Genomic DNA, 61,291 nt, shown 5'->3' on the forward strand with positions numbered 1-61,291 from the left:
ATAATTTCCTATAATGTAACTATATATACAGCTGAATTAGTTGGAATATATCTGGGTTTACAATGGGTGGAGGATGTCAAACCTGACAGAGTGGTTCTATTCAGTCTCAGCAGCAGCATTGAAGAGTTTTATTAGTAAATCAACCAGAGATGGCATTTTAATAGAAATATATATACAGCGTTGTTAAATATGGAAAGACTGCGAGTAGATATTACATTTTTTGGATGCCAGCACACATAGGTATAGTATGTAATGAAGAAGCTGATAAATTAGCAAAAAAGCTCTAAATCACAGTGACAAAATAGATATTCAACTTGGAAAAGGTGAAGGAACATTTTTAATAACAAACAAAACATTGATAAACTGGCAGAAAAGTTGTGTTTTAGGTAATACAGGAAGAAAATTTTACAGAATTCAAAAATCTATCAAATTTAGAACAGTTATCAGAAAGGAAGAAGACTACGGTTAGGACATACAAGACTTAACAACACATGGTTTCTAATGAATAAAATAAGCAGGTTTGAGTCTTAGTGCCAGCAGGAGTTGTAGGTGCATGGGGGGAGTGAATGAACAGCAGAGCAAGGCACTGAACCCCCAGTTGCTCCCTGGTGGGGTACAGCTCTGGGTGTAGCTGCCCACTCCTCTGGATGTTTGTTCATGGTGTGTGTGTGTGTGTGTGTGTGTGTGTGTGTGTGTGTGTGCACTTGGATGGGTTAAATGCAGAGCACCAATTCCCAGTATGGGTTATCAAGTTTTTTTTCACTTTAAACACTCCAATGTAGAAGGTGGTGGTATGTACCTTAAAGTTGACCTGTAACCCCCAGAAAACTAAAAGAAGAAGAAGAAGAAGAAATGCTTCGGATGCAAAGTTTTAGTGGTCGAGCGCATTCAAAACAATGGCTCAATGCAGTGGGACAAGAGGGTCAAAATTAAAAGGAGATCCTTTGTTGCTCCCTCTGCAACTAACAGATATATACACTAGATGTCTCCTTGGGGTTCTAATCGTGCGTCAAAACCGCAGCCATCTTGGAACAGGGGAAGTAGGCATAGAAGTAGGTCATTAGGAAGTCATTAGGAAGTAGCTAGGTAACGCTGCAAATTAATGGACGATGCCGGACTTTTGTGCTGCGTTTGGATGTTCAAATGAACGGAATCTAAAAACCAGACAGCAAGGGATTACATTTTACAAGTGAGAATGTGTTTTATGATATTGAATGTTACGAAATTATATTTCTGGTTACGTTGGGTTGTTTCAGTTCTTAATTAACGACTATAGCTAACCCATGCTAAGTTAGTTACCCATTATTTTTTGACAGTTAGGAAAACCGACAATGAACAGAATGTATTTCTATCAATGTAATATGACCGTAAGTTGTTGGAAATGTAGACCGTTGTTTTGGTCACGTTTCAATAGTTTCTCAGACTAATGCTGTGTGGCCGAGTTCAGTCTCTGTCCATGCTATGCTACGCTAACTTTAGTCATTTTTGGCTAACGGAGATGAGTCTTAAAACGTTAGTTCACCCAAAATGGAAAACTATGTCATTAATAAATCACCCACATGTCGTTCCAAACCAGTAAGACCTCCATTTATCTTCGGAACAGAGTTTAAAGAGCGGGTGAAATGCTATTTCATGCATACTGAGTTTTTTACACTGTTAAAGAGTTGGATTCCCATGCTAAACATGGACAAAGTTTAAAAAATTAAGTTGTACGTTTGAAGGAGTATTTTTGTTCCAAAAATACCTCTTCCGGTTTGTCACAAGTTTCGGAAAGTTTTTTCCGAGTATGGGTCTGTGTGATGTTAGATGGAGCGGAATTTCCTTATATGGGTCCTGAGGGCGCGTCTGCAAGAAGAGCGCGCGCTCCCGTATAGCACAGCACTGAGAGCACAACAGACATTCACTGATCAGAGCGAGAGCGTCGCGAAATGTCACAAAAGGAGTGTGTTTTTGGTTGCCAGGGCAAGACAACCCTGCACAGATTACCAAAAAAAAAACAGCATTAAGGGACTAGTGGATGGAGTTTATTTTTACAGAGCATCAACGGAGTTGTGCAAGTGTTTTTGTTTGTTCCCTGCATTTCGAAGATGCTTGTTTTACAAACAAGGCCCAGTTTGACACCGGATTTGCATATCGTTTATTTCTTAAGGATAATGCAGTCACAACGAAAAAGGGTCACGATCGTGTGTTGGAACTGCAGGCGGTGAGTAAAACTGCTTCAAATATCTCTGTGTTGTTAACTTAGCTATCGGCGCGTGAGCACATCAAGTAAACAACATGCGATGTTGTCATCAAACTGCACTTTCCACATGTACAGCTTAAAAAAAAAAAAAAAAAAAAAGACGACATAAAGTGGAACTTAGTCATTTTCCAAAATCGCTAAGCAAATATATACAGTTTCAATACATACCACATAGAGAAGTCGTTGCTGATGCTGCTCTTGTTAAATTTCAGCCTCTGGATCTGTCACAGCTTCCAAACGCTCTCAAGGCAAAAGCCTACTGGCGCTCGTGATTCTTTAGCTCCGCCCACACGTCACGCCTCCAGGCGCTCGTGTTTTTCCGGGAAAAATGGCCACAGACTATCTTTCTCTTATAAATATAATAAAACTAAAGACTTTTTGGAGTTATGAATGATGCAGTACTACTCTATAGGTACTCAAGATTAACAGGATATTGAGTGAAAACTAGCATTTCACCCCCCCTTTAAGATATTTTAGATTTAGTCCGAGAGCTCTCAGTCCCTCCATTGAAGCTGTGTGTACGGTATATTGTCCATGTCCTGAAAGGTAATAAAAACATCTTAAAAGTAGTCCATGTGACATCAGAGGATCAGGTAGAAATTTTTGAAGCATCGAAAATACATTTTTGTCTAAAAATAGCAAAAACTATGACTTTATTCAGCATTGTCTTCTCTTCCGTGTCTGTTGTGAGAGAGTTCAAAACAAAGCAGTTTGTCATATCTGGTTCGCGAACGAATCATTCGATGTAACCGGATCTTTTTGAACCAGTTCACCAAATCGAACTGAATCGTTTTAAATGGTTCGCATATCCAATACGCATTAATCCACAAATGACTTAAGCTGTTAACTTTTTTAATGTGGCTGACACTCCCTCTGAGTTCAAACAAATCAATATCCCGGAGTAATTCATTTACTCAAACAGTACACTGACTGAACTGCTGTGATGAACACCGAGCCGAGCCAGATAATGACTCGTTCATGCCAGCTAAAGCTGAATCAGCCTCTCAGGACATATTATGTCCACCCTTCTTAAGGGGAAAACGTGTTTGTGATTATGGACCCTTGCCATATGTTAAAATTGGCTAGGAACATGTTGCAGGTTTACAACTCCATCATCAGTACCGCAGGAACAGTTAAATGGAAATACATATCAGAGTTGAATGATGTTCAGGAACACGTGGGTCTTCATGCGGCCAACAAAATCACCAGAAAACAAATCATCTTTGAGGGGCAGAAGATGGTGTCAGTGGTGGCCCAGACACTGAGTCGATCGGTGGCGATGGCTCCATTCGTGTCCTTATGGAAGCCGGATATCCACAGTATAGAATGTTCTCCTACGATTGAATTTCTTCAGGTATTTTTTTTTTTTTTAGTTGGAAATTAAATGTTGTACCCCTCTAACACTGGATAGTTACGCCCCTGAAGACAGCATATCAGCTATTAATATTTCTAAAAAAAACTAAAAATGGAGTTGTTTTCTCGTTTATTCGTTTTCATATGTGAAAGCAAAAACAAATTAATGAACAATACCTGGACCTTATAATCCAGGTTTTACTCATATTTCTAATCATGAGGATTGCATATTGTTGTGAGGAAGTAGATTATTATTGCAGTGCATTTGTTATACAATGGATGTAAGGAGCAATATGTAATGCTGTCTGGTATTTTTATTTTCTGCAGGTATGATGTAGAGACATTCATGCACCGTGTTGATGCCAACATCAAAGTGTGGGAGAATTTTAATCGAAAAGACTATTACTTCAAAGGCACCGTGCATCAAGTAATATGCCTCAGATGTGTGTGTGTGTTTGGCAGTTTGTTGCTGTAGAAACCTAAAACCTTTCTTTGACTCTGTAGGTAGCCTGTCTTCACAATTGCCCAAACATGGAAATCTATGCTAGTTTATGAGAAGCGTCCTGAAGAGGACTGGGGACCTCATGTGGGTGTCATCTACAGTTTTAATAACCTGGCTCTCTCTAAGGGATATGAGCTTTCATGGTTTATTGGCAATGAAAGAAAAAGAAATGTGTTTTATGTCTTTCAGAATTACAGGAGCTGTTTTGTTGATATGACATTGCAAAACTAGGAAACCTTGAACCCTATGAAATCATGAATAGGAGTTCCAAGAATGATCTTAACTTTTCTCAAGAAAACAGTGCTATTTATGTTTTCAGTGTATACATTGTGGACCCAAATTATAGGTGCATGTCACTTTCTTTTTAAATAACTTTTAAAGATAAATATTAAAAAGGTCATATTTGTTAAATGAAATGGACAATGGGTCTCATTTACTAATAATTATATGGATTATTTGTATTTATAGACAAACGAGAACTTCTCATGAAAAACTTCAGTGTTATTTACAAAGTGCATACATACGTGATTTTCTTAAAGAGATAGTTCACCTAAAAATGTAAGTTCATTTCATTTACTGACCCTCAAGTTGTTCCAAACGTAGATGAGTTTCTTTTTTCTGCCTGACACAAACAAGCTATTTTAAAGAAAATTGTTAACAAGTCAACGGCTACAGTTTTAATCTTTTGTACGCAACAGAAGAAAGAAAGTTATACAAGTTTAGAACAATCGAAGGTAAGTAAATGATGACAGTTTTCATTATTGGATGAACACAATTTGTTAATAAATTTCAAGGATGCGAAACATACAGCCACCGGGTGCAATCAAAAAATAAAATTCCAACAGGGGACGTTGACATTTAAGGGGTTAAAAGTGTATGTACTAGGTTTTTGCATGTGATTTCAGTGTTTTTCTTCATTTGTTCTTAAATATAAAATACAATTTATCATAAAAGAATTTGATTAATCTTGATTTGTTAGAAAAAGAAAGTTCATAAAAAGATTTTGAACAGAAATTCTTGCATAGGCACAGTTAGTAAACAAGACCCATTGGTTTTAATTTTAGGGTGTATTACTGAAGCTGGTTGTGGGATTAAATAATAATAAATTGGAGAAAGTTGTAAATTTAAAATTTGTAGTTGATGATCTTGACCACCTGATGGCAGAAACTTGACAAGCTCTGGGGTGACAAATATCTTCTTATTTCCTTCCATTAAGCTTTTGTGATCTTCATGCTGTATTTGCAGTCCAAACATACAGAATCTCAGTGTAAGCAATTCATTTCTCATCTGTAATTCCTCTAAAGTTCATCTAGAAAAACAGCTAATTATTAAACCTATTAATCTGCTTTCTTCATAGGGTTGATCTGCTCTTTCACGTCCATACGTTTTTGATTCAGTCCTTCATTACACTCATCATATTGTGCTTCATCTACAGATATAGGCCTACCTCAATCTATTGAGACATGCTTCAAGAAATGCATGTGAATGATTAGTTAGTATTATAGTTACTAGAGTGTGTGTATATAGTGTACATACTGTCACTTTACTGAGCCATATTAATTAATTATTTAATTTAAATGATACCGAACCATTTAGTTCAGTGGGAACATTTTGGTACAAATGGATATGTGAATTATTTACACATCTTATGTTTTATAAATAATGCCCATTGTCAATTATTTGAAATCACATACCGTCTCTTAACTATCAACCAGCCCTATTTAACTGAATAAGAATTGTTGAGGCTATCCTATAAGCCTCGGCATAAATGGCATGGTGGTCTCAACGCGTAGCAGGAAATTCTGAGTCCAAACATTAGCTCTCTTTGGGTGGTGTTCCCGTTTATTATGTAGGTAAAAGGGATAATTTACAAAAAATGATATTTCACCCAGTGCTGAATATTAAAGTGCTGTCGTGCTGTTGGTAACCTGACTGCTCACGGCTACGGTAAGAACCGTGTGTTCCTCACCATCCACACCCTTTCCTAACTAATTGCAACACCTGTAAATATATCTAGCTCCCAGTGACGTGTCACACATAGTTCAACACTCCCACCCAGTGGCTAGAATAATAATAGCAATATTAACCGATCCAGAGAAGGTGAATAAATACTGTAAATGGCTCCTACAAGAATATATATCCTACTATAACGATTCAATTTGCATACTTATGATGTCATATTTTCTCCAAACACAAAGCACATACAGCTGTGTTCATATTCATGTATTTCTTGCATCTATAAGAGCTGTCTAGATTACTGGAAAATTGTAATCTGTTACTGATTCCAAATTACCTTACAATCATTGTAACATTGTAATCCATTACATTACATTACATTACACATTTTAGGTAATACAATCAGGCTACTTTTAGATTTTTAAGATTACTTTTACCCTAACTTGTTTGCCATATTGATTTAAACAAGATAATTTTGTAAAATATCACATTTGTTGTTGTAAACAAAAGTGCATTAACCCTCTACTGCACACATTTGGATGGAACATGATGAAAAATAATTCCACATAATTGTTTATTTGGGAACATTTTATTGATAAAACCTTTTTTTTTTTTACCACCCCTCACCTCGATACAAAAAATATTTTTGCAACAATGGTGCAACATCACAGAGAAAATTCTCCATTCACATATCATAAGACAGTGTTCAGAAAGCAATACAATATCACAAATCTGTCAAAAAATGTCATTAAGTGAAAAGAAAAAAAAAACACTTTGATTACATGTTTGTGTTGTAGTGCAAGGCTGGGAAACTTTGGTCCTGGAGGGCTACTGTCCTGCAGAGTTTAGATCCAACCCTCATTAAAAACTGGCTGTAGCTTTCTAGTGATCTTGAAAGACATTCATCAGCTGGTTCTAATTTGTTTGATTAGGGTTGGATCTAACTCTGCTGGACAGTGGGCCTCCAGGACTGAAGTTTCTCACATCTTCACACACACACACACACACACACACACACACATCGTTTTATGTACAGTTCATGTAATTTTAAGTAAGATTACTAAAGCAAATAATCTTGCCTTCTTCTCACACCATGTGCTCCTGTGACCATGTGTCAGAAAAGGAAGTCCTGTCTTCAAATGGTGCTTGATAGTGACTCCCACACCTTATTGGACTGTTCTTTGAAACTTTTCAAAACTTTTAATTGGTTGCAATAATTATATGTACTGAACATGGGGCAAAAAAAAAAAAACTTTCCATAGCCAAAGGACAACGATGCTGTAGACAAGGGTTAAATATTAAATTACATCAAGGTTTCCTGTTTATATAGGACCTGCAGGGCATTTGTAGGTTCAATGAAAAACCGTAGGTTTAATTAAATCATAAAAATGTAAAATAATAACAATGAAAATAAAACAATTAAAAAAATTTATATATTTAATTTGTTTACCTGCATTATCCAACGTCACAGAACCATGAACATGCAAATGTATTACTTAATTGTTAATTTGTTACCCTATAATCTAGGGGGGTAATTCAAGTAAATTAGGTGAAAGAGATTCTTCTGAGAATATATATATATATATATATTAAAGTTAATCAGAAATAACATGAATTTGTGCATTTTAATGTGTTTGAAAGAAAAAAAGTAATAGAAGTATACATGGTTTAATAAGTGATAATTCAAATAAAAATTTACGGGTTCATCAGTAGTGGATGCAATGTTAATTGAAATGATTTTTGTAAGTGCAGTGTTTGAATGCTATTTGGCCTCTCAATTTTCTGTATAACTATAGCCAACTGAACATTGACTGATCTTTGAATGAATGTCCAGAGAACTGAATGACTTTCAGAGTAGGCTATATAAGCACTATATACTATTTTAGAAAGAAACATTTAAAAGATGGAAAAGAGGAATTATGGAGAATAAATAATTTATGAATAATTAATTGCTATTTTGTGAATGATATGCTATGTAATCAATAAAAAAGTGACTGTAGTATGATTACGAGTATTTTCAAATGTAATTTAATCTGAAGTAGCCTACTTAACATTTGGAATTTGATTTATTTATCCAAATTAGCCAGCTCTGTATATATGTGTTTATAAATAGACCACACAAATTATCTTGACATGCATATGCTTACTTTTATTACTGTATGGCTGTGTCTATGGTAACGATACTATAATGTAATGATGAAGTGTGCATGTATGGAGGGTGTTGTTATCTCAGTAAATGCAGTGCTGTGAGGTTGGGCATCATAAGGCGCGCATACACATATCGGCTCAACCGCGCGCGCCAGCGTCAGACACAAAACGGGGGAGGTTGCTCATATCTTGGGTGCTAAAACGTCTTCCTTTTATCTGACGTACGTCTGCTTTCATTTCCGCTCACTGTAAATATCACTTCGTCGTCTGAATGGCTGAGTCTCCACAGATATTTTTATTATTCTCTTGTGTGCCGTTCTTTTTTCTTTTGTTTCTTTTTTTGTCTCCGCTTGTCTCGAAGCTAAATGACAGTTAGCCTAGCAGCGTCTCTACTCCCTGTAACGTTAGATGGACTAAAAAAAAAAAGTGGCCTAAAAATCAAATAAATGAAAACCCCTTTCAGGACCAGCTCTTAGATGTCTCTCAACAGTTACAAACCAGCAAAGGTCAAGAGGACGCAGCAAAGGTGTTTACGAAGGGAAAGAAAATAAGTCCTGGTGCTGAGAAAGAGAGTGAAAAGGAAAACGGAGGAGGACCGCAGCAGCAGCTGGTCGGCAGCTAAAGTGAAAGAAAAACAGCAACATCCCTGTGATGGCAAACGAGCCGGTTATTCTCAACGTGTATGATATGGTAGGTGACTTTTAACAAATACAGATAACTCGTTCCCGTGACAGAGGTATGCAGTTGGCATTGCCTGTCTCTCTAAACTCTGTTAGCTGCCTACATGGGCAGCATTTTGGACACATTTAACTGTAACCCCCTTTTTAAATTTATGAACACTTTGGAATATAGTCTTTTTAAAAAAGAAAATTAGCAGATTATGGCAAAAGTGAAAAAAAAAATAAAAGTATCAAAAATGTATAGAAGATTAAATGTACTGTAAATAAAATGCGCTATATTAATTTGATTTTGTTGTAAATATTTTACATAACAGGTTGTACTCTGAAATTGGTATAAAATTAAAGCCGTGTGTTTAAATAAGATTTGCTCCAAAATTGAAGTTGATATTAAAACAATTTAGGTTCCTGTGAGATTTTATTAAGGGTGTAATACCACACACAGCCACCGGGTGCGATCCAAAAAAAAAAATTGACAGTTAAGGGGTTAAAAGTGTATGTACTAGGTTTTTAGACTGTAAGCTTGCACGCATGTATTTCACAGCTCCATTATAGGGCTGCACGATTAATCGCATGTGATTGTCATAAAAGCTGGTTCTGTGATTAGTACTAAATATCCATCACAAGCTTTCAAATGGAGCGGCACTTAATATACAGAGTCGTAGTTCGCTGACAAGCTACGCAATACCGCATCATAATCGCAGATGAATCGCATGTGGTTTCCTGATAATTTACTCAACCCCATGTCATTCAAGATGTTTACGCCTTTCTTTCTTTAGTCGGAAAGAAATTAAGGTATTTGATGAAGAAATTCCGGGATTCTTCTCCTTATAGAGGACTTCAACGGCTACCAAATGGTTGAAGGTCAAAATGACAGTTTCAGTGCAGTTTCAAAGGGCTCAGCACAATACTAGACGAGGAATAAGGGTCTTATCGAGCGAAACAAACAGTCTTTTTCTAAAAAAAAAAGTATATGCTTTATAAACAGAAATGCTCACCTTGCACTGCTCTGCAATTCGTGTCCATGACTTCTCCACCTAATACGCAATCACATTGAAAAGGTCACGCTTGACTTAGGCAGAAGTATTTCGCATTTTACACATTCCTGAAGTAACAGGTCATTAAGTTTGTTAGATAAAGAACTGTACTGAGATGACAGTCTATAGCTGAAAGCTTTGACCCAGATAGTTAAATCATTTGAATCCATTTATGTGATCTGAGACGGCTGTTGAGAAGTAGCTTCTTAAAAAGTTGCTTTTTAAAATGACAAGAGAACAGCTCAATTAATCAAGATTGCGAGTGATATTCATTTTATAGAGAGTTCAGCTAGGGCTAATCAATATCAAGTAACTTACCTGTCAGACAAAAATTCAGCAGTTTGTAATTTTTTTTTTTTGGACAAACAAAAAAACATCAAGCTGGTCCGTGGTTGACGGGTCCGCACAAATTCAGCAGAATGTACCCATCGGATGCGGTGAAGGAACTGTCTTATCTTCAGGTACGCCTTCGACGATGGCAGCGTGGAGGAGAAGATTCTGAGGCAATTGTTGCTCTCACTGCATTATATACTGACTTCAGGCTTGTCATTATTTACATGCAATTTGCATAATTAGTGACAATTGACTAGTTTATAGTACTGACATTACCCTATAAGGTTACAGGATTTCGGAGAAGGGGAAAAGTTCCCACCTGTGAATGCTTCAAAATGTAGAGTAAGCGCTGAAAAGGGAATGACGTTTACACGACCACGGCATTTTGTGGGCCTAAAAACACAAACTTTTGAAAATGGGTTTGAGAGTATACATTTACTAGTTTTTCGCAAACAGTCACTATGTAGTCAAAACAATCCCCGTTCACATGAATCCTCTTAGAAAGCTTAGAAAGCTGTATTATGCATGCCAGGCCAGTAGTTGGCAATGTAAAGAAACACTGTGAACAAGTAATACGCTTGATGTCACTGTTTTATTCAAAATAGTTTACACAGTGATGAAAACAGTGTAGTGCCCCCAAAATGCAGTTGTCATGTAAATGCAAAAACACATAAAACGTTTTTTATTTTTAGTTAAAAATGGTGTCATGTAAATGACCCCAAAGTTGAAGCTTTTGAAAATGTTTTTGACTCTTAAGAGTCTCTGTATAAACTGCAAACTTGTGAAAACCTTGACATCATGCACGTGCGTCTTATGTGTTTAGTCTATAAGAATGCATATGTGCACAGGCATGTCGTATTTCTTTACTAAGCGATACACCAACTTTTGGCTTGGCATGCATAAAACTGTGTTTTTAGTCATTTTCGTGAAATCTTGTGAAGGGTGATCATTTTAACAATGTTGTCTGTACGCAAAACGTAAGAAAAAAAACAAAACACATTTTCATTGTTGTAGTGTAAACGTACCCTCAGAGACTGGAAGTAGTGCAACAATCTGTTCCAGAAGTAAAAATCCTTTTCATTGTCTCCAAATGGAAATAGCTTTTTAACAATAAGTTATAAGCCATTAAAGACAGACATACTCTGAGCTATGAGGTTGTTAATCAATGGTATATGCTTTTGTTGGAGCTATCAGGCCACATTATTTCAAGTTGTTTTTAAACAATCAAGTTCACCAGCAGAATTCCTGGTGGCAAATCTACATAACCCATAATTCTAAAAAAGCCTTCCCCAGTCAGAGAATCTAAACAAAAGCCATTTTTCACCAGAATGACTTTTTACCAGAACGGGGCACACAAGAGGAGCGTGATGGTGAATGAAACATTTGTTGGAGCATCAGATGACTCATTGCCTCAGAGAAGCATTCAACGACAGACTCCACAGCATCCTCGAAAAGGCCGGAGGGAGTGATCGGTGCATTGAGGTGCGGCTTACAGTCAGAGTCCTTCAGGTCAGCTAGGGTCAGCCATAGGTGCCTGTGCTGTTTATCTACGCAAAATCCGTCTCTGTGCACATATCTTTCACGACATCCACGTCCCTGTCAAGGCTGTCCAGGGAATACAGGAGCTTAGCTTGAAAGACCTGCAGCACCGCCATCATATGTCAGTGAGGCGGACGGTCAATCTGTAAGCCTTAGAAGGCAGGCTGAGAATAACCTTTTTACCACCCACCCACTCTCATAAAGAACTAAAAATGAGTCATGTTTCCCTATGCTCTCAAAGTACTTGAATATTTGTATGCATAATATGTAATAAATATGAAAAAATAATATTATATATTATTTACATACTGTATTTTGCACTATTCATTTACATGAAACATTGGACAAATGCATTGTGGTCTGAAAAAAAAATTATAAAAATTGACTGGGAAAATTTACTACCTCGTACCTTTTGAGTATCATTGATCACCGAGTAACAAGAAGAGTCTCCATTTAAAGATTTAGTCTGTCTCATGTGTCTCATTGACCCTTTGAAACAGGATCATGGAAATGAATACTTTCCTTAGGCCTCTTCACTCATAGTACTATGTTGGGCTATTTTAAGAACATGTTCTCACATAAAGATTAAGGAGAATAGAGATTTGAGCTGCTCCAGGTTTTAAAAGTCAAGTCAAGTAATAATTTGCATGGATATCACATTAAAAGTTGTATGTCCGTAGTTTTGCCTATTAACCATGTATGAGATGTGCAGCTTAATAAGCAGGAAGTGGGAAATTTGTCAGTACCAGTCTTTTTTCTTATTTTGACAGATAATGGCCTGTGATTCCTAAAGTGTAGTTTGTCATTTTGAAGCCAATTCATTATTAATCCTACACATCCACGAATATCATGGGTTTATGTCCCTAAACAGTGTGAGATCACCCACATAATTCATGTCAGAGCTTGTAGACTTTATTGCTGAAAATCACGAAGCCTGTCACTGATCACAGAGAGACCAATCCCCAGTTCTGTGATGAAGGATATGTATAGTAAGTTTTTAAGTAATTGAGGCCAGAAAGATAAGTAGAGTACTCTCTATAATAAGAGTAATGTCGTTATTTAACAGCCCTGAATGATAAGGGGTTGGAGAACCATCTTGCTGCTCAATTTTTCTCATCTCTTTACACTTAGTTTTGACTAACCTTTCTTAAATTATGTTTCAACAAAACAACACTATATACTGTGCTAATGAATATATTACAAATGCAGATAAAGTAGCGCAGTACACTTAATGCCATAAAGTGTTGGCCATCAAGAACCCAGCTGGTCCAGTGACATCTTATTTTCTGGGGACACATAATCAATTAGGGGCATCTGTCGGTTACTTCCTCAAACAACAGACCTGTTAATGAAATACGCTTGGTGTGAACACAAAGGTTTGTCATGCGCTGAGTCACATCTCTTTATCCGTATGTTACTCTTCGATGCATGTTTGCTCATTTTGAATGTGGCAATCATCTTGGATACTTGTTTAGTTTAATTCTTCAAATGGTTTTAATAAGTCATAATGAAGTGTAATCGTAAAGATAATTTGCATAACATAATCTAAAATAATTTAGTAACGTTAAATTCAGTGTGGCATCTAACCTAACTAAGATCTATAGGAGTGTAGTAGTACTGCACATTTGAGTCATAGTTAAGAATGGTTTATTATGAAGAATGAGAATCTATTGAATATATTATTAACATCCTTTGCAGATTTAACCACCACCAATGAACTCTGCTAATCAAAACAGCAACCCAGTTGTCCTTGAAACGCTTTTACCATTTGACTGTATGTGTCTCAGCCTTGTTTTGTTTCCTTATAGTACTGGATCAATGAGTTCACTACCTCTCTGGGAATTGGAGTCTTTCACTCAGGAATTGAGATCTATGGCAGAGGTAAGGCTCGAATTATAACTCCGACTCAAATGACTCACTCAGAAATCCAGTGTTTTAACTTGTATGACCACAACAAAGAAAAAGGGGGTGTCTAAACATGACAAAACCTCACATCATAGATGATTGAAGTGGAGAAGTTTGCTTTTCGCATTTACCTCAAATAGGCAGACAGATAACATTGCATCCTCGTTTGTGTAGATTATAAACCGATGTTCATTTAAACTATCTACACCCATTGCTAAAGTGAGAAACTAAAACTAGTAAAAAACATTTTCATTAATCGAAATAAAATAAAATATAAATGTTAAATGAAGAATGTAAATATAAAATAAAATAATTGTACTGAAAGTACTACAATGACTAAAATTATACAGATTATACAAACAATAACATAGCATAAATAATAGTATATCGTTAATAATAACACTATTGTCAAGCGCTTGCCAGAGCATTTTAATACTCAGACTAGGTGTGGGCAATATAGTAGAAATATAGTAGTTGTCTTATCATAATTTTCCTGAAATAAACAGGAAAATTGTTATTTTTCTCTCCCTCTAACTTACATCAGTACAACCAACATGAGGAGCTTTTAGGAGTGATGATATTACTGCGCCGAGGTCGAAGTGCTGCAAAGTGCTCTTCTGCCAAACATTAAAGTTAGCATTTTTTATCCGCTTAGAAAATTGCCACTGTTTATTTTGTGTCACCATACTTCGTGTAACTACTCGTGTAACCGTCTTTAAATAGGGGAAACATGGAAGTGTTTGGTGGCTTCTATGTTTATCCTTGTTTGGATCCTAAGAAATGAATGGTGCTAAGCTAAATGCTAGCATAGTGGCACCGCGCACAACAGTGATTGAGTGCACGCACTGAGACGGGAGAGGTACGTATCAGAACATAATGGAATTTGGTTGCCTTTTCCTTAAAGACCAAATACACTGATCCAGTATACTGAGATGCGACCAATTTTCTCCCAGATGTTTAGGTTCAAGTCATAACTGACTATTTGTGTGTAAACCTTGTGTATTTCAGTTTAAGTGAAAAAGAGAACAGTGACAGCCAGTTTCTGTGTGTGCTCTGAAACCCGTATATGTCAGAATAGCGTGTGTGAAGTCATTTAAAAGTTTAAACTGGAAAGACTTTAAAATGAATGCAAATGATAAAATGTGCATTGATTGTAGCACAATACTAGCAATCTCTCTGTAAAGACAGATCTTGGAGATATTTGAATAACCTAACTCGTATGTTCTCTTTTATCAGAGTTTGCCTATGGAGGACATCCTTATCCTTTTTCAGGTATTTTTGAGATAACACCCGGTGACGCCACTGAACTGGGAGAGACATTCAAATTCAAGTGAGTCACAATATTTATCTCCATGCTGATCAGACTGAAAGGATATGTCTGCAAAAACCTCTTCCTCTCTCGCCCTTTCTCACAACCTCTTTTCTTTCTGCTTGATTTCTCAGAGAGGCCATTGTTTTAGGTAGCACAGACTTCACGGAAGAGGATGTGGAGAGAATTGTGGAGGAAATGGGGAAGGAATATAAGGGGAACGCCTATCACCTCATGCACAAGAACTGCAATCACTTTTCCTCAGCACTATCAGAGGTAAGCAGAAGAAAGTTTATATATATATATATATTAATATATATATATATATATATATATATATATATATATATATATTAATCTTTTGGGTCCACATTGCCATTAAGAGTCTAAAATCTCACAATATCTCCCTCCTCATGTCTGCGGCAGATCCTCTGTGGTCGAGAGATCCCACGCTGGGTGAACCGGCTGGCCTACTTCAGCTCTTGTGTGCCCTTCCTTCAGAGCTGCCTGCCAAAGGAGTGGTTGACGCCGGCCGCACTGCAGTCCAGTGTTAGTCAGGAGCTCCAGGGAGAGCTGGAGGAGGCCGAAGATGCTGCAGCCTCTGCCTCAATGCCTTCCTGCGCGGTGGCACCCGCTCCCAGACCAACCTGACACCAACCACGCCGATGAACCCTGCTGCCTTGAGTGACAGGCCTCTGGTCTGAGCCGTTTCACAGCTTCTTCTGCCAATAGACCCCTCACCCCTTCTCCTCAGAGACTAGCAATTCACCAGCGGACTAGATGAAACCCACCTTCTGTGTTCACTGATTTATTTCAGTACGCTCAAGTGACCATTACGGGCCTGGAAACTATTAATCTTGTTAATGGTAAAAACTTAATTGGGTTCGTCAGTGTTTTAAATTGTTTTTTTGCCTTTTATGTTTTGTTTTAAAAACTCAGGACTCGAATACAATGGCTATGTTTATTGATTTGTATTTTTTTTTAATGCTTTTCTTACGCTGGAGTTGCTCACTAGCCTTTTCCCCCTTTTTCCTACAGAAAGCACCTAGTCAGTGAATATGAGACATTTTTTTATGGAGAACATTTGTTTACAGATTTCTTGCGTTCCAATCCGTGTATGATTGTGTTTTTGTGTGCGGGTTACGAAAGCCAAATCTCCACACTTTTGTACTGACACACATCCCACACTTTGGTGACTGTGCCTGAAGATTTTTACCATTACGTGCTCCGAGAGCTCTGCACTCTTCCTCTGCAGATCTCGACCTGTTCAGTCTGCTTTGAGTGGCAGACTTCTTATCCTATGAGACCTCCCTCAGATCTTTTACACCTTTTTAGTTTTTAGAGTCTTATATGTACTTGAGACATTTGTATTACATTTTATGGTTATTAAAGAAAATATAAGTCTCTGTTCTCAAAGTTATCAGTTAATTCTGACTCAACTCAATGGAAACATACAAGAGTGTTTAATGTAAACGCATAATTCATTTTGAAATGTGAATTTGTCATTATTTGCTCATTCTCTTATTGCTTTGAATCCTTATGCTTCTCTTTGTTTTATCAAACAGAAATGGAGATATTTAGAGATGTCCCATCTGTGCTTCTTCATACAATGAAAGTGAAATGCAATGGAAGTAGTCCATACAACTTGCCATTGTGTGGAAAAGAGCAGCTTGGCTGTTCTACTGAACATCTCCGTTTGCAGGAACAATGCAAATCGTGGATTTCAAAAGAGTGAAAGATGTCAAAAATGTATTTCTGGTTGAACTACGCTTTTAAATCTCTAAACAGTTTGTTAAATGTTAAAGTCCACTACATTACTGTAAATAATATTTAACACATTACAGCTAAAGGGTATAGAACACATCTTTATCATATAACATATATTTCATTTCCCACTTTGTGTTAAGTCAAATAGTTTTGAAATGAGCAAACCCTGTTGGTATGTGGTACTAACATCAGTTTTATAATGTATTATAATGTATGGTTAATTTAAACTCAGTTTTAGCTGTTTGCTTTGTGTCCTCATACAGAGTTTTAATGGCAGAAGTCTGATCATGGTCTTTGTGGCACAGACTAAAGTTAGATGAAAATATGAAAATGCTCACCCTCATGTCTTTTAAAATCCACATGATTCCTAATGTTCTGTGGAACATAAAAGGAGATGTTTAGTAAAAAGCCAAGCTGCTCTTTTCCACACAATGAAAGTGAATACTGACCATGGCTGTTAATGTAGATTTCTAGTCAAGATTTTCAATTATTTATTGACTTGAACTTCAGTCTGTTCCTCACTCAAAGATATCATACTGCTTTAGGCAACTTAGAAAATTACTGGTCAAGTGTGTGTACTACTTCCATGGCACTTGCTATTTTTGATAAGTTCTGTAAAAATAGTCTTCTTTTTTTTATCTTGTCTTTTTTTGAGGGACATTAGTGACCAAAGCTGTTTACTTCAGTTGTATGGACATAAAAAAACAAAGACATGTCTGAAATATCTTTTTTGTTCCACAGAAAAAGAAGATTCTACATGTTTGATGAGGGGTGAGTAAATAAATGATGACGGAATTTTGAATTAAGACATCTTTGGGTGAAAGATTACAAAGCTGTAATATGCTAACAATCAAAATGAGCTATTATAAGTTCAATTAGAATTTTTTCTCAGAGCCGAGTTAAGATCCCAGAAGCCGTTTTAACAGTGTCTGTATTCACATAGGCTGTTTCCTCCTGAGTGTTTGTCCTCACACACTAGGGAAAGGCCTTCAAAATGACACCATTCGTAAGGATGATTGAGAGGAATGGGTCCACCAGTGGGCCAAGATAGAGATGAAGATCAGATACAAGTTTAAAGACAATGCTTTGAGCAGTTTATGAAGGATAAAGGGAAGGTAAAGCATACTGTAATTACTCAAGATGACTGCTTGCATACGCAGAATCTCGTTTTTGTTAGACCATAAGGGTCTAAAAGAATCCAGAAAGATAAACACCAGGAATGGGAGTGGGAGAAGAAGAGCTACGGAGAATAAGATCACATATCCTCGATAAGCCAGAAAGAGTATTGCAAATGGAACTAACCACACAGCCAATAAAATCATGCTCGACTGCTTGGGTTTTATGCAGAAGGCATTACATTGTGGACAGGTTACCAACAGATATCGCTCCTGAGCAACACAGACCATGAACACAATGTTGGATATGATCCCGAAGTGGAATATCAGGGAGGATATATCCATACACTGCATACTGGTTTTCTCAGCATCCTCCCCAGATGCCTTCGCCCGGTCAAGGATGTTGAAGATGATCGATCTGATGATCTGCGTCTGATGTTCTCTTGAATGTGGTCTACATTTATGGTGGCATTGTTCTGAGGAGCTGTGTTATTACCATCCAATACTGTGTTGGTATCCATATGTTGCAGAATCATATGGGTATAGTTTCTAGTTCTAATTACCCTAAATGTGATTAATATATCCAAGCTGATGTGTTTGGTAATATGCCATGTCATGTAGAATATATTGTCCAGTTCGATAAAACGGGGCTCTTTACTTTGGAAAACAGATCGGTTATTTCAGCTATCAACATTTGTATGGCTCATCTGCAAACTGTTCCTGTAAGCTCTTTCATTTCTTGTTAGTCAATGCAAATACTTCTCATGTATACACATTAGTATTATCCATGCAAGCTCTTTCTAGGAGCAGTTTAGACGATTGGGGAGCGTAAAGTTCCACATGAAAAATAAATACATTCAAATATTTTTAATACAGAATACTGAAATAAATTCAAACAATTTCTGACATTTAATTGACACATTAAACATAAGATGCCAACACATTCAACAATACTGTAAGCAACAGTATGCATTTTATACAGTTAATAGATTAGTGACTTGTACAATAGTTATAAAGCAAACCATTGCTAATTTAAGACCACTTGAATACTGACAATCTCTTGGAGCAAATATACAACAGTTTTGCCCACAGAAGCATTCACCTGATGATATCCTGCCCTTGCCTGACACTAAATCTGATCATTCATTTAAATGTGTATTGTATTTCCTTTACAGAAGCACATTGGCATGACACATTCAAGCATCACAGTCATATATATATATATATATATATAGATTATAGTATATATGAAAGACGAATGAGAGCATATTATCTTTCCTGACTTATACTCGAGTAACTGTTTTGAGAATATGAAGAGGACTGTGCAAAGAAATAATAGTGGCATCTTTGTTTTAAAGACAAAAATGTAGCAGTCCTAAGTTGAGTCATTTATAGTGTACTTGTTTGCAGTTACAATAGATAAATATAACCCAAAAATTGGGTTTTTGTTAACCTTTGGCCTCCTGATTCAGAATGGTCTGTAAACACTGCATGTAAAAAATGAGAAATCATAGGTTTGATACTAAACTTTATGTGTGAAACGATTGATAATTTAGATGAGGTCACTTTAGTGAAATTTTGTAATCAAAAAAGCTACATTGATTATTGTCATAAGTTTAGGAATGTATGAAGCAAGCAGCTTTCTGCTGATCAATGTAATGAATCCACGTGGCCAATTTGAATGGGTAAATCTTTCGCCCTCTTGGAAAATTTCAAATCAGGTGGATTCCCAGTTTAAATTACTGGATTTTGCCCATGAAAATTTGTTGGACAACCACAAAAGATAACTTTTTTTAATTAAACTAATGTAAGCAATGCTTGTGCATGCAGAACTTGATGCCATAATAGAGTCCTTCAGGTAGTTGCCAGAGAGATGCTTATAAAGATTTTAAAGGGGTCATATGACATTACACCAAATAATTTTCTTTTTAGCAATGCAATGTGTTTATGCGGTTTAAGTTTCAAAAAACACATTATTTTCTATATAATGTACATTATTGTTGCTCCTCTATGCCCTGCCTTCAGAAAAGCAATGCTTTTTAGAAAGCTCTTCATTCTGAAAAGCGAGGTGTGCTCTGATTGGCCAGCTATCCAGTGCGTTGTGATTGGCCAAATGCCTCAAGCATGTGACAGAAAAGTTATGTCCCTTACAATACTGGGTACCGGCACGACATGCCAAAAACAGTACAAACTCATTATAAACGAGACATTTGTTGCATCCAGTGGGGACATAATTACTGAAAACGTACTTATAGGCTGTGAGTCTGAAGCGCCGGACTATCCTTGCAATGTTACAACTGCCTCACTTTACAGAAACAGCTTTGTGCACAGACGCACTGTAGGCTAATCTGCAGGTTCAGGAAAGGTTCAGATGTTGCACACATCTGTATATTTGGGTTGAAACGGTTCTGTAAATAAAACTTAACAACTGATTTCTAGTTGTGTCCTCTTTCACAACAAAACACACAGCTTGTCCACAACATAGCGCTGGCGGCAACAGCTAGCATAAAAGTCACGCCTTCTTTCTTTTCGTAAACATTTGGGCAGTGTTATGCAAATCTTCCCACATCATGACATAGACATGTGGGGGCGTGTTTAAACAAGGTATTTTAAGGGGGTCTTAACTTTTATAAAGAATATCTCTTTGGATTTGAGACTTTAGTCTTTGCAACTTTACAGATCTTTTTTATACACCAAGAGTTTGTAACACTCCAAAGAGAAAATAAAAATTTAAATCACATCATATGACCCCTGTAAATTGCTCTTTAATATGTTGTGATGTAATTCCTAGGTGGTTGTTTCCTAGTCAAATCATAATGCTCGGATCTCTACTTCCATTTTATTAGTAATTTTTCCTGTTTTATTGTCTATCAGTTGAAAATTTTAAGTGTAATCACTTAGGAAGCAACACTAATTAAACACACACAGTTTGAACTTTAATCATTTTAGGTAAATACTTGTAAACATGGATCAATGGGAATCCAAATCAGGAAGAGAAAGAAAGTTATTAAATGTATGCCGATATAAAGCAGCAGGGATCGTGCTGAATCATCCATTTCATGCCATGTTAATAAAGTCTAATAGTTAAAACGTCCTCAGCATGTCTAGCCTTTTTGTATAATTGTACAGATTTTGGTGTGGTAGATATAATTATATTCAAAGGACTCAAAATGCTTGACTTGTGTGGGCTTGTCAAACCGTAGATACAGTCACCATCTGTTGTTTCAACGTGTGTTTTGAAGACTGAATGTGAGCAAGTTTGGTTTTTTGGGATTATTTTAAGTCTGGAGAAGGCGATGAACTCTTTGTAACTGTGTGTTTGAAAGCACCAGACGATGCACCTGTTCCTGTCCTCGCGTGCAAGGCATCATCACACGACCAACCAGCACAGCATCTCCTTTCTTCTCCTCCTTTGCCTAAAAGAGCAGAGGAAGAAGCATGAGGGGTTTACACAGACCCAGACAATGTGAGAAAATGTCATGCTGTGTATTTGTCTTACCTTCACAAAGGAAGCGCAGGGAAAAGTGGCGAAATCAGACGAGACTTGAGCACCGGGCCTGTGAGTCACTACATGTTCAGCAACCTCATCCTTCAAAGAAATAGGTTGCTTAAATAAATGCAGGAGGAATTTTAATGATGACTGTTTAATTTTTAAGCTATTTCTGATTTACCTTAAGCCTATCGAGAGTGTCACTGAGCGACTGCAGTCTTGCGGTTTGCTCTAGGAGCTGCGCACTGGGACTCACTGTTAATGAAAACACAAACACTGTGAAGTATTTACTTTAAAGACAACAGACATCTGTATAAGTCTAATAATGACAGACCTGGAGATTTCCCAGTGATGTCCACCACTTTGACATTGGCACTCATCTGGAGGAGAGTATCCAGCAGTTGGTCTGTTTTGCGGTAGAGAGCGCTGGACAGCACCTCCGGCCTGCAGCCCTCTCGCCAGCCCAGTTTTGGAACGTTCAGAGGAGGAAGAGATGCCAGCTGAGCACGCATCTTTTCTGCCTGCGGCACACACAAACACAAAAGTGAGAATACATCCTCAGAATAAATACTGCTTGTGAAGCAGTAAGAGAGACCTTAAGTCTGTTGTTCTCGTTCTTCAGGTGTTTTAAACTGAGTCGCTGAGCTTCAATCTGCTGAGTCAGCAGTGGAGAATCTATCACTTGCACTCCAGCAGCCACACATACACCTTTAACAGACACAGAACAAATTACTGCATGTTAACAAACACAGAGACAATTCATATATTTTTATAAAATATTACACATATATATAAACCATGGTTAAAAAGTTTGGGTTCAGTAAGATTTTTCAATATTTTTTTTTAAGTTAATACTTTTACTCTGCAAGGAAGCATTAAATTGATCAAAGGTGACAGTAAAGAATTTATAATGCTGCATAAGATTTATTTTTCAAAAAATAAAAATAAAAAATGCTGTTCTTTTGAAATTTCCATGCATCAAAGATCTTGAAGAAAAAGGATCACAGTTTCCACAAAAATATTAAGCATCACAACAGTTTTCAACATTGATAATGAGAGGAAATGTTTATTGCAAATCAAATCAGCATAATAGAATGATTTCTGAAGGATCACTTGACACTGAAGACTGAAGTAATGGCTGCTGAAAATTCATCCATATTAAAATAGTTAAAAAATAATAATATTCCACAATATTAATGTTTTAACTGTATTATTATCAAATAAATGCAATAATGTTGAGGTTCGCTCAAAAAAAAAAAAAAAACTCACAAACCCCAAACATTTGACATGTTTTGGCAGTGTTTATTATAGCATTATATCACTGATATTTCAAAGAAAGCATCTTAGGTGGATAATATTAATATTAAATAAAAACAGGATTTCCTTAATACTTCACTGCATAGAGATGATAATAAAACAGCTGCAATTAATGAGATTTCAAATATTACATTGACTTATAAAGTAGGTCATAATGCACATTATATATTTTTTTTAAATTAAGGATTTAAGGATTTTTGAACCTGAAAGATTATTTTTTTGCTTGTTGACTATACATTATCATACTTATTAGATGGGTACATTTTATATTAGATGAGGAAAAATGAGACATGTAAAATAACATGTAGGAAGCTATGAGGAAGGAAACTACATTATTGAATACTACTTAAATATATTAAAGAAAGGAATGTCATAACTGACCGATCAGAATCAAGTATTCGGTGCAATAAATGACATTGAGTTATGGTCACTTATTGCATGGCTCTTGATTACAGTACAGCATGCAACTTATGAAAGGGAAACATGACAAAATCTTTGTGAAACAAAAACTAAAAATGCTAATATCTAGTAACACAAGTAAGAATACATTTCAAGCACACATGCAGCACGCAGCGAAAACATGAGTGGGAGGAAAAGAGACAGGAGATATTTAAACATTACACTGACAAAAAATTTACCTTTTTGTTCTTCTAAAAGGAATACAAAATGATGGGAGACACATTAGACCGTTCAAAATGAAGACTTAAGAAAGACATAGTTTAAAGTAGTGTTCAAGTGAATCCCGTATGTGTCTCTTACCAGCAGTGATGCCACAAGTCACAATGGAGGCAATGCCAGAGGCTTGGCTTCCTCTCAGGCCGTCCATGGTCATCTTTGATTGGCTGATGATTCTCTGCTTGAGTTCTACTTTCTCTGCCTCAAGTTGGTCTATGTCAGCCTGGAGAGCATCCATGGTCTCCTCAAACTCCCTACGGATTAAAACAGCCTCATTTTTGACAGTAGTATCCCCATCACTATACTGGGGCATTAAGACACACTTTAGGAGTTATGTGCAAAATCACTATGTCATCTCTTACTTTTCCTTCTTTTTCAGGAGCGAAATTGTCTCATCTAGGACCATCTGGATCTTCTCCACTCGCTCATCCGCATCTCTAGATGCACTGTCCAGCTTTTTCTCCAGTAAACTAAGACGCACACTGGCCTCACTTAGTTCCTCTCCCTAGAAACAACAGCATTTTCACTCAACATTTTCAGATTATTTCAAACTTAAGGCGCTGAGAATGAGTATGAGTGCTTCTACCTTTATTTTAAGGGATTTCTTCAGCTCTTTGACGACAGTTTCTCTGTCTTCAAGTTTGAGGCCGAGTCCTTCAGCATCAGTGATTTCTGCCCTTAGTGCTGCCGCTCGGACTTCCACAGGAGATATCTACAACAATACATACATACTGAGACACAAGCACAAAGATGCATAGCCATAGTGTTAGAGAGGCATACTGAGCACAGACTTACTCCATTCTGTGGTCTTTCAGAGTCATATTCTCCCTCCTGCATAGCAGTAGCCATCTTGTTCATGGTGGCTATGACAACACTGCATGACTGGCGCAGACACTCTTGAGGGTTTATGCCCTGCGACCCATAGATCTAAGAAAGAAAAAGCATTACATCTCCATTTGCTATTATATTATATTATATTATATTATATTATATTATATTATATTATATTATATTATATTATATTATATTATATTATATTATATTATATTATATTGCTTTTAAAACAGTACAGAATGAGTGACAGCAATGAGAATTGCTTAAAAGTAAAATGTCCAAACATATTATGGTTATGTGCTCAATAATTTATTAATAATTAACATGTTTACTTTATATTCATCAAAAATCCTGAAAAATAAAACTCATCACAGTTTTCTAAAATATTAAGCAGCACTATTGTTTAAAACTGATAATAATAAGAAATGTTACTTGAGCAGCAAATCATCATATGAGAAGCATTTCTGAGGGATTTCTCATGTGATACTAAAGACCGGAGTAATGATGCTGAAACCTCAGCTTTGTTTTTAACATGTACATTATACAAATGATACTATTTTACATTGTTATTTAAAAATTTTTTTACAGTTTGCACTGTATGACTGACTTTATTATGTTATTATATATTATGACATATATATTTATTTTTTTGTGGTGACCCAAACATGTTTTCTGTACACCTGTTCAGCTGCTTTAAAGGCCATGTCTTCCAGTTTGACGTCTGGCAGTCCCTCATGTTCGCTGAGAGGGGCGATGAGCTGAGCGGCTGCCGCTGCCACTTCCTGCAGCACTGCATTCACCCAGGCCAGCTGCCTTCTGCTCTCTGCCAGGGTCTCACACACCTACCCACACATAAACCCCGTCAACAGAAGGCTTTGATATCAAAAATGTAATGTACAGAGATAATATGAATGAGATCTGGAAGCACGTCACCTGAGTTCCGAAGCTGAGGGCAGCTGGGATGCCTGGTGCATCTGTGCCTGGCATGCGACGACGGATCTTCTTGCAGAACTGTCGTATGTCACTACAGGAAGTGTCCAGATCCTTCAGCAGCACACAAAATGCTTCCTCGCCCTGTCCTGTCTGTATGAAGGCCCTCAGACGCCCCACCTCCACTGCCATACAGTCAAGAGCACTCTGGGTAAACTAAAGAGACACATGAATATGTGTTAAAGCTATGTGTACCGATCCGAGTCTCTCTCTCTCTGTGTTCGTCAGTTAGAAAGTGAGTTGCTTACTTTGATGTGGTCTGCCAGCTGCATGGTACAGTCCTCAGGCTGTTCAGCGAGATGAATGCTGTAAAGGTGCTACAGCACAGAGAAATGCATGTCAGTAAATAACTTGAGTTGTATATTCTGAAGACAACACCAGTGCTTGAAAGACAAGCAGTAGTTTACTAGGTAGATTTACAGTAGGTTTTAAGCTTTGGTCTGTAAATGTAGCATCGGAGATGCTTTACTGCAGTCATGATACTGAGTGAACATCTTTTTTTCAGCTGGATAGGTATGAAAATATACTACCGTTTAAAAATTTGGGGTCATTTACATTTGGCTTTTTAAATAAATTTTGATTCAGCAACACAGTCAATTAACATTAGCATTAACATGATTACAATAGGAAATGTGCATCTAATCATCATATCAGAAGGATTTCTGAAGGATCGTGTGACACTGAAGACTGAAGTATTGATGCTTAAAATTCAGCCTCACATGAATAAAGCACATTTTAATGTTCAATTGTCATAACATTTCACAACATTATTGTTTTTACAGTATTTTTTATCGAATAAATACGTTCTTGGTGAGCATACAAGTGAATTACTGGGAATTAATTGCAGAAAGGTGGAGTAGAATAATAAAAAAAATATATATATATGGAAAATTATAACAGTTCTGCAATGCAAGTGCTACAAAATGGCATTACGCTACCTGATAGTATTTAATAGCTTTGGTAAGGGGTTGCACATTGACTGTTTCATCCAGCAGGTCTTTGTACAAGAGGTCTATGAGGAAATCCAGGGATCGCTCATGAACGCTCATCTCAGAGTACAGAGAACCCACACGCTTGTACACGTCCACACTGCACTGACTCAGAGCACTGTGCAAGAGAGATAAAGAGACATCATAAAAAAAACAACAAGCCTTTTGAGGTGCTTTACCCAACTTACTGCTTTAACAGGAAACATGTCAACACAGAAAAATAAGGCCATTCATTAACCTATGTCATGAGGACTTGAAGGTTCATGAGGATGTTAGAAAGTGCGTGTAAGTTTAGGTAAACGTACTGTTCATATTTGTGCAGTGTTGCCTGTAGCAGTGTGAGAGAATAGATGAGTCCAGCAGCGAAGCTCAGCTGCTCTCCGACGGCTCCTCTCAAGCCAGGCTTCTGAGAGCACATCTCAGTCAACTCAAACTTCTCCTGGGCCTGCTTACTGATCAGCTCTGCCTGCAGCATACACACACAGACACATTCAATCAAAACTCACAAAAAAAGCACATAGGGGGTATGAATGACCATGCTTAGTGCTTAGCGCTCAAATGAAGACGTATACTCTGAAAGTTCACCTTGCAGATGAGTCGTGGGATGAGCAGCAGAGCCAGGATGCAGTCATGGTCTCCTCCGTGTTTCAGGAAGGAGTCAGGCATGAAGGAAATCAGCAGTGACACCTGTCTGTTAGCCTGAGCTACCTCCATTTTACGCAGCTCCATTTCTATGGCCTAGAATTACAAACAGACTTACATTTTACATGAAAGACACATATTGCATTTTCTTTTGTACCAGCAGGAGGCACCATCCCCTAACAACACAACAATGTGCTTAAATGCAAGTACTTGTCATTTGTTTGTTTTTGTGAGTTTTTTTGGTATACAAAAAAAGTTTGGGGTTGGTAAGATTTTTTGTATGCTTTTGAAAGAATGTTTAATGCTTTTGATACAAAATACAGTTAAAACATATATATTGTCAAATACTGTAGCAATTTCAAACAACTGTTTTTCTTTTTAATATTTGTAATATAATTCGATGGCACAGCTGTATTCACAACAGCCATTACTCCAGTCATTCAGAAATCATTCTAATGCTGCTTCTTAATATTTTTGCATGAACCGTGATACATTTTTCATGATTCTTTGTTAAAACAACAACAAAAAAACATTAAAACAAATATTTTTGTTTTACTTGAAGTAAAAATTTTTTGTAATATTGTATTAATTTCTTTAAAAAAATCATTCAGTCCCCAAACATTATATCTATATTTTATTGCTGCTCAGCTAAATAGTGACATTTGAATAACCAGTCAGTTTATAGCCTCTGGCTCGTTTTGGGTTCAACATAATATCCTGCAGTTCAGAGAAAAAATTAATTATCTGACAATTCAATTTGTAATTTGCAACCAATAACCCCTTTGTTCAATTCAAATGGATTCACCAATCATTGATTCATTTAAGAAAAAAAATCATGAATTAGTTTGTGAATTGGATCTTAATTGAATCACTGGACTACATAAACACCATGGTTTCATTGGATTTCACTGGATTCACCTTGGCGTACGCTTTGGTTTCCACAAATTTGATCTTGAAATCGAAGATCTCTGCGGGCTGTTGCTGCTGCTCGGTGCTGGCTTCCTGTTGGCTCATCAGCTCCCTGTTCACCTCCTGCACCACACACACACAGATGATGTGACGTACGTTTCCCGTATGATTTGGTGAGGTTTGTATGTTGTGAAGCACAGCGGCACCTGCAGGTGTGCGGTGAGCTCTCTGTATTTCTGGATGGTCTGCTGATAGTCTGCCACTGTTTCTTGTGCCGCCTCCACCCGCTTCTCCACCTCCCTGACGCTGGCAGCACTCAGATCCAGCTGCTCTCTCAACTCCAGCTCCGTCTCTCTGGCGTTCTCCTGCAGCTCATCATTCATCTCATTGATGGCTTCCTACGTCAGCACATGTACACAAACCTCAGTGTACTGTTACATCATGGCATACACGTCTACACAAACTCGTCAAACACTCACCAGATCTGAGACAGTTTCTCGGAGCTCCCGTACTTTCTCCTCCAGGTCTAGATTACGATCGGTCAACATCTCCACCATCTCCTCCGCCCCGAGAGCAACATCCACCTGACACACACAAGAACACACATAGTGATCATGAGCACACACCCTTAGTGCACTGACAACCAAAAACACAGTTTTATTAGACATTAAACAATGACAATAATTATATATATTTTTTTAAATATGAAATTTAAATATATTACATTTTAATAATAATTAAACAAAAATAACAATTAATTTAATTTAAAAAATAATAAATTAATTATTATAAATTAATAATTTTTCCTTTAAATATGGGATGTAAAAAACACGGCATTGTTTGAAATAGCTTGAAGTACCATAGTTTTTTAATGATTGATAGTATTTTATTATGATATTCATTCAGTACCATGGTACAGTACCATTTTACATGGTAAAAATTCATTGATATTACAAAATATAACCATAACTGTACCATGATTTCCCCACAGTAGTTTTTTTTTGCAGGGGGTACTTACCCTGATCAAATGTTACTTCAGTCGAATTAATTCATTTTTAACTACTAATGAATGTTACTAGACTGGCTAGTCTTGCAAAAATAAATAAATAAAAATATTACACATTTATATAAAATATTATTATATCTCTTGAACTCAAAGAAATACAATAAACTTTTAATAGTGGCACAACTCACTTGTTCTTTGAGCTCATCAATCGTTTTCTCAGACATCTTCACTTCCTCCTGTAGTTTCTCTCTCTGGCATCTCAGCGCATCCAGCTCAAAATTCTTCTCCTCCATTAGTTTCTGTTGCTTTGCATGCTCTTGTTTCTCTGATGCAGATAAGTCACGCATCCTAATGCACAGAGCAATTGATATTACGATCTTCACAGAGCACAATCAAACTCAAATAACACTGATGTTAATAAACTATGAGACTCATTACAGACTGACCTCACCAAAGCCTCCTTCAGTCGAGCATTCTGCTCCTCTAACTGCCTCACATGGTAACTAGATGCTGCTCCATCTGTTCCTGCAGGCCAGTTTTTATAGATTAATAAGCACATATTGTGGTCACTGATGAATACTGACACATATACAGTGGCATGTGAAAGTTTGATGGTCGTTCATGAGTTCCTTGTTTGTTCTGAACAGTTAAACTGAGAACTGTTCTTCAGAAAAATCCTCCAGGTCCTGCAGATTCTTTAGTTTTACTGCATCTTTTGCATATTTTGAACCCTTTCCAGCAGTGACTGTATGATTTTGAGATCCATCTTTTCACAATGAGGACAACTGAGGGTTCAAACATTCACTGACGCTCCAGAACGAAACATGATGCATTAAGAGCTGGATGAAGATATCCAATTTTTTTCATCTTTTTTTTCACTTATATTGTTGAAATATATATATATTTATAATACCCTTCCAAAGAAACAGAAGATACTTGCATGTTTCCCGGAAGAAAAAAAAAAGAATCTTCAAATTCCAAAAGTTTTCACCCCCCGGCTCTTAATGCATGTGGTTTCCTTCTGGAGCATCAGTGAAATGCTTGAACCTTTTTTAATAGTTGTGTTTGAGTCCCTCAGTTGTCCTCAGTGTTAAAAGATGGATCTCAAAATCATACTGTCATTGTGTGGAAGGGTTCAAGTGGAAGCTTTCGTAAACTGACACTGAGGACTTGAGACTGGCTGCTGAAAATGTAGCTCTGCCATCACACCTGACCACAAACTTCTGAACAGTAGTGAATGTTTGGGTATGTTTGTACCTTTTTCCTCTATCTCATGTTTGAGTATCTCCAAGTCCATGGTCAGCTCGTCCACTCTCTCTTTTAGAGCGTCAGCCTCCAGTTGCAGTGACTCGGCCCGTTCTTCAGCCATTTCCTTATCCAGTGTGGCCATCTCAATGGCATCTGCTGTATCTGCCATCTCTTCCATGTAGTGGTCTTTAGCTTCAAGAGCTTCCTTAGCTTCCTACATAATAGGATATCAGCCACCTTCATTATCCACACTCCTGACTCATATCATGATACATTCCTCTGCAGTAAATGTACACTTGATACCCTCTTGGCCTCTTTGAGTTGTTTCTGAAGTTCATTTTGTTGTTCCTGCATCTTACTCTTCCACTCCTGTAGCTGCTCCAGCTGAATCTTGTGCTTCTCAAGCTCCTTCAGCTTTGCCTTGTCCTCTGTCCTCTTCATTTTCAGCGTCTCCAGCTTCTCCTCCAGATCCTTCACCTGGGCACGCAGTGACTCCTCTTCCTGCGAGAGAGTGAATGCATGCGTGCAGAGACTCAAGAAGACCTCTCACATTTACATGAATGTCAGAGAAAAGCCATGTTATGGTTTTTGTTACTCAATAGTGGTTATATTTGTGTCTGTAACCATGTGACTTTAAGCATCTGACCTTGCTGGGTCCCGGGATGGGAGGAGCCCCCGGCGAAGGCAGTGTTCCCACAGGTGAAGGTATAACTGGAGCAGCCAGTGGTGTTTGGGCAGGTGTGCTGGGTTCACTGCTGCTCATCTCTCCAGCAGAAGCTGATCCTGAGCCCACCTTCACCCCCACTCCAGCCCGCGTTTGCTGGAAGACACATGCAGAGATCACTAAAGCTCCACTGATAACAAAAACACTCACTTTCTTTGAGATTTAGCAAACACAAGCGCACAGAGATGTGACCTGCAGGACTGAGCTCACCTTGGGCCTTCTGGTGGTGGTCTGAGGAGAAGACAAATGTACACAGATATATGACCACCACGGGTCAGAAGACAGATGAAGAACAGAGGAGCAAGGAAAAAACGGGAGAAAACACATATATAGTAAAGATTAGTTACAGAAAAAAATGCACATGCATTAAATGAGAACTCCAAAAGCATCTGTGTGAACCTCAATAAACCACCTCCATCATTTTTTTCCCCATCACATGATGATAAGCTCTGCTTGTGCGTTTAACATCAAAAATGTTTCGTTTTTTTAGCACGTAAAGAGTCAAATACTAACCCTCTCTATGGGACTATCTGTCTGTCTGCAAAGCTGAGTGCCTGGCACCAACTGGGTCAAACAAGTACACTCGTTTATGCACACACACATACACACACACACAGATATTCAGCACATGTTTGTGTTTTTGTAGAGGTCGTGTATTTGGTATATACCTACTGCACATATATTTTATGGCCAACACATACACATAATTGTAAAATACTCTTATCAGTTACATAAGTTACACTATCATATAAAAGTTTGGGGTCAGTAATATTGTATTTAAAATAAGTTTCTTATGCTCACCAAGGATTACATTTTATTTTAATTTAATTATTTTTTAATATAAACAATGTTATGCAAAGCTGTTCATGTTATGCAATGCTGAATTTTCATCATCATTACTTCGGTCTTCAATGTGATCAATTGATTTGCGGCTAATTATTTTGATATTTATATTTTGATATAACTATATTAAGTTTTTATTATTATTATTATTATCAATACTGAAAACAGTTGCTGCTTAATATGTTGGTGGAAACAGTGATGCACTTTTTCAGGATTCTTTGATTAATAGAAAGTTCAATGGACAGTATTTATTTGAAATAATTTGTATAAAGTGTTATGTCTTTACTGTTACTTTTAGTAAATGTAGTATGCCTTTGCTGAAACAAAGTATTAATTTATATTTAAAAATAAAAAACAAATCTTACTGACACCAAATCAGAATGGACGAACAGTAGTGAATACAGTGGCATTAAAAGTCAAACTTAATGGATTTCATTAGAAATTAGAAAACAGAAAATTCAAAGTGGCATCTGTTTTTTAATAATTTTCACATGTGTCAGTTCAAAGTAACTGCATGTGTAGTGCATTACTTTAATTATAAATATGATCCACTAACCAGAATGTGTCAGAATAATTATAATTTAGTAAAATATGCCTATTGTTTTGTCATATGAATTCAGAACAAACTTTTTATGAATTATTTAGCTTGTTTATTATGTTTGAGCTGTATTAATTCAAATGAATAATTCCAAGTTTTGATATTCTGCATTAAAATACAAAAACATTAAAAAAAATTATGTTAAATACTTCTTGTGACCACTGTATATCATCAGATCATTTTAGTTACAGTCATCTATTAAGAGAACAAAATGTACTTATCACTAAACAACCTATCACATGCACCAACAACCAGTAAAAGAAAATTATCTCCAAAATCACACAAACAATACATCACTGAGCATTTTGCATTTACAGAAGTAGTAAACAATCTTTTGTACCTTACGAGTCGTAGGTGCCTGTCTCATCATTTTGACGATTGAAGAGGAAAGACACAAACAGGTGCACACACACACACACAAACGCACCAGGTGCAGAAAAAGAGCAGGAGAAAGGATTAAGTCACATTAACAGCAGATCGAGATGAGAGCAGGCCAAGCCCAGAGCAAAGCCACAAAAACACTCATACAGCAGTTGGCAAGTGCTAGCCACACACACACACACACACACACACACACAGAGAGGGAGACAAACAGCGACAGTGTTGCAGGTCGTCTCTGCTGCAGCTGAAATAACTTTCCTCCCTTGTACTACTGATGAAATCCTTTTTCTTCAACAGGAACCGAACTGAGCCTCTTTCCAAACACTTCTCTGATTATAACGCTGTCCTTTAGGCATTCAGCCACCTCTCTCTCTCTGCATCCATCTCTGGCTCTCCTGCTCTTTCCACTCATAAGCTCTCAGTGCTGCTCTGCTGTGCCAACTGCTGCCTAGCATGCACATTACATCACATCCACCCCTCCCTCCAGACAGAGAGACGGAGAGAGAGACAGGCTGGAACAAAGGCAGTAAGAGCGAGAGAGGGAGGGACTGATGGGAGTCTGGCCTGTATCCTAGCAACACTCCATTAGTATCTCTATGGGCTCTCCAGTCAGGAACATGTCTGTGTATGAGTGCAGGCCGACCAAGTTTAAGCAACTTATAGTTTAAATGTAGGATATATCTAGACACAAATTTAACCCATGCATATATGTACACCCAAAAACAGTTAGTTAATGTTAGTTAACATTAACTAATGGGACCTTATTGTGACATGTTACCCCTAATTCTTTATAAAGCATGTTATGAAATGTGTGTCTGTATATTTTAAATGCATTACTGTGGTTTGTAAAAGCATGCACATCATTATTTGAGGATCCATCAGGGTTTGAGAAAGATTGATATATCACATTACAGCTCTGCAAGAGAGAAAAGTGCTGTGTAGTAGAAAACAGAGAGAGGGCTGAACAAACATGAAACATAATCCTGGACCTTCACTGTTTTCTCTCTGTATTCTATATGAGTCTTAATTTGTCATATCAGTGGCCGGCATTTATGTTATTAGTGACTCTGTACTTAGAATGAATTAACACGTAAGATTTCATATTTCATACAATCATGTAATTGTCACAAAGTTTTGAATGAGGCATATAAACTATTTTTTATTTGTTTAATCACTGTACTTGCGATACATCTAAAAAAATAGTTAATAAAAAAAGTGTTAATATTTGTTTTGAAATGTATATAAGTGAGGATGAACAAAGATACATATGTAGTGATTCAATTAAGGATTTTCATATCAATCTTTACCACCAATTTATGAGATAAATGACTAGGATACATGTGCAGCCTTCATATAAAGAAAGACGTGTGCATTGAAACCTTTAAGAATGTACAAAATAATGCATATTAATTAAAATCACACTAAACACTAATTTTTACAACTTTTTTTCAAAGACTGCAATCTCAGGAAAAAAGTAATGGGTAACACCAAACTTGAACAGACAAAATGCACTATATACTGTAAAATATTAAGTCAAATCCCTTTCCCTCACATGTTCACTAGGACTGTTTCATACACCTAAACACATCATACTCAGCATGCTAACTCATAATATCCATTTAAAAGCAGTCATTCATCAAAGAACACTGCCATCTAGCTAGCAAAGCACTAGCACACATGAATAAATGAACATACAATTAACAGAAACAATATAGAAACAACCACTGATGATGAACACACACACGCACACACACACATACACACATACACACACACACACACACACACACACACAGGTAATGTGCTGTTTGTGTGATGCCATGCAGCAGGGCTGTTCAATATTACCATTGCAATGGAAAGAGAGGTTAGAGAAACATGCAGCACCTTTTTGGGTTTGGTTCCTCGCTGCATGCTCAGACGGAGGAGGAAGAGGTGACAGATTAAAGTTTGTTCAGTGTGTGTGTAATGAGCTTGAATGTCTCTCAAATACAAACACACTAAGACTCCCACGTAAGCAGCACAATAATCTTTTTGCATCGTAGACAGACTTTATAAAATGTCTGTAACAAAAACAGTTTGCTCTCATGCATGTTTGTATTAGTGAGTGTAGATTTAGGATTCCTTGTGAAAAATAAGCACATTGCGGAAATCAAATATTTAAGTGCAAACTGAATGTAATGTCTTCAGACACCTAATTGCTTGTTTTTTATAAATAAATAAAAATGAAAATGTATTATATTTAAATGAAATGCAACTGAATGGTGTTTTTGACCCATTTAAGTAGGATTTAAGTATTTTTTGTCTTTGAATTATGGTTAAAGTGTACCATTAAAGGAACTGACAAGCACTCATGGTAAACTATACTCTATAAAATATACTTTAATGTTGTTTCTACTGAAACTTGCATGACATTTATTAAAATATATTTGTAATTACACATTTGCCATGATGAAGTTGAAATTTTGTATACATTTCAAATGTATAATCTTTAAATGTAATATCAAATAACACACTACAGTGGTGCATAACGTGTTTTAGTATGTTAATAGTCAACACATTAAAATAAGTGTATTTCTTTAAAGCATAACAAAAGATTATTGAAATATGATTTTTAAAATTAAGTAAAACCTTTTATGTGTACTTAAGTATGTTAAGAAACATAGTCATGAAAGTGTACTCTCTCTAAGTACACATAAGTGGACTAGTGTATTATCTGCAAGTACAGTTTTTTTTAAATATACGTTTAAGATTTGAAGTACACAACAAGTGCACATTCAATACAATTATGTACACTTCTTTTTCACAAGACTACATGTGTGTTCATGCAATATAGTATGTTTTTTTTCTGCTTGGGAGGATTTACAAAGTGCAAATACATGCTTGTTAAATTCATGTAAGAGGTGACATCAGCAGGTAATCAGAAACATGGTCCACTTTTACAGACACAGATACAGGATGAGAAATATCTAATGGCAAGAGAGTGTTACTATATCCCCCTCTGCTGGAAAGGAGAGGAAATACGCTATACTTTTAATTTGAAGTAGCCTCAGATGACATACCCACAGTCCATGCACACACTGCCCAGTGTGTAGTGTATTACACACAAACAGGGAACAGATAGACAGCTCTAATTTGATTGGCTGTTACTAAGAGCCTACACAATGGGCTCAAGGAAGAAGTGTCCATTGCATTAAAAACTTGTTCCTTGTTTAAACTTAAGACCATATTTGTTATGTTGAAACCCCTTTCTTCACTCACCACTTTGTTTGACTTTGGACCTTCAATCATCTCTGAGAAAATAAAAGATAAAATGAGATCATTACAATTTGTTGTGAAACAGAATATGGCTGCAAGCAGAGATGTGCCTAAAACTGTTTGCCCACCCCGCTTCAGCATTTTGGAGGTGGCAGCTTCAGGTGTGTCAGGAGATGTCGTGTCTGCCCCATCTTCTACTAACTGAATCTGCAAGAGATGACAGCAGTTTCGAGGAACTCAGCAGAAGAACATGTAGATGTTTTCACCCGTCAGTGTTTGTATGAGCAAGCATACATGGGAGTACCTGTGATTGGCGTACAAATATCCCATGGTTCTCCTGACAGGTGAAATATCGTTTACCCTGCACAGTGCCATCGTTCTTGCCTTTAGCTTCCTCTAGAATGACGCCCACCCATTTTCCAGAGGCAAAGAGGGTGTTTCCAATATATGCCACGGTGCCTCGATGACCTTTACCAATGACCTCAACCAGAGAGCCCACCTTAATAGGCCGCCCCCCTCCATCTGAACTCATCCTGCTGCTGCCGCTGCTGGTGGTCTGAGGACAAGAGACAAAACCCCTTAAATGACCAAAAGAGCTTTTGATTATATCAAGAAAATGGCAGATTGATGAAGGGTTTATGATTTGACAAACAGTGTCCCTAAAAAGTATATAGACACTTACCGTGGAAACTTTAGCCATACCTTTTTGTATATAGTAATATAAAAGCATTCCAAGTGTTGTCTGTTCCTAAAATGTTTCCAAGCTTCCATTATTAATTCTGTTACGAACTAGAAATACAGCTTTGGGTATTTCTGAGAAGTTATTATAACAGAGAGAGAAAAACCCTTAAATTATTAAATAAATAAATAACTACATTACTTCCATATTAAGTTATTAGAATAGTTACATTGAATACACAACATTGTCAGTTTCTTTTTCTGTTTTTACTTTGTCAGCAACAATAGATTCAGACAAAGCCAAATCAGAACCAATATCCATGTGTTTGATCCGAAGTAATGTTTTTGAACAAATCGGTTGGATGAACGATTCAATGACTAATAATAAAGACAGCTTACTTTCATTCCAGAAAGAATGAATTGGAATGATTCAATGCTGTAAGAGTGAGTCAGCTTGCAGAAAGTCAATGAAAAATAATTATAAAACAGACGGACAGCACACACATGCAAAGTGGAGTGATTCAAACAGTCAATTGTGCCGCTGATGTTAAACTGTATTTCAGCACATTTGCAATGCCACTCAGCCAGTCAGATTCGGACCAACTGTATAATTTATCAAATGCAATGACATTCAGACATTTTGTGGAATAAATGTAAAACCACACTGTGACTAGACAATCTGGGGGAGTTAAAGCCATTTGCAGGCACCTCATTAGGTATCTGAATAAGTCTCTCATGCCCTCTAGATTATATGTCTAAGAGGACAATTGAGGGTTATTTAGGAGCACTCAGACCAGAGCTCATGGCTGAAAAGTTTGTGACACAGCCCTAATTTTTACTGCAGAAGACATCCCTGTTACCTGCAGTCACAGTGTTCAGGAACCATCTATCTCTCTCACACACACACAGACACACACACACCAGCTGATCCTGAGAGACCTGCTCCATTTCACATCCATTTAGTCATTTAAACTGTCACACAGAGGCTGGGGTCTTATTTCTGAAACTACTTTATACTAAAAATAATTACTGGTCACATAAAGATAACAAGATAAGGCACAGTACCTGCAGTGTTATTTATTATCTTGCTGACTCAAATATAAACTCTAAATGCGCTGAAGAGTTGGGAACATTATTAGGTTACAGAAGTGATAGACGTGACCTCTCCTGCAACTCAAAAACAGAGAGCTGTGCATAGACTGGCAGCGGCTCACTGAAGTGTGACAATGATTCATTACACAGATCGTTACTGGCAAACACTAAATTCAGCTGAAGAATACGTCATGTGCACATGCAGGACATGGGAGTTACTGAAAACTGACTTGTGACTCAGCAGATTTAAGTCACTAACTGTGTTAGTACACAGTAAAACTGTGGGTTTAGGAATGTCTACATTGATATAGATCATGTGGAGCTTGTTAAAAAGTGAAACACAAGAATTTGAATAATTTTACATTCCCTATGAACTTGAAACTTAAATGGCAGAGGTTTTCCCATGTGTGAGTCATGTGCTAGACAGAAAGTGTCTATGTTTAAGGAGATTTGCCTTACTAATGCATAATGTACTTTATACTTTTACAAAAAGTTTCAGGGAATAAGTTCACATGAATAATTAAAAACACTCATACATTTATTTTTCTATCATGGTGGAAACTTTATCTTCTTGACTTTTATTTGTATTTTTTTATATTGAACTATATTGAATACTCTAACCCTGAAACATTTTTAGATTACCATTAAGACATATCTGCCATATGTTTATTAATCTGTTTTCTTCATGGGGTGCTATTGGCTGCTCAATAATATACAGTATATGATTTCTGGTTTTACTATCCTTGTGGGGATGCATCACTATATTCACTAACAGTCCATTTAAACTGGTGTTTTATGTTCATAGTAGTGCTGCCTAATGTTTTATACTGGAAAAGGGCGTATGATTTATGTCTGGAGATCTAGCCAGAAAGGCTACATTTAACCAGGTTTAAAATAAGACTTATGTTGAGCTAAAGCTTTGATTCAGTTTGTTAATAACAGGATTTGGGCTGTAGTCAAGTTAAAATGGATAGTCCACACTAAAATGAGCATTTTGTCATCATTAAATCACATCATGTTGTTCCAAATCTGTATGACTTTCGAATGCAGAATATACAAGAAGATATTTTAAATAAACCAAAGAGTACTGGTACCCATTGACTTCCATTTTTGTCTAAATAAAGTTATGAGTAAATGCTTACAGAATTTTCATTTTTGGGTGGACCCTTTAACAGAATCACATTTAAAATGATTTTACAAAACGCCTTTAGTCCAAGATAACATGACATGCAGTGCAGACAATCAAATAAAGGGAAAAAGCAAAACTAGTATAATAATGAGCATCAAAATTATCACATTAATCTGTTTTGTGATTTTTTGTTACTCAGCAACTGTCACAAATTGCATCGCACCATTACTGGCCTGCAGTTAAAAACTGCCTCATACATACAAAATTGATTGCAATTGATTGTAGGAGTTTGTACACAAGCAAATGCATTTTAGCTAAAAGCTGAGCCTTACAAATTCCAGAAGACTGACTGAGATCACGCGTGCTCTCGTCTGACACATGCTACAACACCTGCATGCCCACACTCACAGCATCATACAATTAAAAATGTGCATGTATTCACATGTGACAGACAGAAACAGAAAGTGTGTCCACTGTATGTCACTCACCCTGCTGTAAGTGTATCGTTTCATCTGAGACATGCTGCTCCTGCGTCACTGTTGACAACGGTTCCTTGCCTTGCCTCAGCAACCAGCTCAGGCTTTTCAATCCCCCAACCCACTGTCTCTCTATCTCTCTGTCTGTCTTTCTCTATCTCCACCTAACTCTTATCACTCAAGCCTTTGTCCATAGGATGTGTATCAGAGATGTGCGTTTTGGTCCAGCTCCAGCAGAGATACAGACTGAACCCCAGAGGGGACACAGGGAAAGACACCAGAGGGGGTCCTACTGGATGTCTGAGCTCAGATGAACCCGATAACATGTGAACTGTCAGAAGGATCCCAGCATTAGATAGAGTTGGAATGAGAGGTGTGTGAGTGTGTGTGTGTGTGTAATTCTGTCTGACTGATCTGTGTTGGTAGGTGAGTGTGTGAGAGCAGTGCAACTGCGCTAATGTCTGCACTGCCTTCTGCAGGAGAGCAAAAGAAGCACAACTGGGTCCTAAAGCCCTCCAACACTCAATAAACATAAAAATTACTGTATATTAAAAGGTAAATTTTCATTTACAGTACAGCTCAGTATTGTTATTAACTAAAGCTGCAATAAAAATGTATTGAACTTAAATAGGAAACTGGGGGAAAAATACAAAAGCACTAAAATTTAAAAATTATAAAAAAGTGAAAATATAAAAACAACATCTGATTTTAAATATTAATAAATACAATTAATACTAAATACAATACTAAATACAATTAATACTAAATATAGATGCAGCTATAGCTAGTTAAAATGGTAGTCAAAAGCAAATTAAATCAGACCATATTTGCAAAATAGTTTCAGTTTTATTTACACACATGATTTTATATTCTATGACCCTTCAAGACATTAAATAAATAGCATTTTTGTTTATTACACTGAAACAGGTGACTGTATGCTTAATAATTTGTAAGCATTTCAATTATTTATTATATATTAAATTATTATTATCATACAATGTTAAATGATTGTTATATAGCTCTGAAATATTTGACTGATGGAAAAATGGCAACATTTTCCTTTAAAATATTCTTGCATAATGATGCTAAACCATATAATTGAGCATCACAGATAGAAACTTAAATATTTATGTCCATTATTTTTATATTATTTTACATTACATTATTGCAAAATATGAACATCTTCAGGGTGATACAAGAGAGTCCTAATTACACTGTAGGGATTTGTGATAATAACCAGCTGACGGTACATTATCCTTTACATATTAATCACTGGATTACTAAAGGCCATGTACGGAGATGATCACTGGTTTATCCATGTACTCTTTACCGTGGCTCCCTGGGCCAGAACGTTTTTGTTCAAAGACAACATTCACACACATATGTTCACATGATTAGCATATAATAAGACAATGTTTAAGGCAGCAGGTCTCTTTAAGACTCTTTTGTTTCTCTCCAGGCCTCTTTGAATGTGACGCAGCTTCCAATATAAAGCTGAACATGAAGAGTGAGTTCAGTGAGGAGAAGTGCGCACAGCCTCGACAGACTGACAAACAAAAACACATGCGCAATGACAGGATTAATGCTCTTTATAAACTACAACAGCGCTGAATCCCCGGGGCTTATTTCTGTTTTACACATTCTGCATAGAAAGCAAATGCTGATGTTTGCTACACAGTTTATACAGTTAGAAGGGACAGGTGCACAGCTGAAAACATTGTGCTCACAAAAACCAGTAGGCAACTGTGGGTCAGTCTGAGCAGACATTCAGACAATGCACAAATAAATTATACAATGGCTGCTCTCCTCTGATCACTTCATGAAACAGTGCCTCTTATCTCTATCAGTGATGCACAGCATTACAGTCTGTCAGGCATGTTCAAGGTTTGAATGCTAGTAAATGTAGAGAGGATCAGGGACAGAGAGGATAAACAGAATAACAACATAAGAAGAAAAACATTGACTTATAAAAACAGTTTTAGCTTAATTATCACTTCACATTAGTGTGAGACTTTCCATTATATCTTATTGTAATAATGTGTCAGTCAATGTATAGGTTAACATTTATATATAGTATATTCAAAGTCAAAATCTGTCAGTAGGTTAGTTGTGTATAGGTTTATACTGTTTTACTAAATTGTTTTATGTCTGTATTTATGTAGCACCGTGGTCCAGTGAGGCACGACATTTCGTTCAAGTGTTTGTCCACACATGTAGCAGAATGACAATAAAGCTCAACTGGAACTTGATATATATATATATATATATATATATATATATATATATATATATATATATATATAGTGGGGGGAGTGTCTATAATTTGTTCACATAGCAAAGTAAACATGTATAATATGATGTAATATATAGTAAATATATACATGTAAGCATTTCACAATTTGTTCACATATAAATAAGATACAATTGTAAACAATTTGTTGCAAAAAGGTTTTAGATAAAATTGTCTTTTTTTTTGTTTGGAAATACTCTTAATGACACGGAGCACAAATAAATTACTTATTGTATACAAGAGTTATGAAAGCAGTGTGATTATGCACATTTGCTTATTCCCGTGCAGTGATGATCAACTGATGATGCACCTGCCAGCCTGGTCCGTCTGTTCCCCCCTCCCCCAACATGAATCAATAAATAAAAAAATAAATATTACAGTCTTCACTCTTAACTGTAACTTTGGTAAATGCTGTAGCGGTGAAAAGTAAAAACAATTAATTCAAGGAGAGGCTGAAGGCTTCGCCAGCAGCCCATCAATCCTCTCATCGATCAGCCACCGCCTATTTATACTACAGCCTTACATCCCTCAACTGAGAATGATTAGTAAATACAATCAGGGGGAAATTGGAGGGTGTGATGCCATTGAACTGTTCTTTCATGCACTTTAATTCAAACCATGCATTTGAACTTACCGTGATGTTTTGTAGCTGTTCTAACTAAGCGAGCTGTGTGTATTCCCGTACAATGTGGTTGTGACGGCTACTTCCTGAGGAGCGATACGTCACACACACACACACACACGCACGCGCCACTCCCTTGATACAATGAGAGATTATGGGATGAATTTACACCGAAAAGGTGGGGAAATAGAGTCTGAAACGTCTGAGTCAGGTTGCTTGACCACATTGATGACATATCTAAATAGCTAGTTTAAAATCCTGATTAAGCAGCATGCCTGCAACAGGGTTGTAATAGGACTCAGTTTATTTATTCTTAAATTAATTGTCTAAATTAAATGAATAGTTCTTCTAAAAATGGAAATGTACTTAAAAATTAATAGAAGCATCGTTATAATCCACAAGTAAATCCACACAACTCAAGTCCAAGTGAAGTGAAAAGTTGCGAGTTTTATGCATAGAGCACTCTTATTTTTTTTGCCGACTTTTTTTTTGTGTTAAGCTAAACACACTTTGATGTTTAATTCATAAACGGTTAACCTTAACAACTATATTAACTAATGAATCTTATTGTAAAGTGTTACTGTTGTTTTTAATGAAAGCTCCAAAAAGGTCATAAAGGCATCAGAAAACAAATATGAATTGAGTGAAGAGATATGATCACTTTATATGATGAATTTAGGCTTTTATTCACAATGTATAAAAACACACATTTTTTATATATATATGAAGTTTATAAAAACACAGACATATACATATATACATATAAAAGAATGGATCCTTTTTTCCAAGGTTGATGATTTAAAGAAGAAACAGACAAACGATGGTAGTGGTGTGCTTCATTAGTGATCTGAACCAGTGTTAAAAAGCCTTGGTGGTTTTGCTTGGAGATCTTAACCTCAGTTGTGATGTTGTTTGAGGACGAGCCGGTACTCCATCAATGTGAAATTAGTCAGCTTGGCGATTGTCTCAGGAACACTAAATTCTCTGAGCTTCTGGTAGCCCATGTGCTCATAGAGCTTCTGAGCATCTGTCTGGACCACCGAAGTGTAAAGCAGTACACCTCGAAAACCACGTTCAAAAGCGAAGTCAGCCACCGTACGGCACAGTGCTTTAGCAATGCCTTGTCCACGGTGAGTCCTTTTAACAGCCATCCGCTTCAGTTCCAGGAAGTTCTGGTCTGTCTCTGCAGGCAGACACGCTACGGTGCCCACGACACGACCCTGGCTCTCAGCCACCCAGAAGCAGGCGAGGGGTGGATCCAGGTAGGTCTGCTGAATGTGATTAAGATCTTTCTCAAGACATACCTGGATGTACTTAGTAAAAATGTAATTCACACTTTGCCTGCCTGCGGCCAAAAGCAGCGTGATTGCTAGTACAGGCAACAGGATGGACTTTGAGCTGGTCAGTAAAGCACAAAACACACATCCCAGAAACATCTGCACTAGGGGCTGTTTGAGAACGTGCATGCAGGACGATGGGATGTGCTCGCTCATCCCAAGAGTAAAAACCTCCTTCACTTCTTCATGATCTTCCTCCCGGTAGAGACGAATCTGCACCTCAGCCATACCCTTAAAATGAAGCATGATATCAGGAGTAATTGCACTGAAAGCTTAAGACTGTGTATGTCAAATCCTATTACATCTGTCTTGTCATAATCAAGTCTTGTAAGTGATCAACATTTCAGATCTAGAGATCGATATAACTGCAGCTTGTGCATTTACATAGCATACCTAATAATCAGCCCTCGATCATGATAAGACAAGATTTACAGGCTATTTACTAATTAAAATTAATGACTTACTCTTTACTCTGTTCCATAGACTGTAAAAACAGCGCTGTTTCTACAGTGTTTCTTCGCTTTCAAGTTGTCTATTTGAGAGGGAGCACTATCGCCACCCACTGGAGAGGAGGAAATACAAGAACGACACGTTTGACATTGTTTTCTAGTAATTATTGTCATATAACGTTATTTGGATAATTCTACAGAGAGGAAAGCGTAGTTGACGTTCATTCATTTACCGATTTAATGTGATCAATTACTGGTAATATCTATGGTTACAGTGGTTGGCTATTATTAGGCAAACGATCACTGTTTATTAAATATAAATCACTTAATCCGTTTTTCGGTGACGTAGGCCATTATGCTAGATAAGGAGAAGGTTAGTTGACATGTTCCTAATACATTCATTCATTCAATATTAATATATTATCTTAAAATGCATTTGAGTGTATAGAGAATATGAAAACTAGATTTAAAGGGAACTGTGCTGTTGCCCAGATTTACCGAACAAGGAAATTTTAAACATTAATTTATAAAGCTCACAAGGTTTGCAGTTAAAGTCCAGGGGTAACCTGGTCCTGAAAGGCATGAACAGGAATCCAGATTGAACCCTTCAGGAAAATTGGTTTCCCATTGATCCAGAAGTAGAAGCCGAGTCCAGGAACGAGGCTATAGGCTCCTGGACCAACTCAGCTCCTGCATTAAATGTCTCTCCATCCTCTAAGTTAACATTTATCATCAGGACATATAGTGTCTGCTCTACATTTCCAAACGTCCACCACAAACCTACACTCTTAAAGTGAACACATCATTTATCATCATATTAAAATGAAAACAGAAAATATAAAAACTAAATTAGAACATTAATTAAATAGTATCCTCAACTATAATAATATGAAGAAAAAAAACACCACTGATATACAGTATGTGACATTTCCTTTGAAATGTTTGTTAAAATGATAGGCAATGTACTAATCATGCTAACTAGAACTGATCTCAACTGATTGAGCTGCAAGACAAAGGACTTTTTTACTCTGTCCAGGTGTAAGAGACAGTTGAAAGTCTGCCTCTGACTGCAGTAATGGTATGGACAGATGGATGAGACCCTTAGATGAGACAAAAATGTCAACGAAGAATTCCACTTCAACATTACAGCTTGAATGTTCAGAGTCTGGATACAGAGAAAGACAGAAAGACATGGAGAGAAACAGGACAAGGATATGGAGGAAAGAGGGATTTGCATATTATCTTGATTTATTTTGATACAATATTAATGTCTAAAATCCCTTCTCTTTCATGTACCCAGAGTGGGGAAAGATGACCCCAGTTTCAGCTAAATGAGCTTGGAGCCTCGATACACCATGAGACCAAAAATTCAACCACTAACTATTTTAATTAATTAATTAAACATACAGTAAATTGGATACATACTCATTTAAAGTCAGTACTTCAGCCAAAAAAAACAAAAAAAAAAACATATTTTTTGGGTTTGCGAGTGTTACATTGTTTGATAAAGTTAACATGACACTGTCCTTCCTGTACAGTGTGAGCATGACTCCTCTGAGATGAATGTCACAGCTGATATAATCCACACCTGGAGAACATTCTCTTCATTCTTCAGCAAATTAGTCACTTCAAAATCCTGAAGATCTTTCCGATGGCGACTCCTTTGAGAGAAATAGTAGAGACTGTCGTCAGCTTTCCCTTTCCCTCGGTAAAAAGCAGTTTTCAATCTGTGGTCCTGTCTAAATATATTACATGATTGTTATTATATTATGATAAACCACCACATCCTTGACATTCTTGCTCTAGATGTATATTGCAATTCAGAGGTCCGGTTTAGTTGGACTTGGAGGGTTACCGAACATGACTAGGTACTGAGAATAATGTAGTGTAAGTCCAGCTGTCAAGTGAAATCCATCTGTAGGCCAGATCATTTTACCTATAATATGGAGAACATTCATTTCACAGAGTTTGGACTGTTAATAATTACTTTAAAAATGTGTCTGTTATATAACTAAACTGTCTGTTTTATCCCAGACTGCAGCTCTCAACTTCAGGAAAAAGGCACACTAAAAGGTAAAAGTACCCAAAAGACGATACCACATGATTTGTGTTTATTGGTCATGGCAAACTTGACACTACCAAAGTCAATTATATATTATTAAGCCATAAACACACCGCCCCGGTGTTTGCTGCTGCACTTCCCGCATAAAATCAACAGCACGAGGACGATCAGCTGCTCTCTCACGTGAAAGCAAAAACATCCGGTGGCGTTTCAGTTTTGGGAATGTGATTGTAAAATATTCTACAAAAATAATATAATACACGTATATTAATTGTATTTAAATATAATGATTGAATTGCAACAATGCTTTAAATTAAGTTTAATTAAATGTTGTAGCGAAAACAACTAGCTATTTGAGAAGTTATGAGGGCTTTTATTTTGCCTGCACTGCTACCTAATGTGTTCTTCGTAACTACGCTCTTTTGAATTAATTCACTGATTTGATCATTTATTTTTAAACATGTGGCCTTTAATGGATTTGAGCGCAGGGAAGCATTCACGCGCTTTAAAACGAGGAAGTGAACGAAAAATGATTCATAAGATTGATTCAAACACAAATTCGTTCAATAACAAAACTCCGCTTGAAATGCGGTTTAAAATGTAAGACCACGTTTCATTAGAAAACATTTCATATCTGAATTCTCATCACTTGCTATGTTCTATATCTTACAATAAAAAAAATCTAAGATAAATATTTATTTGTCCTAACCAAACCTTATCGAGTACACTAATAATCAGATGATTCATTTTAAATGATTAATGACCTCAAATGCTAATTTCAAGTGATAAACAACAACCACTTTCCATATTCAATATGTGGGAGACAAAAAATAAAAAAATAAAAAAATCTGTTAATCTGAACAGATAGTAAAACTGAAATAGAAAAACAACCACACAGCTATGAGTTATACATATTTATTGAAATTAAAAAGTAGCGGGATTTTAAATGGATATTAAAGCCAATCGAGTGAATTGTATCTCAGTGTCACGGCTGTGAAAAGCTAGGCCAAGAAAATGTTGCAAATATTTACAAAATCAAACGGGTTATAGGAATCAGTCCCAATCTCTCACCACTGATGTACAACTTCTGACCTTTTCTCCTGTGACTGCATGCACTCCAGGAGTAAAGCCCTCAAAAAAGCAGAACAACCTAAAGACATTGTCTCTCCGAGCAGCTCAAGAGAGAACACACTCGGGTCACACGGGCATGACGTGTTGTGGAGTGAGAGGAGTTGACTGGTAAAGATCAGAGATATGCAGAGCTGAGAGTGGAAGAACTCCCATCAGACTAGCTAGGTCCATTTCAAGACTTTGTAGTGCGGAAGGGCCAGGAGCAGGCCTGCATTCCTGTTTGATTGTGCCTCCATAAGAGACAGATGGGGAAATATGGTCTTGCAACAGTGTCCAAAACATGAGAGAACAAACAGTGTATAAATGTGTCCAGCCAACATCACATGGCATATTTCTGAGTCCATTCCCGCGCTATTCTGTTGTATCTGCAAAGAGGACAGAAAAGCATTAGACATTTGAAATCAAGTGACCCTTCATGCAGCCAAAATGCAGTTCAGTTTCCAACCCTTCTGATGACTATGTATTTCCTCCTTTATTTATAATGTACTTCAGTTTATCCCTTTAAAACATTTTCACTTGAAGATTTCAGGCAAGACACCCCAGATGAATTTAGAAAAAACTAATAGACATCACTATAGTTGATGGATTAGATTAAGAATTATTCAATCGAAATATTGAAATTATCTTAATATGCACTTATTTACATAAATTTACTGAACAGAAACATAAAGCCAGGTAAATCAGGAAATACTGTTAGCAGCCACAAACAATACATATAAATAAATCACCATGTATTTAGGAATAACTGCTTAAATAAAATCAGGTGAATAATACATGATCCTCTGTAACTAAAAGCCCTTAAATTGAATAAAGTTGTAAGGTTTGGTGAATGTATTTGTTAGTCCACTGCTCAGTGAATGGGGAAAAAAAGTAATTCTGAGAAAACTTCCTCTAAAGATATTTAAAGTACTTTTAATCTGTGTAATATACTGTTTGTTTTCTTTCCACTAGTCGGAACACATGAAAAACCAAATAACCCAAAATCTCAAATGAACAAAACGTTTTTATTACATTCTAGTATCTTTTAATTAATGTATACTAAATTTCTACTAGCATCCTGACGCCTCTCATGCAGGGCTACAACTAGCTCACACAAACCAAAAACGCTCAGCCATTACAATTTACAGCTCTAACATTTTTCACCTACTTAACCAAAACATCATGCTGCTGTAAGACTTATGGCTGATTAAAAGCCATGCTTACTGTAAGGTTGAATGCAGGACTAAATAAACCCTAACAAATCACAAAACACTGCTGCGTTTGCAAAAGACAAACGCATATCTGAATTTTCACTTGAAAGCATTCTGTGCTTTTTCTCAGACATTTCCGGAGACATGATAGCGCGTATTAGTGATGCACACCTGCTGTGGCCACACGCTCATGCTGCAACACACCGGATGCAACAGCTTGCAGCGCTCTCTCTACAGTACCTCTAATGTTCACAATGCAGAGTTGACTTCCACCTACATCATGGCATATTTCTCTGTCCATTCCTTTGCCATCCTATTATACCTGATAGAGCATGGTTTGTTAGAAGAAAAAAAAGTCCTTGCTTTTCTGACAGCTGTTTCTATTCACAAAAACCTTGTCTTAAAATGATGCCTACGACCACATCACTTAGAAAAAAGGGCTGACATAAGATGCCCTTATTTATTACACATTTATTTATTTTTTTAACAACAGTCAAATGTTATTACACGAAGGTTTGATGCTGATATTATCTTTGATAAACTGCTGTAATTTGGTGCTGACTGTATTCAAATAAGCTTTTTGGATCAAACATGCAATGTAAATGTAACTGGCTTCTCTAGTGAAAAAATTATATTAAATTTATTAAAGTTATAAAAATCTTTGAGACTCTCTAGATTTAAAAACATGTAGCAAATTCAAATGAAATGTAAGTGTAAGATAACAAAATACAAAAAAAGAACAATTTGCTAAATAAAAATATGTAAACATGAATGTTAAATATAGGAAAAAATGTATAATTTAAAAATAATTACATTTACACCAGTAGTGCTTCAGGTTGTACTTACTTCTCTGTGTCTGTTTTATAGATTCGGGCAATCTCTGGCACAAGAGGGTCGTCTGGATTGGGGTCACATAAGAGTGAGCAGATGGACAGCAGAACTAGAGAGAGGAGCACAATTTGTAGACACATACACCACGTCATTGACATATAGCACAGGGAATTCAATTCTACAAAATATCACATTACTCGTCCAATCAAATTAGTCAACTGGAGCTACCTTATTTATCTATTATACGCCTAATTTGTTTCAAGTATGAGGACTAATTGTTTCTAAGCATTTTCTAATAAAGAAACACCTAGAATTGTGTGTGTACCTTTAGAAATAGTAAGAGCAGGAGACCACTGGGACCTGAGGATGTCCAGACAGATGCTGCCGTTACTGTTTATGTTGGGATGGTAGATTCTTGTAGTAAATGCAACCTAACACAAAGAAAAATTTTATACACACCTACAGGCAAACAAAAAAAAGAAAAACGTGTTTTGTGCTGTTTTTAAAGTTCTTACCTTTGGTGGTTTGAAGGGGTAATCTGTTGGGAAGTGTATGGTTAGGAAAAAAACGCCACCCTGATATGGACTTTCATTCTGTTTTTTAAATAAAAAAGGGGAAAAAATATCTTTAGTACATTTAAACTACTGTTTCAAATTGTTTGGAGTCAGTAAGATTTTTTCTTTTAATTTTTAATTAAAAAATCTTTTTCAGAAATTATTAATTTTATTCAAGAATGCATTAAAATTATAAAAAGTTTCAAAAGGAATGTTACAAAAAAAATCAATGTCAAATAAAAATATTTAGCAGCATTACCGTTTTCAACATTAATAGTTGGCATATTAGAATGATTTCCGAACGATCATGTGGAACTGAAAATGTAATTTTGCTTCACAGGAAAATATTACATTTAAAATATATTGAAATGCAAAACTAATATATATTGAAATTCAAAATGTTGCTGTCTTTACTGTATTGTTGATCAAATAAATGCAGCCTTTCCAAGCATAAAAGACTTCCAAAAACGTTTTTTTTTAAATGCAACCAACACCAAACGTTTGAACCGTATTGTACATTTTGTGTCAGTATTATAGTATTCAGTGACATGCTTCTACAGCAAAGTTTTGTTGTACTCACCGGCCCCATGATTGTTGCCTGCCAGTGGAACACTGCAGGAGAGATTGCATGTACAGCATCAGTTTACAGAAAATACATATGGCTGTACAAACCACACAATATACGTAAAGAGTCTGGGATCTCACCATCATCCCCCACTGGACCTGCTGAACACTGTGCAGGAGGATCACGTGCCAAATCATTCAGTTCCTACAGGGAAAAGTCAGAATGAGTTTTATGAAACACAAGCAATGCACAAACTACTGAAAAGACACAGGGTCTCCATAATGAATGCGCTTTGCTCTTTTATCACTGTGGTGACAGCAAGATGAAACCAGCAGATAGACTGTTTAGCAGCCCAGTGTATTTATAGCTCCAGAGGGGTCATGAGGGAGAAGAGCTGGCACACAATCTGCAGGAGCCCACAGGCTTGTCCCTCTGCGCTCCCTACTTCAAGAGCACTATGTGTATTTTGATTTCAACATGACTGTTGAATTGTGAGACACCTGGGGGTATTTCATCACAGAAAACTGGCATCACTCCAGAGCTGTATTGCACAACCACAGACAGGTCTGAACTTCGCAACACACTGATACAACACTATTTAGGATCCCAAATTAAACCTTACAGTCAGCTAAAAGATGAGGAATACAAATGAACCTCGACGTCAAAACGTTTAGGGCTTATAATAAACTTTATTTTCAATAGCGCCTTTAAAAAGGCTACATCTCAAAGTTTTACACGGATAATCACAAAATTATTAATATTTACAAACACTTTTTGTTTCGTTTCAATTCATAAAACTAACTATGGTAAGAATGTACTGTCCACACCACGATCCAAAATACCAATACTATAGTAATTATTTTAATTATTAGTTAATCGATGTGAGGTTAAACATATTCTAAACATTTTATAATGCCACCAATGACATCGAGACTGTCTTACGTAAATAATTATTGGCTGTCAAGATCTTATCACACTCGTTTAAAATGGCACGTTAAAACTGTATACACAGACGTATATATATATATATATATATATATATATATATATATATATATATATATATATATATATATATACACACACACTTTTGATATCCTTATTAATAAACATACAAAAGAATCGTTCGTCGCTTGAGTAGGGAATAAGCACCCGCGTTATAAACAATACGCCGAGCCGCTGCTAGACAACTAAATAATTTAATGATACACTGGTTTATAATATGTCTGGCTGGTATATTTATACTGGATAGTTTCCCACTCACCTTATGGATTCGTTTAAGCGCCATCTTCTCCCGCTGGGTGTAACGTTAGTGGCTCCTCAATAACTAGCGCCCTAAACCTCGCTCTTTCTCAAAATGTGAGCTAACCTGAGAGCTAGCCAGCTTCTTAGATAAAAAGTAACATTAAAAATGTCAGGATGTCAAAAAACATATCTTACGTTCAGTGTCTAAAAAAATGATATGGCAATCAGAAGTGTGAATACAGACAGGCCGTGGTCGCTGTCGGTGAGTGTGAAGCTGATGTGTGTACACTTCTCTTTCAGTTTGACTGCGCTGACAAGATGTCGAGAGCTTGTTGTTGTTAGCCGCTTCTTCTTCTACTGCGGAGAAAACAGCGAATCAAACCGTGATAACGAGCCGAGCGCCACCGTGAGCGCTGGAGGACAGTCTTGGCAGCACTAAAAACTGCAAAAATTAAAAACATTATAAATAATAATAACACGTAAAATTTTTCACGACGGAGAATCGTAAAGGGATTATCCCGAAACTTTTATCGTACTTCCTTGGATATTAGAGATTCATTTTGACCTACGGGTAACTGAGATTAAATGTGAAGATGATGGTCATGGTGCAGTGAAACTTACACAATGACAGATTTAAACAGCAACAGGGGAAATATGTGAAAGGGCCAGGATGGTATCAAATTATAATTCCATCGTATAGTCCTTTTCCCAGTAGTTTATTAATAATTAGTTTTATATACAGTACAGACCAAAAGTTTGGACACACCTTCTCATTCAAAGAGTTTTCTTTATTTTCATGACTATGAAAATTGTAGATTCACACTGAAGGCATCAAAACTATGAATTAACACATGTGGAATTATATACATAACAAAAAAGTGTGAAACAACTGAAAATATGTCATATTCTAGGTTCTTCAAAGTATCCACCTTTTGCTTTGATTACTGCTTTGCACACTCTTGGCTTTCTCTTGATGAGCTTCAAGAGGTAGTCACCTGAAATGGTCTTCCAACAGTCTTAAAGGAGTTCCTGAGAGATGCTTAGCACTTGTTGGCCCTTTTGCCTTCTGTCTGCGGTCCAGCTCACCCCTAAAACATCTGGATTGGGTTCAGGTCCGGTGACTGTGGAGGCCAGGTCATCTGGCGCAGCACCCCATCACTCTCCTTCTTGGTCAAATAGCCCTTGATGCCTTCAGTGTGACTCTACAATTTTCATAGTCATGAAAATAAAGAAAACTCTTTGAATGAGAAGGTGTGTCCAAACTTTTGGTCTGTACTATATATATACATTTAATTAGGCTACCTAATAAGAAATACCTACATTTTTAGTTTTTTTTTTAATTGTATTATAATAAATCATTTTAATTCATCAATTAAAATCATTTTGAGGCCCCCTTGTTCTTTGGGATTTTTTGTTTTACTTGTATGAACTTGTGTTCAATGATCAACGTATTAATGGATGTTTAAATGCTGCTTCAAGGTACAAAGAATAACGTAGTATTACAATGGTGCATATACACAAAAAATAACATTACCAGATTTTAGACATCAGGATACTGCTGCTAAGTGCTACATACTGGAGAAGTTCACTGACAAAGTAGACAAAATAGGTAATACAGTAACAAAAACCTTAACGCCATTTATTAAAGCACCTGTGAATTAAATATATAACTATACAAATAATAAATCCATCAGCCAGCACTAATGTAAGTTATTTTAATCATAATACAACATTAAGGCAAAAGAAGAAACATTGAACTAGACACAGAACTGTCTTCAAATCACACAGACTGAGTTTTAAATGAAACCAGGCAAGAGTAAAACAACTTTTCAGTCAGTGTGTCTTTAATCATTATTTTCTGCTCTGTTAAACATAGCCTCAACTGGGTCTTTGCTTTATGCACAACTCACAACTTCACTGACTGTCTTTTATCCGTTCATTCTGGCAGAACTCATCCACAAACCATAATGTAATTAAGAGAACAATCACCATGAATCCTTCATTACAACTTCATAATGTCAGTTTAAATAAAAGCACACAATGGAGCAAACAGAAAGGTCAGAGGCACAGATATTAACAGACCTGCATCACACACATACCATAGCCTGTATCTGAACTAACAGAAAAGTCCCAAATGACACACACAAAAAATACAGAATTAGTTAACTGATAACTGAAATTTGTTTGTAATGCATCTATTTTTTCATGTCTTCCTCAGAACTGAAGCATCCAACATTACATATTAACAAATGTCAAGAAAAGATTCTTCAAAATGAATATCATTTGGTAAGTATGATCTGATGCTGCTGAGGTCTGAATCTAAGCACACAATCAGCAGAAAGTCTTCAGGGTAACTGAAGTACCTACAGTCCTTTGTAACCCTCTGCTGTTATGGCTACCTTTCAGTGCTTCCCACTTTCTCTGAGCTTTGCTCTGTGTTTTCCCTCTATCAGTCTGTCTTGTTCGTATGGCAGCTTTTCTGATGCATGCTTCTTTGACTGAGCTTACTTTTCAGTCTGCTTTCCGAAGCTCCTGAGAAGCCACTTCAGGGTCTCCATCCGATAAGCAGAAGTGTACAGTATTTGCCACACCTTCAGAATCACCATTTGACCCACAGTGCAAGTGTTGGAGACTCTCCTTACTGCAAGTCCTCACTGAGTTTGTATTGTCAGACTCATCACAGTTGGTCTCTGCAGAGTAAACACTGTCTGCCTGTGATCCCTGCTCCTCCTGCTGATGGGTGTCTGGAGAAGGCGGTTGCTCTGATGGAGGTGGGTGGTGGTGGGTCGGTGGAGCTTCATCTGCTGCAGCTTTGGGTTTAGCTGAGGAGGGTTTGATGGAGGAATGGCACATGGGGCATGTCTCTTGCACATAAAGCCACTTTCTCAAACAGGTGCCATGGAAGAAATGACCACAGTATGTGATCACCGCTGATGTCATATCCTGCAGGTTAGAAAAAAATGACCATAGTGATGCAAAGTTACATTTGTTTACAGAAGATACTGTTATCATTTAACTACTTATCAGATGTTAGAAATAATTCAGATTTTTGTTTTTGAAAAAAGTCCCTTTTTGCTGCATTTATTTGATCAAAAATACAGGTAAAACAGTAGAGTTAGCAAACTGTTTTCTACTTGAATATATTTAAAATGTAATTTATTCCTGTGAGGGCAAACCTGAATTTCCAGCATCACTACTCCAGTCTTTTCTCACTATTCTCACTAGTTGCTGATTAGCTAGCATGTTACTAGCATATTGGCTGTTTATTAGTAGTTATAAAGCACATATGAATGTCTCATTGTGCATGCATGACTATATTTTAGATCCCTAAATCCTACCCCATACCTAAACTACCTTACTATTAATATTAGCATTTTAGAAGTTTATTGAGGGAAAACTCTTAGTTAATAGTGAATGTGCATTCCCCATTATAAATTGTAACCTTATTAATTAATTACGTATAAATATTTTTTATTTTGATCAATGCTGAAAACAGTTTTTGCTGCTCAAGATTTTGTGGAAGCTACTTTACATCTTTTTTTTCTGGATTCTTTGATGAATAGACAGAACAAATGAACAGCATTTATTTGAAGTAGAAAATCTTTTCTATCATTATAAATGTCTTTACTATCAATTCGATCATTTTAATGCAACCTTGTTAAATAAAAGTGTTCACCTCAAAGTGTATCATAGAGCTTCCCCAAAAATATTAAGCAGCAGCGCGTTTTTGGATTAGCAAATCAGCATATTAGAAGGATTTCAGAAGGATCATTTGACACCGAAGACTGGAGTAATGGCTTCTGAAAATTCATCACAGGAATAAATTTCATTTTAAAATATAATAAAATTGAAACATTTATTTTCAATTGTAATATTTCACATTATTCCTGTTTTTACAGTCATTTTTAAAAATCCTTTTTTTGTATTTTTATAAATCCTAATAATTTTTAAATCCTTTAATTACTTTTAATTACAGAATGATACACACCCTTTTACAGTAAGTATGAAAACACCTCACAACTTCTACTAGCACATTTGAGTATGTTGCAAGTCAAGGTCATGAGGACAGAACTTGATGACTAACTATTACATGCAGAACACCTGCTCTTTTTGCTTGTTCTGACCTGGAAGCAGATGGCACAGACATCGTTGTGGTCCTGCAGCTGTTCTGCACTGGCTCGTGGAAGTACACTGATTTTGTGAGCAGCTTCCTGTCTAAGCAAGAAGCTTTTCCAGCCAGACTGGGCACGTAGCCACACATTGCAGTAGGAGTGAATGATAATGATCGACGCTCCCATCCAGCTCCACTCTCCCCACAGTGACTCCCAAGCCCCGTATGCCACCACACACACAGCCACCGCAAACTCCAGCAGCCGACACACTCCATTCACGTAATAAACAATCTCATCAAAGCCGGGCAGGGCAGCACCGCGCCAGACCTCCACCATGAACAGGCTGTAGATCAGCAGAGTGCCTGTCACCTATAAAAGGGAGCACAGCATTCTGGGATCTCACTCAAAATAAATAAATAAATAATGAAACTAATGAGTTCATAAAACAGAGCGTACCTGCAGTGAGGTGAGTATACAGCTAGAGGCCAAGATCAGCAGCCAGAAATCCATGCTGAAAATCTGGGAGATCTTGTAGGCCATGAATCCCGGAAAAAACAGCAGAAATCCACACATAGATAAACCACGCAAGTGCTTCCACACACTTCTGTGGATACGGAAAGAAACAATTGGATTTGCTCAAGCATAAAATTTTTTTACGAATTTAAAAATGTTAAACTCTCAGGCTGAACATGTTAATGTGGAAAATAACATAACTAAATTGTTTTCATATCCAAATTTTAAATAAATAAAAGTATAAACTTAAAGATTACATAAAGACATAAAGATATATAAAGATTACAATTATGTTTAATAACAATGTTGCAAAAGATTTAAAATGAATGCTGTACTTTTGTATTTTCTACTAACCAATAAATCCTGAAAAAAGAAAAACAAACAAACAGTTGTAGCGAAACAATAACAGAACAAACATATTTCATAAACACATTTCTTGCATGTACATCAGGTATACACAATATCATACCTCCAATCCGTCATTAATATAGTCATTTCTTCAGGTTGTAAATGGAATCACATACCTGTTTCTACTAGCTCCGAGCCCCAACACAACAGGCTCTGTGATCTCAATCATGCTTTGTAGAGTAGATGTGAGAACGATGAAGAGGATGATAAAGAGCAGAAAGCAGCGCTGTAGAGATGCCAGGTCCAACAACCCAGTCTGCAGGGCCAGCAGCAGCAGAGTCACTCCCTCTGTCACACCCCTACCACAATATATAAAAACATGAACGCTTGAACTGAACAAACACATGCACACAGTAAACAGACACCATCTGCTCTTACCTGTGCATGACATTATGGTTCTGGAGAGCACTGAATCCTCCAAGATAGACCTTACAGAGACTCAGAAGACCCAGTGCCGTATAAGACACCACAAACGTTAAGCCAAGCAGGGAGTATGGGGTAGCACAGCATTCAGAAACACTGAAAAACACATGCACATTAGATACACCTCACATTTGATTTGGCCATTCAGTGAGATTGAATACCCTGCCGTTTACCTGGTGAGGAAGTAGAGTAGCAGACCCTGTTGGACGGCAGTGACAGTGCCATAACTGGTAACAAGTTGCACTCCAAACAGCACAAACCAGAAAACACTAAACAACACAGGCACAGCAAAGCCATGCCAGACAGATACTCCAACTGCCATCAGTCTGAGCAACTCGGTCACCTAGAGAAACAACAGAGATTGAGAAAAGAAGATATGTGATGGCGATGTGTGAACAGGGATGCAAGGGTGTTGGTATGTGTTCGTTTTTTACCTCAATCGCCATTATCTCTCTGTAAGCAGCTCTGGCCAGTCTGTACGGCACAAAGAAGTTAGCGAGGAGGAAGACGGCGACCTCGGCCCCTGTGATCATTAAGGCCACAGAGGAGAGTGTGAGGAGCCAGTCTAGACGGACAGATACCACACGCGCCAGAAGAGGGAGCAAGTGCGCTGAGAACAGCCACACATGCCGAGTCTGCATGAGGAAGGCACACAGTGTACTGACTATTATCTGACCTGCAGGTGATCACACACACACACACACACACATACATATATTGTTAAAGAGAGTCATAATCAGGACTGATATTCACATAATCAAAATACAAAAATTGCATGACAGAAAACACTTTTTCTTGCACCCTCTCTTAAGCACTTAAGTTATCATTTTAAGGAGGTGTACTCTTTCTAAGTAAACTTTGCAATTTATATATAATATTTTAATTGCTAATCAAGTTCTTGGTGAGTTTGGTCGGGGGTAATTGAAAATAAATGGGCGAAAGTCAAGTAAGAGGAGACAATGCCTCCATCAATAGATTGTCAGACTTTGTGGAATATGTTTAGCAAAAAAGCTAGTAAACTATATGTTTGCCAAAAAGCTTAATACCTTTAAGGTCTAAGTACTTTTTGGCATCACTATAAGGGTTGTGAAACTTACTGGTGAGTGCAGTCACGAAACGGTTCAGTGCCGGAGAATCCAGAAAGAGCGCACCATCATACCCATACTGAGCTTCATCTCTTACATAATCTCTGTTAACACAACAAAACCATTTGAAAAACCTACTGACAGACAAACTGATAACTTTATTCACATATTTAAGAAAATAAAATTGACCCAAAATACATTGTTATTTTCACCTGACAATATGATGACCCATGTAAAGTAGCAGGGCACAGAGACCATGCAGGTACAACTGGATAATATGCTTAAGAGGCAACAGCAGCACCATGGCGCTCACTATGAGACCTGCAGGACAAACCAACAACAATGACACATATTACATAGTTAGCCAATACTACAATGTAATGGCTCATAATGATCTCATAGTATTTACCCAAGTAATAAATGTTCCAGATGACATATTTGTACTTGAAGAGCATGTCTTCTGTCCTCGCTTTGAGATGATCCGTGAAGCTGTCAATGTCACATTTATACAGCGTATCCAACACCAAGATGCTGGGCACCCTGAAGACGACATTAGCTACCTCCTCTAGTCGAGGCATCTTAACACAGACAAAATAACCACCAGTACCATGCAGGAAGGCTGTCACATCATGGCATTTGTCTTCAGAGCATGCTCTTTAATTCTGCTCCTCTTGAAAATGTAAAGGACGTTGCTCGGTCTGGCCAATCAGATGACCCAATGTGAAAACTGTGGGAATAAAAACAATGACATTTTTCAAAAAGACTTAATGCTCATTTCTGCATCTATGACATCTTAAGCCAGTCTAGAAGTCCCTGTCTGCTCTGAAAAACTTTTCGGATGAAGACAGGCTGGGAGACCAGCTAAAATAATCTTATTATATAGTGTAAATTAACACAGACTATCGCCTTTTTCATCCCAATGTAACGTATTTTTAAAGACCTCCAGTGTGTGTTTGAAGCATCATAGCACCTCAGGTTATTCGTCTTAAAACAAAAGCGGCTCCGCACAATTCATCCTCGAGAAATACACCGTTTCCACACCTGGCATGACCGCAAACTGTTTACAAACTACCGTCAACTGTAAACAGATTTCCCGTGCTCCCCGTCTTCTTCGTGGGTGTTTTGAACGGCGGATAGCAAACTACACTAGCACATTACCGCCACCGACTGTTTCAACCACTGTTTCCTTCCGGAGACTAGTCCTCATCCTCCCCAGAGTCCAGAGCGAAGAAAAACTATATTACAAAATTACTATTATATTAATTCTTCATTCTCCATATATAACTGTCCAATTCAAATATTTAACTTTAGGAACTTTAGCAGTTTTGTTGTGATGTTTCTTTGTTTTTTTTAATGTTTTAATCAAATTACATTTTATTTTATTTTTAAAGACTATTTAATGTTAATTGTAGCTGTTTCTAAATCCATGCTGTTGTGAAGAACAGTTTTATTCTAATGTGATTTAATAAAATAAATAAATACTCATTATTGACTCTCTGGAGCTCAACAGTCCGTCTACACAGACTGTCACACTCTCAACAAGTTTCAGACCATTTAATGTCTTTTTTCTCGTTTCAGTTTTTTTCACAGAACATGTGAGTGGGACCAGCTCCGGTGAGAGGACTCCTCTTCTCCACTAAGCAAGTGACAGAGATGTTGCATTTATGATCCATATTTTTAGCTATAGTTTGATGCATGAACATGACCAGACACAAAAAGCTAAAGCTGTACCATGACCTTTTTTTTAATCACTTTTAACATTGTGAAGGGCTCACATACTGCCCATTTTGGCCTTCATACTTTAATTGCTTTTACTTAACAAAATGAAAGAGTAAAAATGCCTCTCAATTTCAAAATACACATAATGATGGACGTAGATGTATCATAGAGGATAGTAAAGATATTTCATTGCATCAATTTTGTGTTTGTGTTTTATGTTTTATCTCATTATGTATTAATTAATGTTCAATGTCAATATTTAATTCGTGTATTCAGACAAGGTTCTATACTACACGTAGTTCTTTGTGGAACCTAAAGGGATCTGATTAGCACAAAACAGTTCTGCTATTGTTACAAGCTAAAAAAATCTTATGTGTACTTATTTTCTTCTCTTCTGATCTTATCATAAACCTTTATCCACTCATGGCTGTACTGAATATAAATGGCCATCATTTTATTCTGTATTCAAATACTGAATTTTTTAATGTTTTTTTTTAAGTTATTGAATGAATTTCTGTTTTATACAATACTTCCTGCTTCCTCATTCCCCTCCATTCACATTAAACATAACACACACACACACACACACACACAAACCACAACAACTGCATTTTCTCAGTGTAATGCTGTACAAATGTAAGTAGGCCTGCTTATTTGTTTCTGACTTTATGGCAGAGCTGGAGTCTGTGCCTTCCTTTTTTTGCTATAACTTCATTTCATTTCACTGTATGGCCTGCATTCTTTTTTAATGAAGGAATCTTCCAACGAAACTAGTTTTAGTCAGATTTTTGAATCAGATTCATGTGAGCTTTAGTCATAACCAAGCAAATATTGAATAATGCTAGAAATTAATTCAGACATTTAGAAAATTCAAAAATGAATGTTTGTGTTTTCAATCGCTCCTCTACACTTTATTTTTTCACCTGTTAATTTACATTTTTAATCTACATAACTTTTGTAAAGTCATCTAAACATTTCCAGGGTTCCCCTTTTATTTAATTACAATAGTGTTCTTTAAAAAAAAAAAAAGATACTGGCAATAAGTAAGTACATTGACATCAAGACAAGAATTAAGTAAACTGCATTTCCAAAAAATGCTGTGTAATTAAAAAAATGGTCAGAAATAATAACAATTAAAAAATAAAGTAAATTGACATATTTAACATGAATTCTGGCTGAGAATAGCATTTTAACAACTCATTGTAACAACTCATGAAAGGGTTTTAGAATAGGATAATTTAAGTAGCCTACATACAAGTTCTTCAATGGCCTGACAACTGTATGTTTAAAAAAAAAAAAAGATAGCAATAGAACTTCTGCAACCACATCAATCTATTTTGCACAAGTAGTTTACAGGAAATAAAGGCAACGTCCACTTCTGCTAATTTCAGCAATCGTTGCTTTCTTCTTAGTCATGCATCTCAACTGTGACACAGGTTTTTGGGAAGGCATCATCATACCAGAGACTGTACACGGAGGAAGAAAATACATTGAACGCTGACCTTTAATAACCCTCACCTAAGTAGAACACACACATTAAGCGTTTGAGAATGGTAACTATTATAATACAGTGCAGGTAAAAAGCAGTGGGTGCTG

At 36.8% G+C, this 61,291-nt stretch overlaps 5 protein-coding genes and 1 long non-coding RNA gene across 17 annotated transcripts; 2 read left to right on the plus strand and 4 right to left on the minus strand.

Moving 5' to 3' along the window:
* Window positions 1-3,255: 3,255 nt before the first annotated feature.
* Window positions 3,256-4,513, plus strand: LOC128026328 (uncharacterized). The gene is made up of 3 exons (XR_008186401.1): window positions 3,256-3,596; window positions 3,923-4,022; window positions 4,100-4,513. It is a non-coding gene; the product is annotated as an uncharacterized LOC128026328 (long non-coding RNA).
* A 3,829-nt stretch (window positions 4,514-8,342) lies between these two features.
* On the plus strand, window positions 8,343-17,570 carry LOC128026326 (deubiquitinase DESI2). Of its 2 annotated transcripts, XM_052613344.1 has the most exons (6): window positions 8,343-8,891; window positions 11,576-11,730; window positions 13,596-13,668; window positions 14,929-15,022; window positions 15,136-15,277; window positions 15,428-17,570. In XM_052613344.1, exons 2-6 carry the CDS (start codon window positions 11,623-11,625, stop codon window positions 15,650-15,652), a joined length of 642 nt encoding a protein of 213 aa, XP_052469304.1. In that variant the 5' UTR covers window positions 8,343-8,891; window positions 11,576-11,622; the 3' UTR covers window positions 15,653-17,570. The 2 variants fall into 2 exon arrangements, with proteins under 2 accessions (XP_052469304.1, XP_052469305.1); XM_052613345.1 differs by lacking the exon at window positions 11,576-11,730 and having other exon boundaries at window positions 8,345-8,891.
* Window positions 17,571-18,769: 1,199 nt separating this feature from the next.
* LOC128026321 (dynactin subunit 1) lies at window positions 18,770-42,176 on the minus strand. 7 transcript variants are annotated; one of them, XM_052613329.1, is made up of 31 exons: window positions 42,084-42,176; window positions 36,089-36,340; window positions 35,913-35,991; window positions 35,788-35,819; window positions 34,375-34,434; window positions 32,489-32,506; window positions 30,918-30,938; window positions 30,630-30,803; window positions 30,287-30,484; window positions 29,993-30,197; window positions 29,182-29,260; window positions 28,924-29,083; window positions 28,209-28,313; window positions 27,936-28,127; window positions 27,739-27,852; window positions 26,764-26,916; window positions 26,484-26,644; window positions 26,128-26,296; window positions 25,438-25,506; window positions 25,133-25,345; window positions 24,880-25,041; window positions 24,161-24,292; window positions 23,952-24,077; window positions 23,728-23,870; window positions 23,450-23,619; window positions 23,329-23,340; window positions 21,969-22,081; window positions 21,708-21,894; window positions 21,555-21,628; window positions 21,383-21,472; window positions 18,770-21,299 (listed from the first exon to the last, which is right to left on the minus strand). In XM_052613329.1, exons 2-31 carry the CDS (start codon window positions 36,314-36,316, stop codon window positions 21,162-21,164), a joined length of 3,777 nt encoding a protein of 1,258 aa, XP_052469289.1. In that variant the 5' UTR covers window positions 36,317-36,340; window positions 42,084-42,176; the 3' UTR covers window positions 18,770-21,161. The 7 variants fall into 7 exon arrangements, with proteins under 7 accessions (XP_052469289.1, XP_052469285.1, XP_052469287.1 ...); XM_052613325.1 differs by lacking the exon at window positions 42,084-42,176 and adding an exon at window positions 39,172-39,604; XM_052613327.1 differs by lacking the exon at window positions 42,084-42,176 and adding an exon at window positions 39,172-39,603 and having other exon boundaries at window positions 34,414-34,434.
* Window positions 42,177-42,732: 556 nt separating this feature from the next.
* LOC128026325 (probable N-acetyltransferase camello) lies at window positions 42,733-44,615 on the minus strand. Of its 2 annotated transcripts, XM_052613343.1 has the most exons (3): window positions 44,395-44,615; window positions 43,873-43,970; window positions 42,733-43,639 (listed from the first exon to the last, which is right to left on the minus strand). In XM_052613343.1, exon 3 carries the CDS (start codon window positions 43,634-43,636, stop codon window positions 42,968-42,970), a length of 669 nt encoding a protein of 222 aa, XP_052469303.1. In that variant the 5' UTR covers window positions 43,637-43,639; window positions 43,873-43,970; window positions 44,395-44,615; the 3' UTR covers window positions 42,733-42,967. The 2 variants fall into 2 exon arrangements, with proteins under 2 accessions (XP_052469303.1, XP_052469302.1); XM_052613342.1 differs by lacking the exon at window positions 44,395-44,615 and having other exon boundaries at window positions 43,873-43,986.
* Window positions 44,616-46,820: 2,205 nt separating this feature from the next.
* Window positions 46,821-51,794, minus strand: LOC128026327 (ubiquitin-conjugating enzyme E2 D2-like). Of its 2 annotated transcripts, XM_052613346.1 has the most exons (8): window positions 51,455-51,794; window positions 50,331-50,394; window positions 50,206-50,237; window positions 49,587-49,664; window positions 49,397-49,502; window positions 49,087-49,180; window positions 48,481-48,562; window positions 47,266-47,415 (listed from the first exon to the last, which is right to left on the minus strand). In XM_052613346.1, the coding sequence occupies exons 1-7, from the start codon at window positions 51,476-51,478 to the stop codon at window positions 48,514-48,516; spliced, it is 447 nt and encodes a 148-aa protein (XP_052469306.1). In that variant the 5' UTR covers window positions 51,479-51,794; the 3' UTR covers window positions 47,266-47,415; window positions 48,481-48,513. The 2 variants fall into 2 exon arrangements, with proteins under 2 accessions (XP_052469308.1, XP_052469306.1); XM_052613348.1 differs by lacking the exon at window positions 48,481-48,562 and having other exon boundaries at window positions 46,821-47,415; window positions 51,455-51,791.
* Window positions 51,795-53,136: 1,342 nt separating this feature from the next.
* On the minus strand, window positions 53,137-59,169 carry LOC128026322 (RING finger protein 145-like). 3 transcript variants are annotated; one of them, XM_052613335.1, is made up of 11 exons: window positions 59,018-59,169; window positions 58,386-58,703; window positions 58,189-58,297; window positions 57,989-58,080; window positions 57,326-57,567; window positions 57,065-57,234; window positions 56,847-56,987; window positions 56,585-56,767; window positions 56,004-56,151; window positions 55,560-55,916; window positions 53,137-54,378 (listed from the first exon to the last, which is right to left on the minus strand). In XM_052613335.1, exons 2-11 carry the CDS (start codon window positions 58,552-58,554, stop codon window positions 53,947-53,949), a joined length of 2,043 nt encoding a protein of 680 aa, XP_052469295.1. In that variant the 5' UTR covers window positions 58,555-58,703; window positions 59,018-59,169; the 3' UTR covers window positions 53,137-53,946. The 3 variants fall into 3 exon arrangements, with proteins under 3 accessions (XP_052469295.1, XP_052469293.1, XP_052469294.1); XM_052613333.1 differs by having other exon boundaries at window positions 58,947-59,153; XM_052613334.1 differs by having other exon boundaries at window positions 58,917-59,153.
* Between the last annotated feature and the right edge of the window lie 2,122 nt (window positions 59,170-61,291).

This window comes from Carassius gibelio, chromosome A13 (assembly GCF_023724105.1).
Source record: "Carassius gibelio isolate Cgi1373 ecotype wild population from Czech Republic chromosome A13, carGib1.2-hapl.c, whole genome shotgun sequence".
Lineage (NCBI taxonomy): Eukaryota > Metazoa > Chordata > Actinopteri > Cypriniformes > Cyprinidae > Carassius > Carassius gibelio.

Coding starts and splice junctions, on each gene's coding strand:
- LOC128026321 (XM_052613325.1), bottom strand. CDS start 39,204: ATGTCTCAGATGAAACGATACACTTACAGCAGG. Junction 26,917..27,738: donor AAACCAAAGCGTACGCCAAG/GTGAATCCAGTG, acceptor TTGTAATTCTAG/GCCATAGAAATGGAGCTGCG. Junction 21,473..21,554: donor ACACTCTCGATAGGCTTAAG/GTAAATCAGAAA, acceptor ATTTCTTTGAAG/GATGAGGTTGCTGAACATGT.
- LOC128026325 (XM_052613343.1), bottom strand. CDS start 43,636: ATGGCTGAGGTGCAGATTCGTCTCTACCGGGAGGAAGATCATGAAGAA.
- LOC128026327 (XM_052613346.1), bottom strand. CDS start 51,478: ATGGCGCTTAAACGAATCCATAAG. Junction 50,395..51,454: donor CGCTTAAACGAATCCATAAG/GTGAGTGGGAAA, acceptor TTTTCCCTGTAG/GAACTGAATGATTTGGCACG. Junction 50,238..50,330: donor AGGTCCAGTGGGGGATGATG/GTGAGATCCCAG, acceptor TCTCTCCTGCAG/TGTTCCACTGGCAGGCAACA.
- LOC128026326 (XM_052613344.1), top strand. CDS start 11,623: ATGAAACATTTGTTGGAGCATCAGATGACTCATTGCCTCAGAGAAGCA. Junction 15,023..15,135: donor GGAGAGACATTCAAATTCAA/GTGAGTCACAAT, acceptor TTGATTTCTCAG/AGAGGCCATTGTTTTAGGTA. Junction 15,278..15,427: donor TTTCCTCAGCACTATCAGAG/GTAAGCAGAAGA, acceptor TGTCTGCGGCAG/ATCCTCTGTGGTCGAGAGAT.
- LOC128026322 (XM_052613335.1), bottom strand. CDS start 58,554: ATGCCTCGACTAGAGGAGGTAGCTAATGTCGTCTTCAGGGTGCCCAGC. Junction 57,568..57,988: donor TTTCGTGACTGCACTCACCA/GTAAGTTTCACA, acceptor GATCACCTGCAG/GTCAGATAATAGTCAGTACA. Junction 57,235..57,325: donor GAGAGATAATGGCGATTGAG/GTAAAAAACGAA, acceptor TTGTTTCTCTAG/GTGACCGAGTTGCTCAGACT.